Raw genomic sequence first — 61,636 nt, forward strand, 5'->3', positions numbered from 1 at the left:
TAACAACACTGAGGTAAAAGCTCCTAGAATGTTTTGGTCATTTGAATGTGTAGTATACTACATGATAGGCTACTACCCTGTATACTAAGGTGAGGAGTAGCATGTAATACACAGTATTGCACTGGGCCAGTATGCAGTATGTAGTAACCAGTATGACATTCCCAACACAGCACAGGTCTCTCTGTGACTATTTTTATACTCATTTTTACAACATGCCACTTTATGGTATTTGTGATTGGAAGTGGTTAGTCGTCTTCCAATCAGATGGGAAATGGATTGGGAATTGTGCAGGACAGGGAATAAAATTGATCCTTGAAATGGATGCTTGGGGAATTCAGTCCTTGGAGAATAGAAGAGGGCTAGTCCCCCTCCCTTCCCCCTCCAGTCTAATCTCGTCCTGCTCTTTGCTTTGAACCATCTACTCCGCACAGTTAGCTAAGTACTGGTCTGAGACCGGTGTGACTGACCTCTTCTTTACTACCATCGCAAGAAAAAAAATATGGTAGCTGACCGCAGAACAGTATAATGCATCCCCAGCTCATCCCCATCCCCCACTTCCACTGGAGTTCCGTCTGCTCCCTGTCCAGGTCCAGGTCCAGGGCATTTACAAGCCAGCAGGGCATTTCTTTTTTACTGGGGCATCCTGGTGCGTCGCTCTATGAGCCAGCCACATTAAATACGAAGCTCCCTGTCTTATCGCGGCAAAGCCCATTGCTCTCTATCAGGGCCTGTCAGTCCCGCCACACGGCTCCTCTGGGCTTTCTTGTGTTATGTGCCGTGGTGAAATAAAAAAAAAAAAACAGATATCAAAGCAAAGCTACAAATAAACAAGTGATTGACCACACTAAAGAAGCCAGTGGAGAGCGACTCGGGGACGCGAGGAGCTGCTGCAGAGACGGAGGAGAATGCAAATCTACCGACGCTATAATGTCGCACAAATCTCATTCCCATTAATGTGGGAGGAGTTCATGCACAAAGGCTACTTTATCATTTATCATAAACAGTTACGATGCTCCCCCCCATCCCTCTAAGGATCTTTGCCATACACACATTGGAATGCTCTGAAAACCAGAGGAAAAAAAACATTACTCAGTCTGTGTTAATATTATTATTTGCCTGATTTGTGGCAGGAGGCAGTGTTTGGGTTAATACTTCATGCTCTCATGACTCTGCTATGGTGTGGACTGAGACCGGCTAATGCCTGCAGCGACACCGGCCCCCTAAACAGGCCTGAGTCACGCACAGCAAACAAATAACACATCACTCACAAAAGAAGAGGAAATGCTTTTGAGCACTCTAATGAATCGACCAGCGCAAAGGTATTGTTTGATGAGTTAATTAGATGGAGGAGATTTAGTGTTCTATTTACTGTGCTAGTGTCTATCAGCGCTCGTGGAGGGAGCTCCATTAATTTGCCATCTGAGGAGAGAGTGCTCTGGAGTCTCACCAAAGCTGAGTGGCAGCACTTTGGCCCGGCACCTGGATTGGCAGAAAAAGGTACCAGGCCAGACTGCGGGGCAGATCGGCCTGCTGACTTTGATTGAATTGAGACGTTTGCAATGGTTGTCTGTCACAATAACTGCAAATAAGCCAGGGTAAGCAAGAGCGAGACAGCACTGGAAATTATGCCTGTGCATCTGCTGAGATGGACCGCGTCCACGGTAACTTCAACGCCAACTTTTCCAATTTTTTTCTTTGTTATTTACTTCTTTTGTCCGCCATCTTTTTTTTCCAGACATGAGCTCAGGCTCTGCACCATGGCCCGCCACTCTCTCCTCATCATTCTGTCACTTTTCATTTTCTTTTTTTCCTATCCCTCATTTCCATAACTCCATATCTCATCCCACACCCCCACTCTCTCGCTCTCTCTGTCTGCCTTCCCTCCCTCCCTCCCTCCCTCCCTCTCTTCTCATTTTATATTTTTTGGCTGAGATGGAGACCTTTCTCAGCGTTCTGACCTTTCAGGTTTTAAATTAAGCCCCGCTGCGGCATGTCTCTCTTCATAGTCCGCCGGTTACGAGCCGCCAGAGGACCGCAAAAAAATAACGATTCTGATGAAATGACCCCTTTAAAAAGCTCTTCCAAATTCCTCTTCCATTTTTCTTCCCCCCCCCCCCCCTCTCTCTTTCTCCCCCCTTCCTCATGCGCAGGCACATTAATATTCACACTAATGAGGAGCATCCTTAGCTGTCGTCTCACAAAATATGAAACAGAGCAGGGCAGAGATGCATGCAAACCAGGCACAGAGTCATGCTCACGAGCAGAGGGAGTGGAATCAGAAGCCACAGATATTTAGTTTGGTTTATGTGATGTGGGAAGGCCATGCTCAGTGGGAGATTTTATGTTGGCTTAAAAAGCCATTATTCTATGTCTTTCGCTTCAATTCACAGACGGATATAGGTCAGAGTAGATGTAAATGATTTCTGAACGACCACAAACAACCACATGCCTCAGCATTTTCTTTGCACGCACAAAGACACGCTCAAAACAGAAACAATAGTACGAAGTGCTACGACTTCCTATCATGGTGTTGCGTCCTAACTGAAGCCAGGTGGTTTATGCTACGTTAATAGATCTATCTATGAAGATTTGAAGGGACATCCAAATATTGCGCACACAATGTTTGTGGGCGTCTGCACGTCTGTCTGTGTTTTTCTGAGGGGGCAGGGCCTTCATGCTTGTGGCCTTGCCTCCATGCTCGGAGCCTGCCCTGTGTTTTTTCTGGTTTTGTTTTGGAAAGCGGAAAAATCTGGATTTGCTTCCCTCAGTCCAAATGCTCTTGCAACAGAAATCTCTCCCAGCTAATCGCTGCAGCATGGGCCAAGTTCATTTCCCAGCTCTACCAAAGAGGACATCACGGGCATACCTGTCCATTAAAGCGCCTGTAAAAGAGGCTCTGAAAAAATAAGACCAATTATGGTGGAATAATTACAACAATTAGGTCCCAGAGAGAGGCCTGCGATGGAACACATTCTTGGGCTTGTTCAGGCGGAGGGCCAGTGGAGTTTGGGGCCTGTTCAGGCACCGGGCCAGGGGGCAAGAGCACCACGGCTCGGTATGATTCAGTGTTATTGTGTTATACTGAGCCAGCAGGAGGCCGTGTGAAGAACCGTCGCACAGTGTGGGCCCAATTAGAGCTGTACCAGCACACAAGCAGCGCGAGGAACTCACACGGCACAGCAACTCACACACACACACACATTCGCTCACTCACACACACACACACATTCGCTCACTCACACACATAAGTAGCGCGAGGAACACACACGGCACAGCAACTCACACACACACATTCGAGTGGAAGTTACATGCAGGGCTGCTTGGATCAGCACATACATGCTTTCCCTTTCACTCCATCCTATTCTGTCCCATTCTCTCATTAGCATGCACACACACACACACACACACACACACACACACACACACACACAAGCACAGACACACAAGCACACACACACAAGCACACACACACACACACACACTCACACACACACACACGCACACACACACACACACACACACACACACACACACACACACACACACACACAAGCACACAGACACACAAGCACACACACACACACACACACACACACACACACACACACACACACACACACACACACACACACAAGCACACACAGACACACACAGCAGTTCCACTGACATATTACTTCTGCAGAAACACCAACTTAGCAGTACACACCCTGTTAGACTCCTGCACACATACACAGACATTTGGACAAATACATATGGTTCACACATGAGGGCATTCTTTGTGAGATAAAGGTCAGCCTCGACAGGTTTGCATACATGGTTGGTTTATTCATACAAACACACACACACACACACACACACACTCTGTCATGTACATACATACACTCAAGCCATATTGTCACCATTTGCACAAAACATTGCATTTGACTTTTTCCATGGATAAATTGTATGACATTCCCTGTAATGAATGCGAGTGTGAGACTGTCTGTGTGTGTGTTTGTGACATTTTTATGGTCTCTAGACCACACAAAGTTTTCCTCTGAAGAGACACCAACATCTGGTATGTCGCCATGACTTTTACATATGGAGCATTATTTAACATAGACAAAATGATAGAATTGAATAGAGTTAAAGTGATAAAACATTACACTGCAGTTTTCACATACTTGAATTTGGTGAATTTCTAATAATTTCTAAAATCTAATAATTTCAATGATGTTCAAATAATGCCTCCACATTATTTACCAATCAATGCAAAGAACAGTAAAGTTCTCTCATCGAAAACGACCGTATACCAAATGCGACTACAAATATAAATTCAGAAGGTTGAATACAGAATGTATATGTGAAAGCATGGTATTAGCATTATTGTACTAGTATTTCCCTCATGTCTCTATTTTCTGTGTTTCTTCTGAAATTGTTGATGCCATCATTTTAAATTAACCCTGGAAACTTTAAGCTGTTCAAAATGAGACAGTTAATGTTGCACTCCTTTATTTCTGATCAGCCGTTGAGCTGCATTTACAACCTGGCTTTGATGTCTCAAAGTTAACACACACAGAAACAGTGAAGCGCACATAAGCAAGCTCATCCACAACACCTTCCTTAAGACCACACACACAAACACACATACTGGTGGGTCAACAAGCACTATTAAAGAGAATTCAACTACTCAGTACTGTTCTAAGTAACCAAAAATAGGTGATGTCCCTCTTTAGTTTTACCTATTGCTTGGAGCATAAACATTCATTGGTGTCTGGAAGACATTAGCACTTGAGTTTACAGCATTAGGAAGGTGGCTGTCTTTACACACATAAGAGCTACACATTTTCCATTTCAAATTATTATTTCCCATAAAATTCCCACCAATACTACCACCACTACTCCAGACATGGAACACTGAACGGGAGGGGAGGTGGGCAGAATGGAACAGAACAGACGTTGTTTCTATAATGTGATCACACTCCAGGCATGTTTGAACCAGAGTATAAAAATATGTTGAGCAAAAATGACATATTTGGATAAACGTGTTGGAATGTATTTGCTGTATGTGCTCATGTGCTACAATCAGTAAGACACACAGGAGCTTGTCTAATACAGGAGTTTGTCTAGTGCTATGTTAAATATTTGAACTTTAATCTGGTTTCAAACAAAAGCAGAACAACTCAGCAGGCCCATTTTGCAGTGGCAGTAAAGCGTCCAGTCCAGTGTATGTGTAACTCAGACCCTCTTAGTCTCGGTTAGTCCCTCTCGGCTATTATAAACTTATGAGGCACTGAGTGGACACAAAGTATCAAGTACTTGCTCTTCTCTGGTTCCAAACAATGCTCAAGCACAAAACATTACCTAAGTATTCTCTGATATGTCCGTATGTGAGCTTAAAACAATGTAGTGTAGTGTAGCATCAAACCTGCATAACATTTTCTTAAGCAAACTATAGGATGAAAACATACATTATGGTAGTCCTAATATCACTGACTACACCTCTAATCGGCTAACAATTTGAGCTTTCAATGTTAAGGTTTGCTGCATGTGTATGTTCTCTTTGTGTTCTTTGTGAGTTTCAGCCCAACAGCCCAAAAAAGCATCAAAGAACTCCCAGCCAATCGAGTGGCCATGAATGATTACTGTCATGGGCGTTTGCACAGCGCTGTGAAGTCAGTGGTACTGAGGTATAGCATAACATCACATCCACTGAGACCCAATAGCATCAAGAGTTGTCTGGTTTGGAAGCCAGGGAAAGTAAAGAATAAGACATAAGTAGACAAGGGAAGGACATCAAGAGTGTAGTAGCCAGAAGGGAAAGGTTTGGGAAAGTAGAGAAAAGTAGGGCATGAAAAAGGAGGGATAAACAGACAAGAAGCGAGGAGAAGAATGGGTAGAAAACCAGGGCTAGGTGTGGTGACAGACACTCTTACATCAGACTTAAACGAGGGTCAGGAGTACAGTACAGATGAGAGAGGAGACCGAGATGAAAGAGAAGAGAGAAAAGAAAAGTATACAGGTGAAGGCTGAAGGCCTCCTTTCTGACGTTTTATGGCACGCCGCTTAGCATAGCAGACCCAAAGAAATGTTCAACCAACTGAAATTAGCCTTGACACACCCACACATGGATGTGCGGCTACAGGCACGCACACACCTATGCACACAAACGTGATTTATGCTCCAAAAGAATGGCAGTAAATCCAGGATGGAGTTCAATTATAAAACAAAAATGTATACAGACATATATTATCTTATTCATGCACGCTTATGGTTGCACATACATTAAGCTGAGCAAACAAACACAGACTTACTACTTTACAATAAACACAGACACTCCCAAATGGCTCGCACACGTGCACACACACAAACACACACAGAGAGAGCGAGAGAGCGAGAGAGGGGGAGAGAGAGAGAGAGAGAGAGAGAGAGAGAACACACAAGAAAACACACAAGTAATTGATTTACAGCTTAAAAAGGGAAATATTTCAACTATCCATTATATGTGTGGCAGCAAACAAATAAACAATAGCCTAGTTCTCTGATTCTGAGAGAAATGTTTGTTCCAGATACAAATAAACTGAGCAGCCAGCACCGAGCACATAAACTGTGAGCACATAAACTCCAGCACTCATTCTGAGCAGCAATGTCTGCCATGTTTACAGATAAATCACACAACACATCAGCTTCTCTGTCACAATTAGGCGACTCTGAGGACACAAATGCAGACACAGACACACGTGTGATTTGACTCACCGTAAAACAGTCAAAACATTAGTACATAACGAGTGGTTAGGAAGTGGATGCATAATTCCAGTAATGGCGGTGAATGAATACATGAAGAGGATAACACAGAGGCTGCAGAATATAAAACTGTTGGTAGTGAAAGCTAATTAGCACACACTAACCACCAAAGGAGCTCTGACAACTGTGAGGACACAGTCAATGAAAAAAAACATTAATGAAACACATGGGATGTTGGTGTTTGGTTACATACTGAACACTGACTTCTTACAGGGAAATAATACCTATAGGCTAATTAACAATGACTGTAAAGCTGAGTTTTAGTACTATAGTTCTGTTGCTGCAATGGATGACGGGACTTGTGGGTTGTGGTATCATGAGCTATTTCACGCTCAGCTTGCTCAGTGTAGGAATGTGGTAGGAGAGAGCAGGGGGGGAGGAGAGAGGGCCGCACTGCAATGCGGAGGCAACTGATCTAGGTTCAGAGATTGTGCCTCTGGAAATCGGCCTCAGATGAAGGTTTTGAAAACCTGTCATTTGGAGCAGGAGCGCCAAACTGGCAGGTTTACATTTGGCTGCCTGTGAAAGCCCTCTGCGCACACAGTCGCCCTCCCTCTCTTTATCAAAGAAATAAGCATTTTACTGAGTTTTAGCTGTAAAAAGCCAGCAGCAGATAGCCCATAAATCTGGCTGTAAAAACGCTAAGTTGTCAGAGGTGCCATCAGCTATCAATCGTGCTCACGGAGGCTGATGAAGGGGAAATAGGTGATAAAAAAACAGCATTTTAGAGAAATTATGTCCAGTCTTCCATTTGCAAAGTGCTGCAGTCGCATCCCGGCAGAATCTTAATCACGAGCCAAGATCTGGCGCAGGCGGAGGAGAGCAAGAGCTATATAGCTATATAGCTGTGTATGTGTGTGTGTGTGTGTGTGTGTGTGTGTGTGTGTGTGTGTGTGTGTGTGGCTGCACCTCTCCACACCCCAGAGAGGGTGGCCAAGTGCCCAAGGTAGAGAAAGAGAGGGGGGATGGGGAGTTAGTGAGAAAGAGAGAGCGAGAGGTTTTGGTGGGTAGGTGGTGGTGAGGGGGTTGTAGAAAATTATATAGCCAGCATAAATCACCTCCACACTCGGGTTTCCCCCCCTCTTCCAATCTTTCACACCTCCCTCTCTTTCCGCCTGTCTTTCTCGCTGGTTCTCCCATCTCTCTCACTTCATCTCTTTACCTCAACCCATTTCTCTTCTTCCCTCCTTTCTTTTATCTCTCCTGATTTGCACTCTCTCCTCATCTTTTTTTTTTCTGTCCATTTTCCCTGCGCCTCCCTACCTCGATCCTACATTCCTTTTGTGGTTTCTTCTATGTGCCTGCTTTATTGATCCTCTTTGTGTTACCATCCAAGGTTTAATTCCCTATCACTGTGCATGTGAAAGCAGAGAATGACATGACTGATTGACTGATTGAGAGCCTCTAGTAGTCTCACCCTGTGACTGTACTACAAAAGTACAAAACAACCTTTGAATTTGAAATAGATCTCATCTGATTGATTTTGGTGCTCAACCCATTAAGAGAAGGTTCACATTGAAACCATCTAGTCTCAACAGGCTTGATACATTGAACTGGTACATTAGGACCTGAGGCTGATGGACCCTGGTGTAGGTGTACACTGATTTGACGGTTGTATGAATTATGCTTCTTTTTTTCTATATAAGATTATTTTTTACTCTATTTAAACACCTGTTCACTTATCTGGTGTTCCTCCACTGTCATTTTAAAGGAGGTAGAGGACAAACTACTCAACATGTAGTGGTGTATGAGGGCTCTGGGATACGTAGTCCTCATCAGAGTTGATGTGGTTGACACAGTGTATCTCACATCACAGTTATGTCTATTTATCTCAAGAAAAACATCCATTTCTAACATTTTGAGCACCAAGTGCTTATTTGCAGCAATTTACTTAGAAGTGTTTTTTTTTTTTTTTTTGCTTTTGAAATTTAGCTCTCCATGAAGTATTATAACATGAAACCTCCAGGAGATTACTTATCAACCTAACGTTCTGAAGGTGACTGCTGAAAAGAGCAATTTGTCACAGGTGCTGTGCTGCCACCTATAGCTAGATTGGTAAATTGCTGAAAACGTTCCCCAGTTGGTCAATGCCCCTGAAAAGCAGTCCATCTTAAAGGATCTAGACGTCAAATCCATGGTTGTCAGCAATAATCAGACTGAAAGGCTATGGGCTATATCACAGTCAGGGTTATCAGTGTTGTGCTTTGTAGTAATAATAACAATACAAATAATCTGTAGGAATATGAAGGTAGGCTATGGGTTTAATGTCTGCTATAAAATACTCTCTAGGAACTGAGCCTATATGACAGTTTCAAAGGTAAACATAAATATAAATAGCTCTGGAGTAAAACAACATTATTTGTTATTTATATGTAGGTTGTTTATATTCCTGTAGGTAACCATTACTCCATAACCATATTAGGATTTCCTGCTCACTTTCACAAGACTTTGCCACCTTTGGTCTACCCCCTCCTGTCAATGAGCTACGCACACAAGCAATAGTGGGCAGAAATGAATGATTTCATAACGACAGACTTAGTTTCAGAGTCCAAGACATTTTCCCCCCGCACATCTATTTCTGCTCTTAAAGAACCTGAAATATTAATGCATATTGAATATTAATGAATACCATAAATATTTACAGCATCCTTCGTAGTAGTGTGCAGTAATAGAGTTATAGTGTACAACACAACAGTGCCTGCTGTATCAAATGTGTTTGCATTTTCTGGCTGCTGTATTCCAGCCTAATAAGTGATGTGGGATAATTATCAGCCAAACATCTAAGAAAAAAATGTCAGAGGAGAAACTTCCCTAGATCCCACAGAGCTCAAGGCCCATTTCAAGAGGATGGGGGAGGGGCACGGGGACAGAAAATGTCGTCAAATCAAAACCACCAACAACAGCAAGGGGGCAGTAGAACACACACAAAAATCATTTGGACTTCCGCAAGCTGACTTGAGATGCAATATATGCAGACTGCGCAGGACTATCAAGACGAACCACAGCAGTGGCCGTAGACGTTTTTTTTTTTTTTACATTTTCGAACGGCTTATACCAGCATAACTAATATAACGTTTACATTTTATGCCCAGATATAATAACACTCTCAGATGATAGATGAACTGATACTGTATGTATATAATCGAACTGAAAACACAAAGGTCTAGGATGGAGAGAGAGCTGCGTCCTGGCCCACCATGAGGACTGGCCCACCGGACAGTAAATACCAATGTGCCGATTCATATCCGCATTCATTTCCAATTCAGTTCTACTGCCTGCGGAAGGCTCACTCAGAGGTGAAATTCTCCCCATCCTAGTCATTCAAAAATGGCAAAATGAAAAAACCTTTTTCTGACTTTCCTAAATGAGTGAGTTGCAGTTCATCTGGGTCTCACATGTTTCACTATAACTCGACTGGTAAAATGTTATGCAGTTCTAACCCCCTGCGCCTTGCCAAGTATGCCAAATATAATCTGAGTCAACAGTACTAGGTTACTGTGTATCCTCATTCAGAAGATACTCTTCTCCCATGATCATAACGTCCTTTAAAATATTTTAGAATTATAAAGATGCATCTTTGCATTTTAATGATACAAAGTACCTTTTTATTATTAAGAGCCTTGTTTTATTTTAAAAGGGCTTAATTTCAAATGAAATAGAAAATAAATTATATTCAGCCCATGTACCAGTATTTATTATTCATAAATATAAACAAAGCACATATAAAGATATAGATATTATTCATAGATATATTTATAGAATATACAACTAAATACAGCGTCTGCAAACATACAACATAGCATATTACTTTCAAAAGAGAAAAAAAAAACAATTGTATATCCACTGCATTCTGCGAGGAATGTTACTCCTTCTTGAGTAACTCACACAGGTTTATGTGTTTGCCCACTGTTGAGAAACTCACATAGTTCTGACTTGTTTTGTGGCCCTGTCTCACGGCTGTTTCTCAAAGCCGACGTACGAGCAAGGTCGTGACATTTTTTTTCAGGGCATCTATGTCAAAAGAACACCTGTACCTTGAATCAGAGGCTTTTGGGCTGAGGTGCGTTTTTGGCAGGTTTATGACTCCTGGGAACAGGGACACACACCTAACTAGATGCCTAATTGCTGTGTGCACAAGACCAGCACAACTGTCTGATCACACATTCCCCGACCACAGAGAGGCCAGTTCTAGCAGCAGGCTGGACAGGGTTCTGGTCAAGCTAGAATGTGTGTGTTTACACTGCTCTGAGTTAGACCAGGGGCCTCTACAGGGGATGAGAGCCGGAAAGGAGGACAGGAGGGGGGGGGGGGGGGGGGGGGGGGGGGTGGCTACCTCAAGGACTGCCATTAATGGCTTAGTCATTAGGAGCCTGTGGGACAGGGACAGCAGACCGATTCAGACAGAAAGCATTTGAGTGCCCTCAGGTCCTATACAGTGATTTACAGAGTATTTGGACATCTGTAGAGCGCCTTTATACCTCCAGCGCTCGCTCCTGCTTTCTCCCTCTCGCTCTCTCGCTCTCTCGCTCGCTAGCTGGGTGGGTGGCTAAGGAAGATGTCAGACACCCCGGAATCGTCTAGTGTATGTGACTCACACCCTGTCACCTTGTCCATATCTTTTGGCACAGCCACCCAGAGGCACACCTCTCTCACCCTGCATTCTCCTCTATATAGCTTGCTGCTTGCAATCTGGGGGCCCCTCTGATTTTTCGCACATCCCTCTCCAGCTGGGCCCATTAATCCCACTGACAGCTGGCTGTCGCTCCAAAGAGCCGTGTGGCATCCAGACAAATCATCTTCCTCTCTCTCTCTCTCTCTCTCTCTCTCTCTCTGTCTCTCTTTTGCGTGCTCACATGTGAATGTCCCACTCTTCCACTCACCCTTCTTCCTTCCTTCTTCCCCCCCTTCCTTTCTGGCTGTTTGTGTTTGCGTGCATGTTTGCTGGATGCTTGTCTCAGGAAATCGTTTCGAAGTGATATATGGCCTTTACCCGCTAAACAAATAGCTAGAGTCTAAATCATTTTGTTGCATTTCATTTGTCACACTATTCTCCAGCTACGACAGGCCAACAGGCCAGCTGTGTGAAGTTGTGTCAGTGACAGGCCGCCTGTAGCCATGTAGGTGGGGCAGTCTGTATGGCACATATGTTGAAAGACAAGCTCAATGGAAGCTGCAGAGATAGAGAGAGAGAGAGAGAGAGACAGGGAGGGGGAGAGAAGCTACGCAATGATTACTAGGAGAGCCAGACAGGATAATTGTTGGATGCTCAACAAAGGCTCTCAGCACTTGCCTCTGAGCAGGCTTTTACACCTCAAGTAGTCAAATAGCCCTGGGGAGGAATGGATTGATTTATTGGTTCCTCCTCTGGAGAGGTTTTTGTTTGTTTCACAAAGAACGCCTCAAAATGTCAGTTTGAGACAAAGAATTTAAGGTTTATGACTTGAGCTGTGAGACTGTCATGTGCCAAGCATTCACCCTCTCTCTCTCTCACTTTCTCTCAGTGGTATGTTGTAGTGAAATATAAAGTGAACATTGTTGACAGCAAATGTACCAAAACCGCGTTGGGCCTCTGATAAAAGTGCTGTGTAATGTTGCTGAAGTTAGAGGCAATGACAAATTATTTAAGTGTCCATTAAATATGACCTTCATTACAATTTATTTTTGGAACAATTTGAAGAGGTTGGAAATCAAACTGTTGTCAGCGGGAAAACCACACACGTCATTTTCTGCAAGGGAATGGGTTCCTTACCATAGAGTGAGACTTTACACAACATAACTGTAACCTGCACGGACATGAACTTTGTACCACTACCACATGGAGGGATTGTAAAGAAATCAAAAGACTGATACCATCATTATGTGAGAAATAGATACCGTCTGGTGGGGTGAGGTGAGGTTTTGAACCGTTCTGAACTGCAGATTAGGAATCTGGGAATCTGCAGGGATGGGGAAAGGGGGAGAGCAAAGAATGGAGGCATTGCTGCTTAGGGGAGGGCCCTTTATGGGTTTCGGTGCCAGGGAGAAGTGAACACAACAACATAAAATGAGAGACCTCTTCTCATAGTGGCAAAGGCTATCTGTTTTCTCTAATATCTGTCTGTCTGCCTGAACGTCTCTTTCCCTCCATAAACCGAAGAAATGTAATGAGAGCATGTGTAATTGGTTGCATGTGGGTTTTAAAAGCATATCTGCTAGATTGGCAAACAAATCTAGACGTGTGTTCTTTTAGACACGTTTACAATCCAATGTTATGTCTGCTCATAAAACTGTTTGTTGATAAAAAAAAGACTTGACTGTACAAAGATGATCATCATAAGACGATTGAGAGGATGTGAAATGATGTGTGCAGAGATTTTGCATTTCAGCTCATAACTTCTGACAGCTTGAAGTTTGAATCATATTTAAGCCAATCCCCTTATGTGTCAAAGAATTATTAATTGCTTATTAATGTAGCTACAGAATTGATTAAATCTAGTTCTAATATCTGCTTAATATATACATCCTCAAATGCTATATTTATAGTATAAAATGAACTCAATACAATTTCTATGTTCAATTGTTCAACCTTACTGTTCAGGGCACAGGCTTCAGAAACACGTCAGTGTTGCCTTAAAGAGATAATGAGCGGCTTTTAATTGGCCTCTTAATCAGAAACTGATATTTCTTTCTGTACGTATCATTCATTTTCAATAAACCCTCCTGCCAAGCTGGTCTAGCTTCAGTCACCAGCGAGCCCTTCAGCCTGCAGCCAGCCTCAGCCCGAGCCAGATCTGGCACTGAGCCAACCTCTTGAAGGTCTATCCCAGCCTAACCTTAGTCCCTCTGCTCCACGGGCTCGCTGCCAAGCCCAAACCTGCTGCAGTCAGCCTGGGCCCATGCACTGCAGTAAATGCCCAGATGTCAGTACCTTTGCACAGACTGACATGAGGAAAACCCATTAAAGCAGGCAGAATGTCTGTGGAAAGGTGGCCTACGTAAGCAAACTCACCACAGTCAGAGAAGCAAAATGTAATTTAATTCCCTTCAACTAAATCTTGAGGTCTACCAGTTTCATTTGGAGAACTGCAGCACTTATCTCCATTCAATCCTGAGATGTATTAGATTATTGATTTACAAGTTATTATTATTAATTGTACCATTGTTGCTGCTATTATTATTATTATTATTATTATTAAAGGCTGAAACATATTTGTGGAATGACCGGTCAGCAACTAAACAAGAAGCTGCAATACACTGATTTCCACATGTTAACACAATGTTCCATTAAAATAGCAATAATTGTTGAGTAGTTGAGAGGTAGCTGTGAGTACATGAATAAAAATGAATAGATAGATTCACTGACATGTTGACGAGATAGGTAAAGATTAAAATACACTGAATTGAGAAATACTCTAGGATATAGCTTGAGAGTTTTACCACAGTTAGAGTGCCATCTGAAATCTATTTGGATTTTGAACAATGACTTGACCGTGCCAAGGATAATTGAGAGTTCCAAGCAAAAGAGAAATGGAAACATAACAAACAAAAACAATGTTGGAGAAACTATATTATTATTGCACATATTTCTGAAAATCCCTTGGGAACAAAAGTTGTTGGTTGTTTATTTCAAACAGCCTGACATCCAGTGGGATTGCACTTTGGCTGTCTGTCGAAGATTGGCATCGGGCGATGTTCTGACTAATGCATTTGTGGGCACAGCTTTTCTCGGTTTGTCTATGCGGGGTCTTTTATATGTTTGGACACGGAATTAGGCCCAGACCTACAGCGTTCAGCATTGTAACAGGCGTAACGCTTTTGGTCCCACAGTGTGCCTGCCAAGCTTAGCCAAAGGACACGAATGGTGACAAATGCTCCCTGGTTATTTAATAAGTTGCTTTCTAATGGCTTCCACGTTGTGCTGGAGTCATTGGTATGGAGTCGGAGGGAAAGGGAGGACGATAGTAACATCAGCACGCTTAAATGGAAACAGATGGGTGCTAATTAACTGTAGAGCTGATGCAGTAATGGAAACTGAGCTAGCTCACAGGTGTCAGAGCAAGACGGGAACAATGTAGAGTGAGTACTGTGGAAAGTCCGCGTGGAACATCAGGGCGCCAGGAAGCTCTTAGTGGAACGGGCTGAGGAGACCATTCTTCCATTCTTGAGTCAGGAGAAGGAGCTGTTCTCTTTGCGTCATCACTTGTGGCATTGGCTTTTGAAAGCCAGCCCCATTTTGCGCAGCCTTTCCAACAGTCCATTTCCAACAAAGTGTAATATCATGTAGTAAAGCTCCCCTACTCTCTAATAACTGCCAAGTGTCTTTTGTGTCATGACTTGTGTTCTATTATGAGAAACTTTTGAGCTTATGCTAGTTAGTTCAAGACGTATCTTTTTTGAGGTTCTTTTCTCGTGGTCATATTAAACAGCAGTCCAGACAGGGTGTGGGTGGGAACGACATGTACAAATCCACTTAAGTTTGGAAAAACCATCAGAGACAGTCTCCTGTTTAAGAGTAAACATGAACACAAACATGAAACCCACTTCTCTTAATCACAATGAGAGTAGTCGGGAGAGGCTCAGTGGTCTTGGAAAAGCACAATTACGTCAGGCTAGTCAACGTACTCAGACATTGACATTGAAAATACAATGACAATAAAGGCTTTTCTATTCTATTTCTATTCTATAACCTGGGGTCAAAAACATTCAAAAACTAATCACAAGGCACTAACTAGTGCTGTCACTTTTTATTCAACATACCATCATTTGTTTGAACGTGGCATTTCACCAGAATGCTAATCACCTGCTTCACCTGTTAATACATTCATCACCATCACCTGTTTAAATATTAATTCCCTCTCCTTCTGTAACTATTTCCCATCAAATAAACACATTTTTGTTAAGGTTTAGATATTTAGCTGATGCTTTTATCCATAGCAGCTTCCAAACATAACATTTTGAATCATAACAATGACACATGTTAATAATACACACACACAATATATATATATATATATACATACATATAGGTGGCACAGTAAATTGTGAAAGAAATAACCACGGTTTCACGGTTATCTCGATTATTTACTATTTAAACAATCTGCGCATTCCTCCACCCCAGGGCTCCTGTAGGCTATTTTTTGTTTTGTTTTGTTTTGTTTGCTTTCGCCTCTTACCGAGATGTTAAATGATAGGACCATTTTTGCCGTGTTTGGTTGGGACACAGTTGTGAACCTCATTCTAAAAAAGGAGGTCCATTAAATGATGCACTAAATGAAATGAACCTGTGTCTTTGTTGTGTTTAGGAGTTCAACAAGTCATGCTATACTTTGAGGAATGACAGATCAGATGAGATGCTAAAGTTTCATCTGAAGCAGGACAGGCTGATGCATAGACAAGCAAACGGACAGTAGGCTATGTGTTAATCATATATATTAAACAACTTTCTTAAACCACACACTCACTAACTTACATGCTGAATAACGTTAGCTTTCACCTTATAGACTAGGCTTGTAACATTCAATTTAGCCAATAAGATTAGCTAGCTAAACCTTTATATATTTTACCTGGTATGCAGGCATTGTGTAAGCACAATAAAAATAAACCACAGGGAGAGAGGAGGGGGCACCACAATCCTTCATGCTATTATTTTAGTAAAATATATAGTGTATAGCCTATATTCGTTTAATGGTAGCAATCTGAAAAGTAGATAGGTATAAGAAATCACAGTATATCCTGTGTGAGAACAGAGATTCATGGTAAAGCAGCCGCTGTGACCACCAAAAGTCCCAAGTGGTAATCTATCAAGGTGACACAGGAGAGGTCCCCACCCTGGTATTGCTCAAACACCTGGGGCCAGGAAGCAAACTGAGGGCCCGTCCACACGGAACCTGGATTGCCTGAATCCGGAAAGAAATGTTGTCTGCCTTCCGTCCACACAAACCCGGCGGATTGGGTCCCTGAATCCGCAACCTTTTGAATCCGGTCTCCATAGTGGAAAGATTCCAACCCGCTAGCGGATCCGTGTTAATGTGGACGCCCGATCCGCACATTTTCTAAACCGATGACGTAATTGCGCCACGTGAACGCCCTGCCTCGCAACCTCTCAGCCTGAACCCTTATTAACCCCGCTGCGTCACTTCATAACAGCAACAACATAAACTAAATCGATGTTGTTAAGAAGCTGGTTAGGAAAGGGATGACATTAACAAGCCACACTTTAATCTATCACTATTTAATCTATTTGCATCAGACCATTGTTCAAAACCGTTTTTTAAAGGTGTCAGCAATAGCCTATATGAGCTAATCTGACGTGAAAAGATTTTTATTATAGACGGAAGTTTCAAAACGGTAACTTAACACAAACGATGGTTATGGCGAAGTGCGCGATTCTAACTAGTCCTAATTGAGTGCTGTGGTAACAGTGATTTCAGGTGGTAGATAAGTCGTTCAGCAATCAGAAGATTGGTAGTTGGATCTCGACTTCTGTCACTTTATGCGCATGCTTCATAACGTCTTTACAGCGGATTCAACCACTCCACTCCAGCGTTTCCATCTGGAAGAAGATTTTTCTTGACACGGCTCCGTGTGGACGCGATAAAAAAAAAGTACCGGATTCAAATATTTTTTCCGGATTCAGGCAATCCAGGTTCCGTGTGGAAGTGGACTGAGGTGTGAGCGACTGCAACCAATTATAGTATGGGAATGGGGGTAGTTCATTGAGAACCATCACAGGTAACAGGTCAGAAAAAAATGATTTATCATGTAGAACAAAATACTGCCAGACCTGTTTGCATTAGAAGCCTAGCTCATTTACAGTAAAAGCCTAGGATGTGTCTTAAACAGTATATATATGGCTAGAGTTGTTGCTTGTTGTTCAGATCTGCACCACTGAATCCGGAGTATGTTCCCCATGCTTTGTTACTGCACTGCAAGACTGATTGCGGCATCAAACACAAGAGAAACATCCTTTATTCCTACATAGCCTAGTAGATATTGTTATCCATTTACGTTTTTATTTTGTATATTTTGTATATTTAGTGCACTTGGGGTCCTACCCACAGTGTGTGCCCTGCACCGCCATCCTCTCTCTATGTAGCCTAGCAGAGTCATGTGCGACAGCAAAAGCAAAAGATGCACTACGGAAGTGTCCACTAAATCCTGAACACTAACAGGAGTACACATACCATACAGTAGATCATATAGAATATGACACACGTAACGGTTGTAAAGTCGATTTATAATCAAGATTAACTACAAAATGCTTAATTTCAACATCCCTAGGTGGTACGGTGTAGGCAAAAGAAAGGGACGTGAATTCAATTCAAGCTGTTGCAGGGAGCTAATGAAGGTAGATCAGCCGAAGACCAGACGTGCGACTTCTTTCTGGATCATCTTCAATGGTTTCATCACACAAGCAGGCAGGCAGGCAGTCAGGCAGGCTCACTGGAAGCACATTGTAGTAGTCTAGTTTAGAGATGACCAGGACTTGCACAAAGAGTTGTATTGCATATTGGTAATATCTTTTGAGAGCAAGGCGACACAACCTCTACAGAGAAGCTAAGCATGTCCTCAATGACATCTGACACCTGTCTGTTGGGGTCAATGATGCAAGTTTGATGCTAATATTATGATGGCTAGCCGGCTTAACTGGGAATACCAAGAGATCAGTCTCTGGTACAGAGCTTAAGGTGACGATCCTTCATCCTGTAGCCTTGGCCAGCCTCTCACCAGACTACGCCACCCCTACGAGCTATAATAGAGAGCAAGGGGAACTCCGTCCCAATAATGGTCCGACACAGGTTCTTTGGAAAGATATAAAAGATTAGGTTTAATTTTGTTTCTCGTTAAAACAAGGTGTCACTTTGGTTGTCAATAAATAAATACATTAAATGGACTTCAGGGGAATGCCCCAGCCGTTGGGTAAGAATCCGGAGCCACTGACCACACAGACTAACAGGGGCCTGCCTCCAATACCACATGTGAAGGAGAGCACACACTACTAGCTCATTGGCCACACCACCGCAAGCGCACCACTTGGGCACATTAAGAAAAAGGGGTTCACACTTCACTGCATTACACTGCACATCTTATCAAAGGTGAGAAACTATCTTAGAGGAAAACCTGGCCAACCTGTAATCTAGGCTAGGGCCCCAAACGATACCCAGGCTATTGCAGCAGGGGAGATGACACAGGGGAAACAGATAACAAATTAATGAAACAAACAAACAAAAATAAACCCTCTAACCTGTGGCTCACAATATCCTCTTAACCACCTATACACACCTAGGCCCCCAGGCTAGAGGGGAAAACAGAGATACATATATTCTAAAAGCAGCACCCGGACCTATAACTAACTGGAAGAGAACAGCAGCTAACAATGCTGTATAGCTGTGTGCTTCAATAGCTTCTTCACTGTCTAAACAGCTGCACCCGAGAACGTCATGCACCTGGTATCTATATGCGGCCAGCAACCACAATAACCACCGCACTGATACACTGACTGCTACTTAACACGTTGCGATGCATGTAAACGGGATATGGATTGCAGTTGGTAGGGAAGACGCTCAACTCGTTCCTGTTGGCATCCGCTCTATAACACGCTACCGTGTCGCTGAAGACAACGCTCCAAAACGCGGCTTCACTCCACAATCAGCAATGGATGGCTACCGGCATAAGGACCCAAGGTGTATATATCTATGCCTGTTCGCACTAAACTAATTGGAACCCAGCCCAAGCCCCTACTAGTGACGTACACACAGGAGAAAGGTGACAGAGGTGAATCAAAATAAAAGTTCGCTACACCCATTGGTCCCACCGGCTACAATCCAAACTGAGATGTCATTAGGTGGGTTTCCAATAACCTTCCAATAATCTGTAATTCAATGTGAATAATGACTTCCCAGAAATTCCTGAAACATGGCCGCTGCCAAGTACAAGGGGTTTGCCTTTCCGTTAGCGTAAATCACAACTGCTAAAGAGGCGCCCATGGTTCAAAGGTCATTTTCAGTTTCGGAACCTGGATGTGAAGGTGTGAACAGCCTTACTGAAATAAAAGGAGATTCATTCAGAGTACAGAAGTCTTTTGCAGAAGAAGGTTCAGAGGATGAGAACCTTGAAACAATGGAATGTGCAACGGGAGAGAAGAATGTTGTAAATATTTGTTGTTGGCAACAACAATGGAGAAGAACATTCTAAATCTGAAAACCCACAGGATGAACAAGACAACAGTTGCACAAATAGTATGGGATTGCTTTTCACATTCACATACACAGCCAGCTGATATTGGCCAAGAAATATTCACTCAATTGCAAAAGCAGTCAGCTTTTTCAAGAGTCCGAAATCGGAGTACATTGCATTGAATCTGACCAAGCCAAGAATATCTTTAAAAGCATATATATTTAAATCGCCAGGTTTCCATCCAACTTTTTAATGTCAATTTTGAACATTCAAATAGAAAATCCCCTGTGGAAACTCTTGAAATGAAGAAATAAGAAATAAATGGGGGTGGTTTAACTACTGATTTGCATGGGGTAATGCAATCAACGTTGATAGAAACTGGTTTATTCGCATCAAATTGCATTTGTTGCCATTATATGTTTTTCCCGTTAAAGTTTCTTCCCTTTCCTTAAGTGTATTATATAGCTTTTCGTGCATGTAAACAGACTGTAGAGTTACAAAGCCCAAAGTCCACGCCAGAGGGAGTAACTCTCTCCCACAGAAACAACTTTTCTCAGTTGCATGAAATGTCTGTTTGAATTCCAGCCTTCTTACTTTGTTACAAGATGATGCAATCTCATAACACACACCTAAACCTACCCATCCCCACCACACTGTCATGCATTCATTCTACCCCGGTCATGATACATCTATATACGCTAGCCTTTTTGCCTGTAAATAATCCGGACCATCAATATAGTTTTCATAGTATTGCTCCTCTTATCCTTGTAATAGTAACGTTAAGAGCACACTGTATACCCACCAAGATGCTCTACAATACTTGAATGTTTTATCCCCATCTTATCCACTATTAAATTGTGTGTATCTTGTATATACCATCTTGTGTTTGTATGTATCATATACATTTGACACATGTATGCTAGCATGCTTATCCTGATACATGTATGAATTCACCTGCCATGTTGCCTCCTCCTTTCCCTTTTGCCCCCCCCCCCCTCCTCCCCCTTTCTATCTCTTCCTCTCTACCCATCCAAGCAGATGCAAAGTGTCAGTTGAAAGCATAAGCAAGTTTAGTGGGTTTGAAATTTAACTACACACCACTAAAAAAGGTGAATGATTTACAGGTCATGCATCATCACAAGGTGGCGAGCTAGCCAAAGAATGGACGTGGACACAGAGGTTTAGTGGCAAGTCCCACGCCTCATACACTGCACACGGACGAAATGATAACAGTCAAGCATGCTAACATTTGACACACAGGTGGGCAGAATTACCTTATTCCAGAACGATGACAGCACAGAACCAAACTTGAACCATTCACACAAAGCATTATAGGGAAAACGATCTACAGTCTCACCAGCACAGAAGCGCTGCGACACCCTTGCACACTGCAATAATAATGATGACAATATTACCATATTATTTAGTAGCCTAGTATAGACGTCATTAGATCAATTAATCTCCCTGTGTCTGGCTGCAATAGAATGATTATGACAGCAACCATAAGCAAATTCACCAATTTACCATCTGGAATTCCATATTCAAGTTCAATAAGCTTCCTCCTTGCCATATTAATGCTGCAATATTTTTTCTACCTTCTATCGTTTATTACACACATGCACAACATTCAAGCACTGATACAATATGGCAGATTGGCATGGGTGTATACAAGGGCACATGACAGAGGGCAAGGGTAGACAAGAAACCAACACTAGGGCACATATCATAAACACACTGACTCTCATCGCTAACAGAAAATACATGCTAACACATTAACTAAGGAGGAAAACCACAAGACATTTGAAATAAGAACACAAAGCTTTGAAATAAACAATAAATAATTCACTCTTGCATTTACACTGTACACACAACATGCTTGCTACACGCCACATAGCCCCTGCCAGGGTGGGTGAAGTGTCCCCATTAACCCAAGCCTGAGGCACAAAGTCCTTCAGTCAAGCAGGGAGCTGGTGTGGGAGCCGCGAGCGCCCTAGAGGCAGTTCCGGAGCCGGTGGGGGCGCCGCACACTTGGTTTCACAATCCTCCTTGCAGTTGGGCGCGCCGCTAGGGGGCCGGTAAGGGGCCAGTTGGTCATGGTGGAGGACCACTGTCGGGGCAGAAGACCCATACCTTCTCCCCCCAGTATTGATGTCTTCCCCCCCCTAACACCGGGCACTATAGCCTCGCTTCTGGTGAAGCCCTGCCTCGCTCATCGACTACCTGGCCAACTTGTGCGCCTCCCGCAGCCTTGCTCGCAGATGACTGTAGTCCAGTCTGGGCCCAGGCTCGCCCCCCTCCTCTGGCACCGGGGCGGCCCAAACACCAGGTCCACAGGGTGCACAGCTGCCTTCCTGAACTTGGTCAACTGCTGTACTGCCGTCTGGTATGGTAGCAACAAGCCGGGTAGGTTCACTTCATTGGGGAAATTATGTTTGCCCAAACCACGTTTTACTGATGTTGAAAATTAAACTATTTATCTCGTCTTGTAGTGTCATTGCTTCGATAATAATCATGTTTAGTTGTAGGCTATAACTTTTAACATAGGTTATACAAGAAATGTGATTTTAAAACGATCTAGCTAGCAACAGTGTTTTCACTCGTCTTTGCATTTCCGTGTGGAAGCAGAACTGAACTCTCAAAACGTCATGTGGACGCAAATCTTTTTGAAAACGCAACGGATGACATCTGAGGTTTTCTGGCAGCCCTGGAGAGGGGGCGGAGGCTTCTTGGGCCCTGGGTTATTTCAAGATGCTTTTTGAGGACCTCAGAATGCCAGGGGACCCTGAAATTCTATGACTTTCTAAGGCCCCAGGGGTGGGCCTGAGGATTTCCCAGACAAGGCCTGAGGGTTGCTTTGTGGCCTTTAAAGCTTTAAAGGCCAGGTTGTGGTCTGAGGTTTTCTAAGGACCTCAGAATGCCATGGGGCCTCAAGGCAGTCTTAGGCTTTCTGAATCCCTGGCCAGGTGTGGACTGAGGCTTTCTTAGGTCATGACCTGCTAAGCTGTATCATTATTCAACATGTCAGCAATAAAATGTAATCAAATTTGTGGCATCGACCTTTGTACAAAAAGTTCACCTCAATGAATTGTATCCCTTTCATTGAAGCACACATTAAGATGACTCTCATATGGACTCCATCTATTTATTAGAGGCTTCTTCGAGTAAATAATCTTGCAGCCATTCTTCACTTTTTATATTTTTTATGAAATTTCCAGTACAACATTGCTTACTAAGTAGCATTGTCATAGTTGGAAACATCTCTCTCCTTTTCCCATTCTAATCCCATTAATGTATCAGGTAAAAATCGGATAAATATAACACTCAGTCACATTCAGTCTTCCCTAAAGACAAAATTATGGGTGTCGTGTATTCCCACCAGACTGTATTTAACTCATGTTAATATGTGTCAATATTAACTCGTGAATATGAAGTTGCACAGGCACCCAGAGGGTCTCTACCTTTTCTTATTATAATTATATATAAGTTAAATCGAGGAGACTATAACATCAGCTAGGTATTATTTCATGCAAATGGAACTCTTCCATTGAAATAAGGTTATTTAAAAGTTTCCTTAGCTAGTAAGCTAGCATATAGCAACTACACAACTATAGCAACCAGCATACACGTTCCCTGAAAAGCCTAATTTCTCAAAATCAGCTCACCAGTAAAAGACAGTTGTGGGTTCAAAGTGATCACAACCACTTAAGAGTGATGTTAAATGATAGACACATAGACATTAAACAATTCTGACAGAAATAATGGGACATCAACTGAGCAAGGGCTTACTCTCATATCAATGTAATGTTAGCGAATGAGAAGTCTCATCAGTCAGTTACTAAAATAAAACAAAAATCAGCGTGGATATCTCTAGTTGTCTCTGCACAGCCAGGTTGCCTCTGACTGGCTATCCCACAGAACTCAGAAGCTAGCTACTCAAATAAACAAAGAACAAACAAAACCAAAAAAATCAGTGTAGATATAAAAGTCAGTGTGGATATCTCTAAATCTGGCTGTTTAGCTAGGATGATGAAGTTACAGTACAAATATCTCATACACTCTGGTCATTTTACACACTTATAAAGTATATTTGAGAAAAATAATTTAACTTCGTTTGGACCATGAACCTCTTCTCATTTCATTTATCAAGCTCAAACTCTCGAGCCGGTGCTGCGATGATGTCATACTGAGCGCACTTTTCTTTAAAGGACCTCACCTATTATCCTCAGCGCACTGTATGTAATTTAACTCAACACATCTCTCTTCACCTGGCTACATGCTCAAGAAATGGTTTTCACTGTGAGTGGGAATGGGGTATTCAGGGCAGGTCCTTCCTACAGGCGACATAGGCGGTTGCCTAGAGCGCCTCCCAGAGGGGGGCGCCAAAAACTGTGCCCAGCAAAAAAAAATACATATTCCATCTCCAACCAATATTTTGACATTAAAAAAATGAATCGAACATATGGGAAAAATTTGCCAAAAATCGGTGTTGTCAGAACATGCTAGCACATTGATGGGTATGGGTTGAGTGTGTGTGTCCAAACGAGCATCGAGGAAAGAGACTATAAAGAAGCAAAAGCCATCCAGGGCGCAATACAAAAAGAAAAGAAGAAAAAGATAAACGTGCCAAGGAGAAAGGTATACAATTTTGATTGTATTGTCAACTTTAGCGAATGGATCATAATGTCATGTAATCTTGCTAGTTAGCTAACGTAAGCTAGCCAGTGAAGGGGTGTGACGTTCGTTATTGCTGAACGTCACACCCCTTCACTGGCTAGCTTACGTTAGCTAACTAGCAAGATTACATGACATTATGATTCAGTCGAAACTGTCATCAGGCTATCTTTAGCAAAACAAAGCGCAAATTCAGCTGTACCGCAATTTACGTCTTTTTCGTTGTGTCATGAAATTGAAATTTGAGTAATAATAACAACGTTAGTTTTGGTGTAGAGAGCTAGCCAGTTTAATCAGACCTGAAAAATCAAGCCAATATATATGGAGTTGGAAAATGTACCTGACTTGCCATCAAAGAGCATGACAACTTTTGAGTTGTTGAAATTCATACAAGCAAAGCTGCCCATAGAAACATATCCCAACCTGTGTATTGCTCTGCGGATCAGTGCAACGCTACCGGTAACAGTAGCTTCAGCCGAGACGACTTTTTCTAAATTAAAACTGTTGAAGATGTACCTGAGGTCAACCATGGCTCGAGAACGCCTCAGTGGTCTGGCTGTATCAGCATTTACCCATTACTTTGTATTTACCATGAGGTTGGTGGTCAGATTTCATACAATGATGTCATTGCTGACTTTGCAGCGAGGAAGGCCAGAAGGAATGCACTGTAACCCTTGAAGTGTGGAGTGGAATGTAAATAGTTCTTGAGACAACGTTAATTTGTACTATTTATTTATTTGTTTATTTGTTTATTTTGCATATTATATTTTGATTATTTAACACGTGTACATTTGCATATATTCTTTTATTGTTTGTTATTATTATTATTGTTTGTTAGCTAAGTTGTTTATTTGTTTTGATTCTTTAGTGTGCACTTTGCACTCTTGTTCTTGTAATAAATAAAGGTGTACTACTTTTTTTGGGGGGTGGGGGGTGGGTTGCCTTAGCCTGGATACCAGACCGAACTTAGCCCCGCCCACAACATTTGAAGTCGGGAAGTTCGGTCTGGCATCGCTCCATTGGGGAGAAATTATCTCCGATCAGAAATAGCCGGACCAATCAAATTGTCAAGGCGGGCTTTATACGATGATGGACAGATGATCAACAGTAACGTAATCAACCACGTCACCAACACACGGGTTGAATTCGTTTTCAGCAAACATGGCTGCCGCTGGAGAGCTGAAATGTATAGATTCGAGTACATTTAGACATTGACAGTGCATTCATTTTGAAAGAGGAACAGAGAAACGCGATCAAGGCATTTGTCAATCGAAAAATACCAATACACTGGTTTGTTTTGTAGAATTTTATAGACTATTGTGATGTGGTTTATATATGGTACATTTTAAAAGATTGTAATTTCTCAATCAGCTCACCAATAAAATCCTGAGGAACAGTAGGTACAAATATTTTACCTGGCTATCCAGTTGGGCTAGCTATAATTGACAACCCATTAATCTGCAAGGACAAATAAACAGTTATCATACTTACTTCATTCAACATAACAGATTCTCAATAACTACATTTTTGTTATTGTGTTTTACAGTGTTGCTGCACTATAACCTAATTACAGCTTCTGGATATGTCATTGTAGTCTCCTGTACCAAGTCATAGATTTCAAGGGTGTATAGGCATAGTTTCGTCGCAGTGCGTGCCTAGCATTGCATGAACAGACTGCACATGACCAAAACCGCATTCTGCCTGCAGCAAGTGCATGCATTCATGGGCGGGTCATGGGAAAAGTTGGAGTTTTAGAAAAAATGATATGAGGAGATGTGCAACCAGTGACTAATTATGCATTCCTTTATAGGTATGGACATTCAAAGCAGGTGTAATCCAGATTGCATGTTTGATCCGTGCTTATAAGGAAAACATCCAGAAACAATGTAAACAGCATTTCGAGCACCAGCTCTAATGTGGTGTTCATATTGGAACTAGGGTTCCATCAACTACTCCCATCTCAAAGGAATATGAGGAAACACAGTTGAAGCATAAACTGTGCTGGCATACTACATGAACAGCTATGTTCCACACAGTCTGTAATATCAGGTAGGGACTAGTTAGTTGGCAGATATCTCACTGCCTCTTGAGGTAGGAGTAAATAGTAACGGTCTGTAATATCAGGTATGGACTGGTTAGTTGGCAGATTTCTCACTGCTTCTTGAGGTAGGTGTAAATAGTGACAACAGCCCTGCTGGTATTCAGATGAAGAAATAAAACTGTCAGACAATATACCCTCTCCCTGTATCGTGCTGAAATGTATACAGTGGTCTGTGAAATCATAGCAACAGGTGGAGACATGAATATTCATCTAATTAATATCCTACACATAACACCGCAATAGAATAAAAAGTTAATAACCTTAATTTTGACGCACAACCCTTAACTTCATGTACCAACAATGTTCAGCATATGATGACCCCCATTTTAATAAGCATTGCCAATGCGGAACGAATTGAATGTCCTACAAGGAAATATTATTCACCAAAACCAACAGGGCTATGGAGTCAAAGTAATGTTATTTGTATTCATATTTTATATTTGTAATGCCGTCAATCGGGACATTTGTCAACGATCCATGGCATTAAACAAGTTGTTGTCCTTTTGTAACATCTACAGGAACATGAATGAGGTTGAGTTTAGTTTGGACTTGGTGTTCTGTATTTAATTGGAGAAATGTTCATGGTCCATGCAGGAACTGTAGAAATTGAGTTAGAAAAGTTTGTAGGGAATGGAAAATTAGAGCCAGAAAACTGGCTCAACAGGAAATAAAAAGTCCAGAAAACATGTAGTCCAAACAGCCGCTCCTGCAAGTGATTTGTCCTCCCCTGCCTTGCTAAGAGAGGTGGCCAAGAACCAGAGATCCTGTTTGGAGATGGGAGAAGCTTCCAGAAGGACAACCATCACTGCCATGAAGCCCAGATTAGTGTCACAGAGTGACATAACCCTCTCCTCAGTGAGTGTCACAGAGTGGCCTGCCGTAACCCTCTCCTCTGTGAAATACACAGGAAAGCCCACTTTCAGTTTGTAAAAAAGCACCTAAAGGACTCTGAGACCATGAGAAACAAGATTCTTTGGTCTGATGAAACCAAGATTGAACTGTTTGGCCTCGATTCTGAGGCATGGTGTTGGGATCCTGCTGTGTGTGTGGGGTGGGGGGGGGGTGACTGGGCGACTGGTAAGAGTTGAGGGAAAGCTGAACGGAGCAAAGTAAAGAGACAACGCAGGAGTGGCTTAGGGACAACTCTGTGTATGTCCTTGAGTGGCCCAGCCAGAGCCCTGACCTGAACCCAATTAAACATCTCCGGAGAGACCTGAAAATCGCTGTCCACTGATGGTCCTCATCCAACCTGACAGAGCTTGAGAAGATCTGCAGGGAATGGCAGAAGATCACCAAATCCAGGTGTGCAAAGCTTGTTGCATCATACCCAAGAAGACTCAATGCTTCTTCCATTCAAGAATTATGGACGTCACTGTGCCCTTGGGAAGACCCAAAGGTGCTTCAACTAAGTACTTAGTAAACGGACAGAATACTTATGTCAATAAAATAATTCAGTTTTTCCATTTCAATCATTTTGCAAAAAATTCAAAAATCCTGTTTTCACTTCACATACATTATGGGGTATTGAGTGTAAATTGATTAAGGAAAAAAAGAATCTCAACCATTTTAGCAAAAGGCTGCAACATAACAAAATGTGAAAAAGGTGAAGGGGTCTGAATACTTTATCAATGCACTGCCTGTTTGAAGTGTCCACTCACTTAGGTACTACAAAACCTATTGAGTTCACTATGTAAGGAATCAGACGTTAAAACCGTGGGCAGATTTCAGACACTACATTCCAAAACATTCCATTTTGGTAGCTTAGCAACATGAAAATGCCAACATGGCAATGGAACTGCTTATTTTTGGTAAAACAAATAATAAAATGCTGTTAACAGGCCACCAATGTGATATTTAGCTAAAATGCAGTCTGTTTTCCAGGGGCAGATCGCAGCCGGACTTCAGCCGGCACCACAACAGCAACTTCCAAATGCCTGATTGTGTATTCCATCTCACCTCCGGCCACACAGTGAGACTTATTGCAGGTTGTGACCCCCACTGGGTACCTGCTGTCTCCAAGGAGTCTCCGTTTACCCCAGGATGCTGTTGCATCATGATTAATGGAGGAGTTGGCCAAAAGTAATCAGTTGCAGGTGCTACCAGACCATGTCACCACAATGTCAGGCCCTGGTGGTCACAAAACACTTGGCAGTTTATGGTAGTGCACCTCTTCCTTCAAAGGTAAATGTGGCCATTTTAATGTGGTGATAATATTGGATAACCAGGGTCCCATCAACTACGGCAGTCGCTTGATGAATGCTGTACCTGTGTAAAAAAAAAAACATTTCACTCTATACCAACGATTAAACAATTTCAGAATTTCGAATGTTCATGAATCATTCTTAATTCATTGAAATCATCCGTTTAAAAGTAAGACTCCTGCTTACTGATCTTCACTGTCAATGTATTGAAAATCCTAAAAAATGATTTGGATTGTGCATTCACATGGCTACTAGTGTGGTGTGTGTGTGTGTGTGTGTGTGTGTGTGTGTGTGTGTGTGTGTGTGTGTGTGTGTGTGTGTGTGTGTGTGTGTGTGTGTGTGTGTGTGTCTTTGTGTGTGATAGAGAAAGGAAGGCCAAAAGAAAATGACGGTGGAGCATCATAATTGCAATGAGCAAGGCCAAACTGTCTTTGTTATAACAAAAGTTAGTTGTTTTTTTAATCAATTATGAATGAGTGAGTGAATATTGTCTCAGCATCTTATAATTGTCACAAGTCTGTTTCCGAATGAATATGGTATTTTTCTTGGTAAGATGATTATGAGTTTTGAATGGAGCAAGAGTGCTTTTGAGAACTTCCTTTTTTCAAGCTGCAGTGTACATAATACATAATCATACATGCTTAAACTCTGGAAGATAAATTAAATTGAATCAACTGGACTGTCATTATTGGTGGAAATGGTTTGACCTGTGTGTGTTTTGTGAGACTGTAAATCAAATGCCATCTACAAGTCGTGTAAATTTCCCTCATGCATTTAATATCTTATTCATGCAAATAATTTCACAACCTCACAACCTGTTAATTTTTCAATTAAATACATAATTAATTAAGGATTCAAAGCATCGAGATGCTGTATTTTTACCCCAGCCAGCTTTGTTTCGAATCACGTGTGTTAAACTATCCATAAAATCCTACGCAGGATGAAAAGTTTCAGAATGTGGGTTTTCATCGCCCTATAACCTATTTGAATATGTTCATAAAAGAGCTACAATTTCAGATTACATTTGGTTTGTATTTACTTCGTTTTATGGAAACACTGATGGAGCAAAACAACTTTTATCCAACCAAGAATGAGCTTTTAAAACACACCAATTAAAACAATAAAAATGCACCGGACCCTAGGCACACACATACTAGTTAAAATGTTGACTTGGAATTCGGGTGTTATGGCTTCATGTGACGGCTGCTTCGCCCCACCACTGCTGCTTTTCGGTGCAGTGAAAAGATGAGTTCATTCTGCCGTGAAGTTATTTAGGGCATCCTTCTTTACTGCTTAGAAACTCATTTTTGTTCTCGTAAGTCTTGGATATTTCTGAAGAAAATTAGAGAAGATAAGTGTCTCAGTGAATTTGCCATTTCTCAAAATTCCGATGTAGCCTGATATTAATCACAAGAGGTTGTCTTCTCTATTACTACGCTAAAAAGTTAACGTATTAATAACTTTTTGCCACAAACATAGAGACACACATCTTACATTGGTTAGAAGATAGATGCATTATCCTGCTTTGCTTATATTAGAGTTAAAAAAAAATGCGCAAAATATCAGTCATTTATTTGTTATCTTGTTCACTAATAAAATCAAATAGGACGCTTATGTTATGTTAAGAGGACGGGGCATATAAAAACTGTTATTATATGGCAATATTCCTTATTGAAAGAACAGACAATGAAATAAGTGTATAGTAATTTGCTGTAACAGGTGCGTTAGAAACCGTTTTGGCATTCTTACTCATTGCCATACCTCCAATTGTATCTTCCATGTTGTGGATATTTTAATTAATCGTTGTAATTGTAATTAATCGTACTTTGAGGCTCCTCGTATTCTATTATGTTCTATAGGTTCCATTTGGATACACTTGGCTTTTATGAGCGTTTCTCGTGCATATTTGCATGAACCAATTTGCGTCCAAAGAAGAACATGTATCCTGTTTGCAGGTGCAACAATGTTCTCCTCCTGAGGTATATTTTACGTGTCCATGTCCTAGAGACGCCGATCACAAATTTTAAAATAATATACGGTAATTGCATTCAGTAGCCTTAACAAGTCGAATTTGGACAAGCGACAACACTTGGTTTCTCAGTTCTCATTGGCCAGACAACATGACCGTGCAAATATACTCGTAAACACAGACACATTCTCCCCCCTCTCTCATTCATACACACACACACACACACACACACACACACAAACACACATATATACAAAAACACGTAGATAAATGTAGCCAAGCACAACTTACAGTTGTTGCTTGGATCAAGAGGGAAATGGGACGAATCTGTTGAGCTTCTGATTTGAACTTTGGATGGGTTGGTGTGTAGGTATGAATCCAGAAGTTACAATTGCTCCTCGTTACGTTCAAATACTTCAATTTACAAGTATTTGAGAACCTGTTGACTGACGTTACAGTTGAAATCTATTGTATAGCCAAGAGTGTAAACTCTAATCCGTCTATTAACCTAGTATTTATCGTTTGTATACTGTTATGAGCCATATAACCAGTTGTTTGAATAGATGTTCGTATTGAACTTTGACTAGACGGTGTGGTGTATTAGATTACAATTGATCGTCAAATGTTTCTTTTTATCTGTATTTGATATAATGTATTGACAGTATCTTACAATCGCGAATCAGCCTATTTTAACTGGAACATTGTATGGCGGATAGCGTTCGTCCTTTGACAAGGTAAATGGTCATGGCTTTACGTTGTCAAGAGCAAAATATTCAGTGGTTTGAATGTGCATTCAGTGGTAATGGTTTGAAAATCCCTTTTATATTGTAAAATTAGAACATTTTATTGTATTGCCAAGGAGAGGGCATCCTCTCGTGGATGTGCCACTGCCTATAGCGCGTAGACATTGAACTTGAACTTCCATCGTGTCTGGTAATCAAGACCCGAAATACTTAACATTTTACCAATTTGATAGGAACTACGTGTTAATTTGTGTATTTGGGCAGCTGATGATGCTATGCCTCTTGTGTAAAGTTAATTGTGCATCTTTATCATGCTGTTTTACTCTTGCTATTGGTGTTTTTCGTTGCCGATTGGTTTACCGACTCTTATCTACCAGCGTGGCGGATACATTGATCTGAAAAGTGCTGGGGACATAGATGGGACTTTACATAGGCCATACCTGTGACTCGCCTTTTGCGTCCTGCCTCTGCCATTACAATGGGCGTAGCCCGAATACTAATGCAAAAAAAAAAAAAAAGATTGTGAAAAAATTAGATTTTGCGTTAAAACTAAAATGTTCAAATATGCTAAAACCAAGTAGGATGTATCTATGTCAATTAGTGGGCAGCGGATACATAACTCTGCAGTGAACAACAACTAATTCCCCAAAACTATAAGTCATGCTAGTGTCAGTTGATTGAAGCGTAATTATTAGCACGCCCACCTCCGGTGTCCGATGGTGCGGGTTCGACTCCAGACTTTACACAATAATAATACTATTGTGTACATATTATTGATTATAAAATCGCATAGCGAGTAACAAATTAAAAATCTAACACCTATGCATACTTGCCAAGTTTATGTCCACGGATGACCGCCAAACATTAAGTCCTGCACACAGTGGTGTCTAATTTCACTATGTGATTAGTCACAGCCATCTATGCACCTAACAATAAAATAACTCAACTGGTGCATATTTCAACAAACATAGCTGTTACTAGCCCTGCTATGCACACTTCGCCAGGGACCGACAAAACACCGCAAAGATTAATTATAATAAACTACTGTACTGTACTGTAAATTACTGTAGGCTTTGGTAGACATTATGGACTAGTAGATAGCTAGTTAGAAAGCAGCCTGGGCAGAGTTGCTGTTGCTACACCAAATCCGACTTTTTTTCATTTTAAACCCGAACCAAAACTGCGATGGTAGCAATACTTAGAAACGCAGTTAGCACAATTTAAAACTGCAGGACAATCTATAGAAAAGCAATGCATTTCGGTCATAGGCTAAACTTCACCGTCTGGGTGTCATCAAAGGATAGGCTACATACACGTGCATCAAAATGTTCATGTATAAACTGGTGATTAAGCACTTTGAGAGGCTATTCATTGTGATTAGATTTTCAGTTGTTGGGGCCGAAATTGGTGATCGCAAAAAGTGGTGGAGACATGTCCCCAGCGTACCTGACGCCTATGAGCATGAATGACTTAATGATCCAGTACGGCTATAGAATGAATTACAGTGTTTTAAGATGATGCAGTGCTTCGCCTCAACATCCTTATATACCATAGGAAACATACAAATACCGCTTGGACAAGTTCAACGTTTGGAATTTCTCTAAATCAAACCGTGCGCTTTTCAGGATGACTCTGAATTTATTTTGGCGAGATGTGAGTTTTTTCTTTATTATCCAAAAGCTGTAGCCTAGTCTTTATCCTAAATATTAAACAGCGTGATCGAGGCCTTGCTTAGCAAGTTCAAGTCTTATCCTGAAACTAGTTTTTTTCGAGTCTCATTGGTTTTTATCCCTAAACAAAACACATTTATTGGCATTTATTTAAGTCACTTTTTCTCAAGTGGCGTTGTTGCCAGTAGATCTGATATAGTTTTTATGTTATTGAAAGAATAAATTAAACTCCTAGGGCTTCCCGTGTGATTGTGCTATCAAGAAAAAGACATCAGAAGATCGTATTTAATAGGTTGGCCAAATGTAGGATAGTTGCTCTGAGGCTGTTATTGATGTGAGAATGAGGCATGAACTGTCTGTTTATTCAGCGTGTTTGAAGCAGTGATAACACTGGTAGAATTATGGGCTGCTACCTGAGAGTCTGAAGTCAGTTTCATAGAGGCCGACCTTGACCTTGACCAGACATCCTTTTGAGGCGGAAGCCAAATCGAGGGGAAGGAATGTGAACGCATTGGTACAAAAAGTAGACTACTACTGATTTCTCAGTGTATATATATTTTGCAATAAATAGGCTATACATTAAGGTGATAGGCTTTGAATTCCAAGAATAAATCATCATGTTTGGCCAAACGCATTGTCAGTACGATAATACCCCGTAATCAAATTTTTTGTCATATGAAACAGGTTTTAGAATTACTTATTGAATTTGATTGAGATGACACATCTCAGGTATTTTTGCCAACTCAAATCTTGGTTTGACATCACAACACCCTTTACTTAACTAAATTATAGGCCCACTAAAGCACTGTGCAGAAAAATGTGTTTTTTATCATATTATATTGTAATAATATATGAACTGTTTCTCCACCTCAGACTTCAGTGAAAGAACATGTCTCAGAATCATTGAAGAATGGGGTAAGAGTCTTGTTTTCCTACGCCTCCAACAATCTAAAACTGAGCAGTACACTTTATGTGGCGGCACCTGCAGGACGCTAGTCACCGAGAATGAGCAATAATGCGACTCGCAACACGTGGGAATAAGTAATAACTTTTGATCAATCGAGAGGTGGAGTAGGCCTCAAATGCCAAATAAACAAGTGGTAGAAGTCTCTGATGTGTTACCGGGCGAGATCATGTAATGTTTTACACAACTTCCTCTGAAATATAGGGTGTCGGTCGCTAAATGTTTTTGCGCATACATTAGTAGGTCTTCGCTGAAGTGAAGCTTTGAGAAAGAATCGACGAACGACGTGCGTAATGGTGAGGATGTCCTCGCCAAGTCAGTGCACGTCTACGGAGTTCGTAACCTGTCTGATTATGCCACGCTGTCATGAAGGACTCATCCGTTAATAGAGGTGCTTGGCATGTTTGCCGTTGTGAACGTAGCTACTAACAGAGGATAAAATGCCATTGTCTGGATTACACTCGTACACTCCATGGATCGCTTCCCGTGAAAAAAAGTTTTTGCTAAGCCTTGGAGTTAAATAATAACAACATCGATCTTTGGATTGTTCCAGGGTGATACTGATATTTGCGGTACTGAAGTTTGCTTTGCGTTTGAAACAAAAAGCTAAATCGTTGATGTATTAGCTATTAGCTGTTGAGAGCAAGAACCCCGACAGAAATTGACGAATGATTGATATAGGCAAGCAAGAAACCTTGCTTGAAAGAAAGTAAGACAGACAGTAGAAAGTTTTCCTCATTAACATTTAATTTCAGAGTTAACTTAATATTTAAGTTTACGTAATACATTAAATGATATACAAACTAAACATCAGTTACTGTTTATTATTCTAATAGATAGTATTCTTCATTCTTAATCATCTTTATATAATGATGCCTTATGGCAGTGCCAGTACCAGTGGAAGTGGTAAATCTAAGTAAAGGGTGCAGAGAATGTAAATTCAAGGCCGTGTTTTCTGGACAGTTCCTTCAGGATTGTGGAAGGGTTTGTTGTGATTGTTGCAGCCAAAAGTGGTTGGATTTGCTGCGGGAACTAATTGCAGATGATTTTTAGTTGTTTTTAGTTGTTTAGTTTTTTTGTTGCTGTTTTGTTTTTTCAATTTCCTGCGGGAATTCCTACAAATGTGATCCCACCAGGATCTTGCTAGAGTGTGTGTGATTGTTGCGGCCAAAAGTATGCTCACCGAATTCAACCGGGAATCAAAAATTGTTGTGATTTTGAGATAAATAAAGTCGTAATTAATGCAGATCTGCAATGACCTTGCAATTTTTTTTAATAAGAGAAAATTGTAGTCTACAATTGCCATTGTGGGAATCATATGAAATCGTAAGACCGCAAAACCCTGGAGGGACTGTACAGAGATGCAGACGAACAAGTCTGATTGTTACCTTAAAGTGTTTGGATATATAGAAATGTGAATGGAACTCTCTCTCTCTCTCTCTCTCTCTCTCTCACACACACACAGAGATAGAGAGAGAGAGAGAGAGGGAGGGAGAGAGAGAGAGAGAGAGAGAGAGAGCGACTCAAAGAGAATAATGGTTATCAACACAAACATTTCCCTGAAAATGCAGCGTTTTGTTTTTTAAAGTGCTACATTCACAAAACACTTGTTCAAGAGTGGAATGATTGAAACAGGACCGCTGTTCGATTACTAATCCTGCGTTTGTTGGGAAGTTGTTGTCATTTTTAGAATGCTTAATATCCCGTTCGGGTGTGCATATGACCTTCACCTAAATGATCAGTACTTATCATCATTGGGAATGGTCAGTGAACGATTATCATTGTAGTATGTGTCACTAGAACAGTGGTGACTGAAGTGGATTGGTTTAAGCAGAAGTTGGCCTTTTACGCATACAGTATACATGTGATGGTTCTGAAATCTATGCAATACTCATTCCAAGCAATAAACACAAAAACGGACTCAAAGTCAGCTTGTCTCAGCCTTCATGAGTTTGGTGTACAATCATATTGTGAGAAATCTTTTGCCAACATAACCAATATTTCCAGTGATCATATGACCTGGCACAATTCGAAAGTTTTTGGCTCAAAAACGCGTTGTTCCAATCTCTATACAGTGCAAAACAACATATTAAATACTATGTAGTTGGTCTGTACGACTTCAAATCCGCCTTAATACTAAGACAAACAGTGTTCCTTTCAACATTTTCTACGTCTAGGACACTCAACCGATAGTCTTACTCTAATTTTCATTTAATAAATTCAGAACTCTAAGATGGATGTTACAGTGTTGATAGTGATATTGGTTGAGATAAATGGCTGTAGCTGAATAAGTGAATTAAATCATACTTGGATGCCACACAAGAAAGAAAAGGAAGCAAAGAAACGTTGCCAGTCCATATCAGCACTTTGCTCATTAGCATGTCTGGACAGAGAGTGGTCTCCTCTTTTAACTTGAACTTGGACTTCCGACTAGAGGCGTCTGGAAGTGGGGGAGAGATTTTTGTCTGGTTTTAAACGTCTCCGCAAAAGGACACACATGTGGTGCTTGTTACGCGGGCCGTTGACAGAAGTGCAATTGAATTTCAGTACAAAAGCTGAATATACTTTCCATCGCGTGATCCTTTGCATTCAGAAATCATACATACAGGAAAAAAACTCTACTCTTTGTCTGCAATATACTCTTGAAGACTGTTTGTAACTGCTTCGGCGACTTAATGATTCATTTTACTATAGCCTTGCTATTCTTCATGTGGTTAGGCATACGTTTGACAAAAGAGCACATCCTTGTACATACCACACAGTATTGCAATAATTACAATAATGGGGATTGCACTTTTTCTGATGTGAAGATGGGTCGTCATCATAATTTATACTCTTAAACCCTGTTACTCTAACACTGTGGGTACCTTTACGTGCGTTCATTCTTTCCATTCTTAACAGAATTTGACGGCGTTTAGTTTGTGGAAAATATGCTAACCAAACTAAATTAATTCATGCAGCTACTTGCACGTGTCATATTGACTTTCAATACAACAGCAGGGTGTGCAATACTTCCGTTGACGCACGCGTGAAATGTTTGCCATTACCCTCTCAGGGGTATGATGCCACAACTAGTCATTTTGTAATACAGGTTGAGAAATAGGGTCGGGCTTGGTTGCAGTGTCAATTAATCAACATACAGTTGACCCCTCCCTCTATCCTCCCCTCCCCCATCCCTGGGTTGTGCGTGCTGAGACATAGGTGTGCCCGTCCTCTGGCGTATCGAATGTTTTGCTCAGCCCTGACCGCATGGAATAGTGTGTCGTAGCAGACTTTGAACATGCTTATATTTTGATACAAGAAACAGGGCGCCTTATTAAAAGGCCTGCTAATGGTGGCAACGGCACAGTATGCGGTTTTAACTATTTAAAACGCCCTCAGAGTTTCACCAAAACAGTTTAAGTTGTTGGACCCTGATTTGAAGATTAGGCCTAAATATGATGAGAATTAGCCTACCAGACAGAACGTGAAATATCTCCATGCTTCGACCAGCTTGCCTTTATCCGTGAGAACAAAATGCAAGTTGAGCACAAACAAGGAGATGAGACATTCTGTAGCCATCCTAGTCCATATGTATCTGTCCCTATCTGACTGTCCGTCTGTGCATCTATGCAATTCTGACCACTTAAAAGCCACGTTGAAACGTCGGTCTTCCTTGCAGCTAAAACTTCTGTCTCACGGAAGTTAATTTCTCCGTGGGCTATGAAAAACGTTTTTTTACGAATACATTTTTTTCATTAAAAAAATGGGCTGACATCCTCTGTGAAAATATAGCTCAGCTTTCAAATCCCAGTGAGACTAACATCCGATCTAACATGTGTAGCCTGTGTATTTATATGTAAGAACGATTGCAAATGAAATATGGCTTTCTTCAAATTGGCTAGCCTGTGTTTACACCTATTCAAGATCAGGTGAATTATTTCATGATCTAGAAATATGTTTGCATTCGCCGTCAAATAGAACCAGAAACCAAAACAAAAAAAATATGCCTACCCAAACTGTTGAAGACTTGAGAAGTTAGATTTTGTACAAGGTCGAACAAGACGCATGGCTTTGGATATAGGCAACAAACGATCAGCACTTTCTGCTGGTTGCTGGTGTAGGTCTCTGTGCTGCTAATGGTTTTTGCGGGCCTAAAACTTCATTCAGTGTTTCTATTAAAAGCCTTAAACAGCTTGTAGAAAATGTATGACCCCCCACTCCACCACACCGGATGCACAGCACTCCAGAGGACTTACTCCAGCACCCCACGGTTGGGACAGGTCAGTTAATGTTTGTTGATGCCATTTTGGTCATAGATTACAGCGGTAGAGTGGTCTGTTGCTCACTGAGCAAAGAATTATATGGTTATGGGCAGGTGGTTGAAACGATCTACTTCTTGTTCTTGCTCTTTGCACAAATAAGCCTTTCTATATATTGTGCTCACGTGAATTTTGTATTGGTTATATTGTTATGTAACAGTATAAATGGCCACGTTGACAGGAATGCACAATAAACTTGTAACCACAGTGAACTAAGTGAATACTGTAGGCTAGCTCAAATTACCCAATTTTGCTGTAGTGGTTTATAAGAATTACATACGGTTGAGTGATCACAAAATGGTAACGGCTCCTCCGATGCAGATTATTTGGGTTTTGGGTTGGTCTGTGCATCATCGGTTCAATTACACTCCATAAACAAAAATATTCATCAAACTCGGCCCTCCGTTGTGTTGAATTCTTGTTTCTATGGTGTCCCTTTCAACGTGCACTGTCAAGGATAATAATATGAAGAAATTCTAAGCATGTTTCAGCCTACCAAATGGCATAGATACAAATGTCTGTTGGTAGTTACACTTGAATTTTGCACAATACACACAACTTGTCACATTCTTCCAATGTAGGCATGTTTGAGCAGTTGAACTGAATTGCCTATTTTCAAAATATAACTTTTCACAGTAGCCTCATTTAATCCTAAAGGGCACTGTAGTTGCTCTAACAGTCAGTCAATCACAATAGTAGCTTTTCTTAAAACTCGATTGTTATTGCAGTAAAAGCAACTAATCAAAATGAACGCTCAATCTATTTCTGAAAGAAAATGTTTTGTCATGAAGGGAGTGAGACAAATTTTGAAAATGTTCTTGCAATATTTCTTACTCGGGTAAATAAAGAAGGCCTACTGCTAGTGTGGGTAATTCTGCAAGTGAGAATGCTATGAGAATTAGTCATCACATTGCTTACCTCTTCCGAACAAGCAGGCTCCAAGAAACCATTCGTATTGTCAAGCCATCTTTTTGTGAAATAGGAAACACAGAGCAAAGTTTTCAAAATATACTTGGACCAATGTTTCAGAGAAATATGGGCCACATTTTAACTAGCCCATGTTTAATCCTCAACCAAAGTGATTAGGGCTATAATGAAGCCTGCATTTAACGAACATGGCATCAAAGATTACACCATTTCGACATAGACCGCTTTGAACAAAAAGTCTATGTAGCACAAATTAGTTGACTATCGCCGTGTTAGGACGTTTCCAGAAATTGGTCATGGATGTGTATGGATACCTAAAGCGAATAAGATAGTAGCCGATATATAGGCTCTTGAATGACAGGAGACTATCCTAGGCTAAAGCCCAACCAAAACCTCAGCACAGTTTAGGCTAGTACTTTCCTCACAAGAATCTGATGTTTTAATAAGATACGCATTTTTAAGCGAATAGGGAGGTGTAAAGTAGGCTGAACGTGAGCGGTAAGTCCACGTAAATGTACAATGCGTAAATATACGCAATGATCTAGCAGGCTGCTGCAATAATTTTGTATACCCTCTATGCAGTGACTGATTTGCGTACCATTACAATTTCCCCTAGAATGAGTTAGTTGCCCTCCCTTACAGTCTTCATACTGCAACACTGAATTTAAGTCCATGTTTGTGAGAATATTTTGGGGTATGCTATGTAGAATGCATGTACATAAAGACCGCAGTCTCTCTCTCTCTCTCTCTCTCTCTCTGTCTCTCAAAGACATTCATGCTCCATTTACCTTTTATGCCTGCCATAATGTTCTTTTAGCAATTTGGTAGTCTACATGTCAAATTATACAAACTAATGACGACCTTTGGCTAACATTTAAATAAACAAGTCTGATTTCTTAGAATGGTTTCGAACTCGTTGGGTAGCAGAACCTCATCTCTGCGCATGATACAACACGGATAGGATGCTCTATGTTGTTACCGTTGAGCGATTTAGATTAAACGGCCTTCTATAGTTGCTATAGTTACTCTCAAAGGGTCATCCCAAAGGAGGATAGAACGCCCTGCCACCCTAACGTAAGATTTTGCCGCGTATACAACACACATGTGGGACAGAAGGGTAGTTTAAGTTTTCGTTTTACTTCATCTACCAACGAATAGCATACCTCATAATCAGTTGTTTAAGAAATACATAGAATATTTCTGATGAGTGGGTGGGTAGATTTATCACAAGAGAATTACAGCTGTAGCCTATCCACATTTTTCTTTCTCCTCAGATAGACCGCTTTATGTCCGTTTTCGTTTTCACAAAGTGAATTTGAACCACTGGTTTGTTGTTTGCCGCCTCTTTTCCGCTGTAGTTCCTTTCTAGTCCATGTCTTCTGGCCTTTCATTTATGTAGTTGCATGCAGGCGAGTGTGAAGTTCATTCTTGTCTGTCTAGACTGTGATTACGACCCTGTTTGGCTGCGTATTTTACCTTGACCTTGGACTTCCGTGCAGCTGCTATTTGTAAGAGACGTCCATATTTGTCACCATTGCGTCAACCAAGCTGTATTTGTCTCTACGACTAGTTACAATGCTTCAGATCTTTCATGGAACAGAGGGTTTTCAACTGCAAAAAGACAAATAGAGATTGTAGCCTACTTTTTGCAGCCACGGAAATAGACATATTGACTTTTGTCAGGTTGTAAACATACATTTACTGTTCAAGCACTTTAAGTTAAACATTACTTAAATAAACTAAATATTATTGGTGTTATATTAATTCTTTATCTATTATTGTATAGATCTCCACATTTGTTGATTCAAACTATGTCCGAGCGGCAGCATGACTAATTACATGAATTTATTTTGGTTTTAACAGGGGACAAACTATAGATCTGCATTAATTCATATAGAATTCAACAAAGTTACCACGACCGTTTTCGCTCAAAGCGAATACAATTCAGGATCTTAAGGGCCCCAAGCAACAAAAACTGTCTGCTAAACGAATACAATGTAAGCATATCAACTCTCAAACATTTTAAAATTTCAAACAAATCTGATTAAACACACTCAAGATTCATTATATCGGCGAGGACAGAAGCTGGGGCTATGTGAATATCCAATTTAGTAGTCCCGGTTTACATATGACGACTCTTTTTAGTTTATCCACAGATGCATATATTATAATGTTAATATAATTCCATTGGCAATTTCTGTATTTTACCCATCATTCCACGCATTTTAAACCTTTAATACTGCAGATTTATTTAGCTAGGCACGTGCACAGCTAGACCCCAGGTGGTGCTCAAGCACCTGCCCTTATACCCTCTGCCATGAAATATTTTTTTCTATATATGATTTTTCTATATCTTTTTTTAAAAACTCTTTTCAATTGGCTCATGGTAGCGACTTTTGAATTAAAAGCGTGCTTTAATTATGCTTGACAACTGCATTTGAGTTGTAATTCTGCGGGACCGCTTGAGCCCATTCGACATCCCTTGCCACAGTAACCGCAGTTAACGCACGCAAATCAAGCGCCATGCGGAGCAACATCCACGTCTCCCTGATTTGCCTTTTCTGGTGACGGCCAGGTAACAACACTGTGCCCTAAGCCTCGTCATTGTTTGTCACTGTAGTGAAATTAAACCACAATTAAAACATTTCGATGCAGCCTGCAATGGGCCAAGTAGATTAATTTAAACAATAGCTGAGAAGTCCACCATTAAGCTTAACAACAAACAAGCTAGTCTGGCGAAAAATAACCTCATCAATGAAAAAGAGTCGACTCTGCTAGTTCCTTTGTGAGGCAACTCATAAACTTATAAAAAATACATATGGATTGCATAGTTAATAGACTATGCAATTATATTTGGATATCAGAAACGTAAGCCTGTCTGTCACACCTTTCTTGTGAAGCACTGATAGAGCTGTAGCCATGGGCTGATGACATGTCAAGAAAATGTTCGGTTTGATCCACATCTTCATTGATAGGCTATGGGTTATTATTGGAAGCGTGTTAGTCTGTCGCTCATAGGCCTACTTACAACATTAAATACACACACAAATGAATGATGTGCTGTAGAAAACTTGTTTTTAAAATAACTGTGCCCTTTTTTGTTGAGCACCTGCGAACTGTCTGTGAGCGGCCCTGTATTTTGCATTTCTTCAAAATGTCCAGTTATGTTGCATTGTGTTTCCGTGACATGGCCTATTATTTTCTGTTATAACGGCACGTCAGAGTAAAACATCGGTGAAACTAAATTAATATCTAGCTTAGGCATAATATTATCAGGCAAAATCATGAACACAGAAACGATCAACATATAGCCTGTTTTCAATTAGGTGAATATATCTGGAACAAACAGCTTCCATATTCATGGAGCACAGCCATGTTGAAAATGGCCTATATTCGATCATTAATTACTGCGGAAATAATTTATTTGAAATTCTGATCACAGCAGGCCTACGAACATTAAATTACAGACAATTTCATCCCCCATTCTCTTCAAAGTCAAAATTGTCCCGCATTCACAAAAGTAATTACCACACAGAAATACATGTGGCTGACTGTAACTGTATGTGGGCAATGTTCAGTAAAAACATAGGATGCACTGAAACATTAACTTTAGGATATAGATCTAATTGGTCAAACGATATGGTCTACGGAAATTGTTTTGTTTTCCCTCATATATGGTGTCTTCTCCTTTAAGAACATTTGTTTTTGGTGAATTCAGCCAATAGCCGGTCTTTGTAGCTAAAGGAAGGCTGCCGTGAAACGTGAGCCAGTGACTCTTTTAAAAGGATTATCCTACCCACCTATAGTCCCGATCTCTTTGGGCTCGTTAGCATATCACGTGCTTGCTACTTAATGAACTGAACGCACAGGTCCTGCGCGCGCATGCGCCTGCGTAAAATGTAGTTGGAAATGAGGTATCCGTCTTGGAGTAGTCGACTTTTTAAAAGCATCGGCAGTCCGTGATATGACGACTTCACTGGTCCTGCATCCACGCTGGGCAGACACCTTGATGTACGTTTATGAAAAAAGCCCGAATGAAAACAATCAGAATAAAAACCAAACCATGGAGGGACTAAGCGGGAACTGTCCTTCAACTCACTGCAGGGACCTCATCTCACACCCTGCGCTGGGACGGCATTCTGGTACCATAGCGACTCACCAGGGATCCGTTTACTCGGATATATCCTCCCCTGATAGCGGCCGACAGTGCCCCGGTCCACAGACTTCATCTAACGCCTCTCTGGGCTACAGCTACCCTTTTGGAAACCCTTACTACGGTTGCAGGTTATCTCATTCGCACAATGTGAATTTACAACAGAAGCCTTGCTCTTATCATCCAGCAGAAAAGTATGTCGAGCCCAACTCTGCGTTGCCCTCGGAAGAGCTCTCAAGCAGGGCAAAAGAGTTTGCGTTCTATCCTAGCTTCGCCAGTTCTTACCAAGCTGTACCGGGATACCTAGACGTGTCAGTGGTCCCCAGTATTAGCACACACCCAGAGCCACGGCATGACGCATTGATTCCCGTGGAGGGTTATCAGCACTGGGCGCTATCAAATGGCTGGGACGGTCAGGTATATTGTTCTAAGGAACAAACCCAATCCACCCATCTTTGGAAGTCTCCTTTTCCAGGTATGAGGGCAATTTCAATTTATCTCGATTTATCATTTTGTTGCGTGGATATCTGACAGTTTCAGAGGGATTTTTAGCACCACCAAAATATGTTTCTACGTTGCCTACGGATTGGAATAGGTCACCAAGTTACTAGAAATATAGGATACATTATAGGCTATAGAAAGCTACAATAGCCTTTTATGCAACTTAGTGTTCCTCTTGTCAATCACGCATGTACACGCATGCCCACGCCCGCAACCAACCTTGCGGTTAAAAAATCTCATCCACTCTGTCTTATAGGCTACTTTGACTGAACGGGGTGTTTTTCCCCGAGTAAGCTAAGGAAATTGAATGTCGAAGCGTCACAGACACAGGTGTTTAGCCTAAGCCTAATATTGTACACATTATATTCACGATGTAGTCCCTCCGCGTAAAACATTTCTGTTAGTATATAAAGCTAGAAATATAAGTCGACTTTTAGTGTTTCTTATCTCAGAAACCCTGTCATACCAAATGTCAAGACAATTTGCAGTACAAACCATGCAGTTACGGTGATTGGTGTGGGACACGACAACATACCTTTGCTCCTCCTGTATGATACAATTGTAGGAACTATTTGTGCCGAGGCAATAAATCTGTGAATCTTTGTCAGGAAAGAGTAGGTGATCTGCACGTGTTATAAGAGCTGTGCAGATGCCAGTATCCATTATTCAGTCAACATCTGACGTGCACCTGCGCATTTTGCATTCGTCCTTGTAGATCTTACTAGGCCTACAGCACATGAAATCACCAGTTTACACATGTTTTTCAAAAATCACTATATGACCGTGTGGAAAATAGTCTTACAGCCACATATGATTACTGAATAACTACTGAAAGTACCACGATAAGCGTCCCTTCCTTTTTGTATCTCTCTCTCTCTCTCTCTCTCTCTCTCTCTCTCTCACTCACTCACTCCCCCTCTCTCTCTCACACACACACACACACACACACACACACGCCTGCGAGAGAAAGAGCGAGACATTTCAACAAAGTTATATTAATCCAAAGGATGTCCGTCCTCGCTTAGGTCTCTTAAGTCTCCATTAAAAAATGACCAACCACCTTTACCACAATTTCAATAATGGGATGCTTCACTGGGGATTTGTGATGATGCCGAAATGCTTTTGTCAACACTCAGTGGTCCCAGCACTAGATTTCTTCATGTTTGCTCTAGGGTGTGAAGTTTCACGTTGAAATGGGCCACGGTCAAATCCAAAATATTTTCAGCCATGGTTAAAGTAGCGTATGTGCTTTTACTCCCACGTATTTGAGCACTGAGGTGCAATAATGATCATACATATATTGACAGGTATGTTATTTACACAATTATATCTTTGCTCGCCAATTCAGAAACGTGCAAGCAATACCAATCATAATACAAAAATATTCTCATCTAAGTGGCTTAATCACAAATTTAAATTAGACTGTTGTATTTTCCACTGAAGTTCACAGTGCTTAATAAAACATTTGCATTCTGACCGAAAGATATGCTTGAACAGCTTGGCTACATTCATGACCATCATGTTTGCAAATGCTGCCGTTACCTGCGAGTGTGTTAGTCCTGTTCCTCGGACTCGTGTTAAATCACGTTAGGTGTAAAGTTGAATGAGTGAATGGCCCCTTTTATTTTGGGATTTCTGCATGAACTTGAATAGAACTGAATAAGCAAAATAGAGCGTGTTCAGTGTCAATTACCAACAGAGAATAATTTATTCGTGGAGCTTCTGGCCTATATCAACTATATTTGTGACACTTTGACGTTGTCCTTGGAAAACGTGGAAAAGACTGTCGCAATATCATATTTTCAATTGCCGTTTATTTTGAGATGAGAACAAACCTTTATAAATAGCCTATCAAACGCTGTATCAAACATCATATGCACTTCATGACTGTAGTGCAGTGATATACACAAATAAAAAAGCACGTGCAATGCAGTGACTAGGAGGAAGGTGTTCATATCAGTTTTGGAAAAACCTAAAATATTTGCAAGTGTCGCAGCATTTTCAGCACCTGTGTGTTACATCCTCTTCATCTCTCCTTCAGATGTGGTCCCTTTGCAGCCCGAGGTCAGCGGTTATCGTCGTGGCCGCAAGAAGCGCGTCCCCTACACCAAGCTACAGCTAAAGGAACTGGAAAAAGAATACGGAGCCAGCAAATTCATCACCAAAGACAAGAGGCGACGTATCTCCGCCGGAACTAACCTCTCTGAGCGCCAGGTTACCATCTGGTTCCAGAACCGCCGGGTGAAGGAGAAGAAATTCGTCTGTAAATCCAAAACAAATAATCACATGCACACCACCTGATGAATGGCCCCATCACTTTTTTCAGCATCAGCTGATAGCCCGTTCGGTTTTTGAAAAGTCTGACATGTACCTCCTTTTCTTCTAATCATGTATGAAGAACACTTGAGACAATTTCCACTTACCCAGCCTTTCATGAATACTTTATTTAATTTCAAATCAGTGCACACCACATTCTTCTCATAAGTGTGGCCTAAACTGTGAAAATAATTGTCATGTCAACTCTTTTTATATGAATGTACATATATAAATATATAATATTTAAGTGGTGTCATTTTCTCAAAGACATTTGAATCATGTGTTTTCATGTGAACATGAGACTTCATGTGATGATACTCCACAGATGTAGCCTATATACATTCTTGCGTGCGCACACCCAGAACACACCAGCAAAATGAATAAATAAAATAACGAATGAAAAGGAAAAATGAAAAACACAACTGGCGACGGAAGAAAGTAGATATAAAATGATTGCATTTGTTTGGACCCTTAGGGGAAACAGAACTTGAATAAACCCGTATGGGACTTACCGGAAATGGAGCAATACTGCGAGCCATACCTACAATACGAACACTTGCTATAGAAGGACTGCATGCAATTCAGTTCTTCAGTGCATACGAAATATTTCCACCTAGAAGTTTTTGTCATGCCTACGGTACAAGCAAGGCTGCTATTGTTGACATGTACAGTGCAATGACTCTATTATTTAATCCATAGTCTCTCGTATGAAAGGTCTGTATGTGTCAAAATCGTTTTTGTGTGTTCCTACAAGTGAAGGGTGTGTGTCTGCCATGCAACTGGAAGGATTGTAAAGGAAAGTATTACATAATAATGCACAATCTTTTTCTCGAATATATATATAGAGTAATGCATTGGTTGTGTTGGATTTGTTCACATGACTTGTAAAGCAGTGTGTTCTACCTGTCGTGCAGTATGTGAACTGTAAGCCAATTGTGGTGTTTGGTCGTTAACGTGCTGAATAGAAACATGTTTGTTAAATAAATAATGAATTCAAACATAATTTCTCCATTGCGCTCAGTCAGATAATTCATTTAGGCTGTTCTTTTTATCGACGCCTGTTGCGTATATTGCACCAATACCTGTGCGTAAGTGAAGACTATCATGTCGTGTATAGGCTACAAGTTAACTTCGATATTCAGTCTTTCTATCAGCATACGTAATACGTTAATATTTGTATTGAATTGGTGTTATTGTTGACTTTAGTTGTTTCAAAGACAAAATAAAGGGAATACGAATTGCATAATATTTACAGGGAAAGCTACACAAAATTGGCCTACGTTTAGGCTGAACTTTGAACAGGTAATGCACCTCGAAGTGCTATGGTATGACGTAGTTAATGTTTAGTTTTAGGCAGAACTTCAATCCAGCCTGAAATTGACTGTCTGCTTTCCAACACTTGAGAAAGCGGACGTTGAAAAGTGTCTTCTACTATGAGTGCTTCCCCTCAAAAGCTTGATTCTTATAATGTCAATGCGTAAAGATGAATACATTTGACGTAAAACAGGTTTAAAACAGGTTTACAGATCTACATTATTGCTTTTGTATCTCCACTGTAAGTTTACCGCCTATTTTTGTTTTGTTTGTATAGTGGTAACTAAGAGGAGTAACAGTCTGTTGCTTTTTAAGAGATTTGCAGATAATTTGAGATAGAATGGGTGGCTGGGTGTTACTGGGTCTGCTTTGAACTATCCTTAACATGGTCTGCATAGTCTTAATACCACGTTAAAGATTTATGCCATGAAGTAGCGCTGAAGACAACTCAGCGTTTCTCGATGCTGAAACTTGCAATATCAGGGTTTGACTGTATTATTCATTTATTTGAGGTTATTGAACTAGCAGTTCTGTCACTTGCATGTTGTTACGTGTAATTACTATGATGTTTCTGGTGGTGTGTGATTCTTGAGCTCAGGAGAGTAAGCATTACTGCTTTTATCAGTTATTACGAACCCTGTTCCAAATCTCTTTTTTCCTTAGTTTGACCATTGGGCCTACGTTTACCACGCTATACGAATCCCTGGATAAATTACTAAGCAGGACAAGACAGGGATCTAACGTTACCCATTACCCCCGGAGTTTATTGAAAAGCGGTGTGAGTTAGGCTTTGCCACTGTTGCCATTTTTGTTGCTAATTAGGCCTATTACCAGCAAATACGATTTTAAACGCCACAGTTTTGAACAGCCTTAACTATAAGCTTGGATGTTCCAATCCATAGCCTACATTTTTCGTTATTTTCAATACAGTCCAGTCTTTGTAATATCAACGTTTAGCCTGAGAGTTTGAATGAGCATTCAAGTGAATGTAAGCGAATCCCATGTTACAACCTGAGAAAAAGTTTTTGTTGACGTTTTTGTGGAGTCTGTCCATCAGTTGTGCCCCATATACCAGTCGGTAAGCTATATAATATCGGTCTAGTTGTATATGTATTATCAAAGCAAATATATTGGCATACGTGGGGATGCTTAAGTCATGAATTTTTACCAAATACAGTAAAATGCCGAAATCACACACGTTTTGTGTAAAAGTTACCACTAGTCAAAATGCAGTTACTATTTGATGATGTTAGTGCCATTCATATTATTCGTAGTGTGTGATGCTGCAAAACTAAAAAAAAAGGAAATACATAAACAGATAGACATTATGACACCCCAACGAGCGGGTGCGGACACACACACACATACACACACACACACACACACGCACACACACCATTCATGCTGTAAAGCAAAAACAAAATAGGCCTACAGAAGTTATCCAAGTGAGCTAGTTTTTAAGGCGAATGAAACTTGTATATATTGCATGTTTAAGAATTGAGGCGACATAGGCCACCAAAGTGTTGTAGCTGCGCTGCCTAATCACCTTAGAAGTTGGTACATTGAGGAATTGTAACATTAAAAAAGGAAGTATTCATTTTCGGATGCTGATAGCCTTCTGAAGTCTTTTGACGTCACGTGAGCTTTACCCTTGACCGTGACTATGCAGTCACTTTGACCTTGACTCAACGGAAGCTTGTGAATAATAAACAGTGGGCCGGGCATGGGAGCCCATGGTTTGTTTGGAGGCAAACAAGGTGTTATTCTCCCTGTCTAGACGACTCGACGTAATGACGTGCCATAAATATTTAAACCCTGAAACTGCACCGATGTCCCGTGACCTTAACTTCCTTGACCAGTTTTGACCAAGACCATTGTAAACATTTGCTGGGATCTTCTCTAGTTTTATTCCAAAGAGTAGTTTCACAACCCGCTATGCTACAGGTTCGCTACCACCTTATAATTCTTTGACTACCAATGGTTATATACCTCCAACATGAGGTGTGCGTTGTACTGACCACAAAGACAGGTAGAGCGTTTACGTCTTTCGACAGCAGACACCGTCAACGTGTGGTGTGACGCTGGAATGAGTGGCTAGGTGATGTGAAATATAGTCGGCACAGCTTAACAAGTTCTTCATGGTCACGTTCAAAGGTATGGCAACTTTTTGCTTAAGGATTAACAGATGATAATTAAGAGGTTTTGTTGCACAGTGGTTGAAATTGTTTCAGATTTTAGATTTTCTTTCTTTTTTGCATTTTGTACTACGTTGTGGATAAACAGCAAATACGTAGGCTGACGCTATTCTTGCTGTTCAAGGCCTATAGGTATTTCCAGAAGGAAAGTAGTGTAGATAAAATATGTGGATATCATAGTCACGGATATGGAAAACACAGACAATTATATATTTTAGCTTTACTTTTGAAGGCCTACGAAATCAGCAAGAAATGTATTAGCCACATCTTAGCCACCGATGGCGAAGATTTACGAATACATTGTGTTTGATTTTGTTCCGATTTGCCGGTATGCGATTTCAGAGGATGGGTGTTTGTATGAGAGTTCAAGATATCCCATCTCTGACCTAGACTTTAACATTGAAATTGATATCACGGCTATCTGGAAAATATCTTTGAAATCACGGCTGTCAGAAAAATATTTTACTGATTATCAAATTGTTGATTATCTTGTCTTCGGTGGTTTCATATCGCACCATTTAAAAATGATTGCTTCGTTCAATATCAGAATCAGAATCAGAATAGTAGTATTTATTGCCAAGTAGGTTTACACCTACCTGGAATTTGTTCTGATGTATATGCATATAATTTGTTTTACCTAACCTTTTTAACCATTTTTTTTGGAAACAAGAAGGCGAAGGTAATATTATATATAACACACACACACACCATACACACACACACACACACACACACACACACACACACACACACACACACACACACACACACACACCCATAATTATATATATATATATATATCACAATATATATATATATATATATATATATATATATATTGTTCATATATATAAACATGTCTTGTAGTAGTAGTAGTTGCCGAAGGAGTTGCTCAACTCTCAAGTTTGTTTGATATAAAAAAGCAAATAGTATAGTGAACAAACATTTGGATCCCGCAAACTTTTGACTGATTAATAAACAAATTGCTGATTATCTTGCCTTCAGTTTATTTCATATCTCAGCATTTGTTGAATATACAAGAGAACCTAAAATGATATTTTTTTCAATAACCTCGTTTACCAAAGGTTGACAATTTTTTTGTAAACAAGAAGGCCAACGTAATACATATATATTCGTAGTATAGTCTTAGCTCTCGAGTTTTTTGATAGGAAAGCAAATAGTAGAGTGAACATTTAGTTCCCCTAATTCAAGACAAAATCACAATCAAGAAATCTCAATGGCTTTATGTAAATTAAATAATCTACTGTCCCTTTGTTCAAAATTGTCGAATTCAATTTGGTGCGATGGTTTACTCACTTAACCTGTTTCCCTATTGCTAGCTGATCTGTTATGAGGTGATAGATGTCTTTACAAAGAAAACGTATGTGTGACACAACCTCTGAAAATATGTTCTAAAACCAGAGGCTTACACTTAGGCTTCCACTGGCCAGCATGTCCTTAGCAAGGGGGCTGATAACCTCTGCTGGTAGCATGGTGAAAATATCAGGAAGTGAAACTCCCAACGTCCATACACTCGCGAGGGCAGGCGTGCAGGGAGTCTAATTTTTCTCAGTCTTTTCTGCTGTGATATTAACAACGCGTTAGTTATAACATTATGAAAGAAATTGATGTAAGATCATGCATTTTAATGTGATACCAGTGATATTTTTGTTTTATTCAACACATATTTAATGTATGTGTATGTATATGTTACATTTATTTGCATTTGTTATATTTACAATATATTTACATATATTTATATATCTATCTACAAATAATAACACAGTAGGCCTATATAGTTATTTAGGCTTTAATATTCCTTGTCAGATCAGAGGTAATACTGTCTCAAATCACTCTGAAAAAGAGAGGCTCTGCTGGAAGATCGATTATAAATAGACGGAAAGAGATACCCGCAAATTGATTGAGAATGGCCAGCGACGTAACGACCAGGTACACAGTTGTAACACGGGGCAAGTTGTAACTTGCTTAATTTCTCAGCTCGTGTCCAATTTAATGCGATGAAACTCACAGACAACATGTGTGATGGCATCAGCATGCTACGTTCAAATTTTCAGATCGTCTCAATCTCTGTCAAAATGTACAGACAGGTGGCGGTCTGTGAGGCAAATTTGTAACTTTTATGTTTTGTGGAAGATTTCGACTGCGCAATTGGTGTCTTTTAACAGGAACACAAGTAACAGGTGGTTGTGATCAGTGATTCCCCAACTAGATGCTATTATAGTATTAACTGCAAGTATTAACTGCATACAACGTGTTATATTCCAAGAATCTTTTCAAATAGCAGGAGAGGTCGACTGGGGACAATTGCAACTCATATAACAATCGGTTTCAACCAACAATCGTAGCTATCAAGTGAAATAGGCTTGCTACTTTTGCGAAAATGTGATACCCATTGTAGGCCTAAGCGACTTTACACTGGTATTTTGAAAACAAACGCTGTAGTGTAAATACTACAAAACTACCCCTATCCACCACTATTTTGTTCTGAATGATGCATGACTGTTAATTTGACTTTAGCCCTTCTTGTCCTCGGCCACTGTTACAACTGTCCCCGCACGTTATAACTGTCGCAAAGGCACGCACTGCATTTAGATGAAAATGAGAGAAAAAGTCACACGTGCTGAAGTAAATACAGAGATGAAATATTTATGTTGCGTGTATGTTAAAATGAAAGGTGTCCCTTTTGATTATATTTACACAAAACAAACACAAAAAGTACAAAAAAGCAAAAAGTCTTACAACTGTACCTGGCCTCCCCTACAAATTGAATGCAAACATTTGCACTGCATTTAAACAGCGTGCAATGATAAAATAATGTAATTGTTAATGTCGGTACTTACAAAATCTAAGGCTAGCATTTTTCTTGATTGTCTCGAAAGACATTGGTCTTTTGCTAAAGTAAAACAAATAACAGTGGGGTCTCACGTTCATATTTATTGCAAAATTAGAAATGGTTTGCTCAAAATAATCGAAACTTCCCATTAATAGAATCTATTCTTTCTAACGCAAGGTCAGTGTCCCAGGTTTGAAATGCATTTAAAAAAATCGTATCAGTGATTAAAAAAATGACCACCCAATTCCAAGGTTTTGTGTCGCGTTTATCGACGTTGTGCATTTTCGTGCTACTACGGCAAGAGAAAGACAGTGAAAGGCTGTGACAAAGCCAAGACAGTAAATAACCCTTTTACGCGCTATTGCCCTACCCCGATTGGGCGAGGGATTCTAGGGCAGCCACCTCAAAAATGAGCAGACAGTGCACTAGACACTGACCTTGAACTGAAAACTATTTTTTTTAGCTCCATACTAAAAAAAAATCAAGGGATCAAACGGTTTGAAATTTGGAGAAACTATAATATTTCGGAGGTAATGAAGTGATGAGAATATAAGATAATAGATTTAGGTTGTGTTTTTAATGTTTGGCAGATGATATCAGGTTGGTAGGGATGTCCGCGTGGAGCGAAGGGGGACGGGGCTATTTCAATGCTTTGTGTAGCCTATAACTTCCAACTTTGGTAAAAAATCCAGCCATTGGATTTTGCTTTGCACAATGCCTGATTTAAAAAATCTTACATTTAAACGTGTACGCCATGTTTCTAAAGCCTGAGCCTTGATAAGTTAGCAGCATACTTTTGACATTCCATCATATCTAACATCAGAGCGTGCTATCTTATTCCGGCATGTCCACAAGGAGAGTCTGTGGCCTCTCATCTCATAACTTGTATCTTGGAATGATCGACAGTCAACTAATAGCAGATACGACTTTTAAAATAAATTGCTGTAGACCACTGGGCCGTGTTATTCACCATTGTATGATACCACAAGGCCTGTATGCAAGCCATAGACGATACAATATGCATTTTGACAGATTACATTAGAAGATCTCAGTGAGCGACATGTGCAAAGAAGCAGTAGTGTTTTCAGGTCTTCCAGCCAAATGATTGCGTCGTGCGCGCAATATCACCGAATGCCGTATGATTTGATCTCTGTAGCACGAGTGTGAATTCAGTATATAACATATTCCATGAAATAAAAAACATAAGCATTTTTCGGTTGGGGTTTCACCAAAACACCAAGCTTAATTCAATAACTTTTCATTTGTTTATTGAGGTCTATATTGAAGTAAGGACATTTATGTTTCAGGGAGATGAACTACGTGTTCGGTGTTAGACCAAACATGAAATTAAGTAAGTCACTATGTAAAGAAAGTGGATTAGGATTTATTTTAAGGGAACAGATATAAAAACGAGAGACAGGGAAACTTGATCATGGTAAATACCAAGCGTTTAATAGGAGTGAAATACATAACGTGAGAGCACGCACCATGCAGGGAAACAGTGGCTTGGCGTTCTTTGAAACGCAGTATACCAAGCATTTTCTGAAATTTCAAGTATAGCTAAATGGTGCATCAGATTTTTGTAACACTATATCTTTGACGGTTTAAAAAAAAAAATGTTTTTTTGTACCACGGTTATCTCACCGTGCCATCGCCGGCATAATAACATCCCCTTTGCCACATTGTCGTTATCACAATAGACAATCTCTATTTGAAAGAGTGGTAATGGACGTCCACAGCTAGTGACAATTCCCACTTACATTTTTATAAATAATATTATCTTCAAATAATCTTCATAGTTGTGATCACATCACTTCACCCTGACTCGTGGAGTGCTTGGTCCGACTAAATCATTTAACGGGCCTCCCCTAGCTTGTAAAGTTCATATAAAAGAATTGTGAGATGTACAACAATCTTACCAGAGTTTGGCTGCCAGTGTTTATAGGTGCTATCTGTTTAAATTGTTCAGGTGTGAGAGAATAGCTGAAATATAGGCAAAGCTCTTAAAGTAACCTTATAGAATATCATCTTATTTTACAGAGCCAATTTCTCCAACCTGCTGACCCCGTTACTGTAAATATGAGTGCAGTGCAGCTATGAGCATCAGTCCCTGCCTAAAACAAGCCTGTAAAGAGGGGGCATCACAACTTTATATGACATTGAATTCAATCGTAATTTGTTTGAAAACAAGATGTCATGTGTACTCTCCCATTCAAGGAAAATAAATATTCATAAGAGAAAGTATTTAAAAACGTTTTTGCCAGCTAGTAAAGGTACTAAACGAGGCATGGGACACCCTTATGTTTTAAGAGATTCTTGTAATATTAAAAGAGGGAAAGCTTGGCACCTGCATGCTTTGAGAAAAGAAAAACAAGATTTTACATTTCTAATAAGATATTTTATAGTATTTTTAAAAAGCGCGTAAAATCGTAATACAGAAGTTGATGTTTTGTTTTGTCAGAAATGGACCAAGTGGGTGGTACCTTCTGTGGTGAGGGTTAGTGAAGACACGTGACCATAGAATGACCAATCAGGTGCACCTCCAGGTTCAACTATGTTAAATGTCAGATTGCAATAAACTAGAAGCTGTTGGTCGGGCCCGCGGAAATGGGCGAGCATAATCTCCTTAATCCCGGGTTTGTGGGACCTTTGGTAAACATCCACACTGGAGATACATTTTACTTTCCAAATTTTAGAACCTCTGGAGGACAACTGGCGGGGCTACCATCTCTGTCGTACCCAAGAAGGGACAATGTTTGCTCCTTGCCGTGGAACCCATCGGAGCCGTGCAATGGATATCCTCAATCCTACTTCAACAGCCCTGTATCCATTAACCCTTCCTTTAACCGTTCGTGTGAAATAATCCGACCGGAGGAAGGCAAGTGTTATTATAGCAACAGCAATGCAAACAGAGAGAGCTGCTCTGATGGCAACAGTCTTAAACGGGAGGAGAGAGCAAGAGACAATTCTGTACCGTCTGAGCATGGGCTGCACAATGGGATGACCAACGGGGGTACCTATTCAAAGTATGACTATGGGACTGAGCAGATCAGTCAGGATCCGCCGTCTTGTCAATCTCTGGAGTCCGATTCCAGCTCGTCGCTGCTCAACGAGGGAGGCAAGACCTCCACCAGCGACCCCCAGACCATGGTATCGCCGGGAAATCACACAAACATTGCCTCTGGCGGAGGTGGGTGCCACATGATCAGTCAGGCTGGAGTAGCAGCCTGTTTACCTTGATATTGTGTGCTAATTAGCATAATTCTCAATTCAAAAAACTTGAACTTGACCAAGAGACTGTTTGCGTATTAGTTGTCACAGGAGTCTTGGGTCCAGTATTTGCCTGCAGGGGGCTTGCGTGATGGTCCAACACCGCTAGGGGTTGCCCTAAAAATGCTCCAGATTTCCCAGGCTTAGCGCTCAGTCATTTATACAACCAGTAAACACTACACCATAAAACACGACGGCTCTGATGGCAGTGCTTTAGTGTGAACACGTCTAACCTTAAACTACTCGCTATTGCAATAATGTTGTTTTTCTGTTTCATTGGGTTTACCTTTGCATTACGCACATAATTTAGCATTGTTATTCAAAGAGAGCTCTCCTGTGACTGACTGCATCGAAAAGAGAGGCTTTTGTTTTAATGACTCGTAAAAGGAATTAATATATGCTGTTGTGCACTAAGAAGTCATTTTAATATGCCTAAGTGGCAAATAGCCTAAGTAGGGGTATTTGCAAGTAAGTAATTATCGCGTTAATGTTGCTTTAACTACAATAGTAAAACTTCATGTGACACAGACTACTGTAAATTGGTCTCTTCCTTCAAGCTAGGGAATTATTTCATGTAAACCTGGTGTTTTTCTAAGATGTCATTGATATTCATGGGCATGTGAATGGTTGCTTGAAATTCTGATATCGCATGACACGTTAACCTTAATGGCGACTGGAAAGGGATGTGCTCATAGCTGTGTTGGCCTTTGAGGCAATCATGGGTTTTGTGTTCATAACTGACCGACATTCTGTTATGCCATCCCTCCCCTCTGTCCAGGTGCGCCATGGTACCCGATGCATACTCGCACCCGCAAGAAAAGAAAACCATACTCCAAGCTACAGCTGGCAGAACTGGAGGGCGAGTTCATGCTCAATGAGTTCATAACCAGGCAGCGACGGAGAGAGCTGTCCGACCGGCTTAATCTCAGCGACCAGCAGGTTAAAATCTGGTTCCAGAATAGGAGAATGAAGAAGAAAAGACTCATGATGCGGGAGCAGGCTCTGTCGTTCTTTTAGAGGAATGACATGAAGAATAGTATTCCCACATAATTCTGCAGTAGCCCCATCCCCTCGATGAGGTTTACTGCTGCAGCTGGTTTTCGCAAGAAAATGCACATTTGCTCCCCACAGTCAACGCTCAGTAAGTGTAAATACCAGATATCATACAGCAAGAGATACAGACAACGAGCAGGGATAAACAAGTGAGAGTGAGAACCCAGTTGACAGTGTGGTGTATGTGTATTTAAGTGGTGTCAGTATTTAGTGTTTGGCTGTCGAAGAGGAGGATATTATCCAGTGTATTTCCGGGCATATGACTTAGCCACTGTTGCATCTATACGATTAAGTGACGTTGAAAATACAAGTGTAATACAGAAGCTTCTTCATATGCTTTAAAGTATTAATATGACGACTGGTGATAGATATATGAGATGAGAACTATTTATTTTGCTTGGGAGGCTTCTTGAATTGTCATCAGAAATCCCATTTAGTATTTAGGCCACTTCATTTGCCTCTAAGCAAATTCAATGATTTAAGATGTCAGGGGAAGTGTAACAGGGGAAACTAAGGTCATATGAAAATTACAAAAAGAGAACACACCAGCTGAAGGGTTCCAAACCAACGCATCTCCACTGCAGTGACTCATTCGCCTTCATGCCCTCATCTGCGCCACACTTTTCACGTATTCTAAGCATGTGCTAGTTTGGAGAAGGATCAAGCCCAACAGTTCAGTGGCCTATCCCCAGTGACAGAACCTAGCCTATCTAAATCCGTATCTCCCTGTTTGTAGTTTCCACCACGTGTGCCGGCACGTTCACGGTCACGGACACAAAGTTGGTCCAAAGTTACATATCTGACGTTGGGAAAGCTAACCACAGTGCCCATTTTCACACCAGCATTTTATGGACAGACACATCATGTATTTATTACAATTGGCAGAAAAATATTTCTGTTCTGTTTCATGACATTGTTTCTTCCACAAGACTTGTGAGTGCTGATGATCAAGGGCGATGCAGTAATGGATAATGCAGTGTGTACCCGACTCTCTGCTGGTATTCTAAAGGCCCCGTTGATATCTGGGGCTTTGTACATAGACAGTAGTCGAACTTGAAATCCCAACAACTCTCCTGTGCCTTTGCAGGGGCAAAGCGTAGGCCTACGTCATTACTGCACTTTTTCCTCCTTTATGTTTGAAGCCTGGAATCACATAAGACAAACCGCAATGTAAAAAGCGTTTTAAAGAAAGCGTTTTTAACATTATTCATTATATTTAATTTTAAATGAAAAACGTACAAATAATTGTACAACAGTTCCGTACTTTCCTGCCAAAAGGGAGAGCTAATTGTTATATATAAATGTATTGTACCATTATGAAAGAACTTCCGGTGAAAGATATGTGGTGCATGCTCAGTATGAACTAGCATAGATCAGTTTAATAAATAGGCTATTGTCTCCTTTTTTGAGAACTCTGGACTGGAGTTTTTTGAAGACACTTTACCTCACTTGGTGTTTCGATTTTATCATGTTAAGTGCAAGGAATACGAGTTGGAAGTCTACATTTGAATAGTCACATAATATTTATTATTATTATTATTATTATTATTATTGGTATATATAGTCTCATTGTAACGGGTTGATGCTGCTTTCTGTTTCCATTCTTTCGCTCGTGAATGGCATGTCTCGAAAGTTCAGTATAGAACCTTCTCTTCATGTATGTGTTTGGGTAAAGTGTGATTCTCATACTGCTCATACAGACTGTGTATTCACTCAGAATAACTTGGACGTGTTTGTTATATCGTACATTCACTTGGGCCTATTTGTTTATCTCCCCTTTGTGTGTTGCATCAGTATTGCATTCCAATCTATCTCCTTGTCTTGTATAAAATGTCAAGAGTACACGAATGTATCCCTGTGTATTGTTTATTAAAAGTAAAGTCTATGAACATACTATCTGGTGGTTTGTGGTGATTAACATGGAAGGCTTTACTTAACCTACCATCTTGAAACGCACAATGTCTCCGAGTGTTATGGACTATATAATAATATAATTGGGAATTGACTCTTTTATTCGTTCCCCCCACCTGAAATTTCTGTATTTTTGATTGTTTAAGTTTCTAAAAGCTCGATAATAAATATGGGACCATATTTGTTAAAATTATGTTGACCTACGTCCGAATCACAGCCGTGGGGGATATCCTTTACCAACTCCATTCTAACTCGTGTCATATTGTTTAATTGGTGAATTTCCTTTGCGAAGACATTTAGTTACTCAGCTGTACAATTAAACGTTCACAGTTGAAACATGGGCAATTTCTTGTTGCACTGGACAGTATTGCTTTGTACATTATAAATGCTACATTGCCTTATGTTTTAAGTGAAACTTTATCTTTTAAAAGGAATATATACGATTTTCCATTCGTAGTTCATTAGCCTTATCAGAATCAGGTTTTAGATGCATTTCCAAATGCGCACTGTTCGTCAATTTTAGAGAAATCTATAGTTCTGTTGTCCTAAGACAAATACCAATAGGACCCGTAAGCCCCTCTGCCATATTTAATACGAAATGTATTTGCAGATATGCAGACATGGATATTCCGTTAGAGAACGGGCAGAAAAGCGCCGGCTTATCCCGAATAAAAATATGCTTACCGTCGTCAGTAGGGATTGATTCAACTGGAAAATATATACTATTAGGTGCATGTGGATTGCTAGGCGTATGAGGTATAAGCCTATATTCTGACCTTAATAATGCAAAATGGCCTAAATTGATGTTTTGGGGAAATGTTAGTTTAGTGAAAAAAAATTACCTATGTTGAGTGGCACTAGTCTTGCCCTAGACTTTCCGAATGGAAGTGTGCCAGCAAATATTAAAACGTCCTTTAGACGCTCTGGCGTTCAACAGTGCGGTTTCCGACCCTCAATATCTTTGACATGACTTTGTTTTAAGTTGGTTCATACAAAGTCTCCAGAATATCCTACCCATTTTAACTGAATATATACATTCTGATCTTTCATTTATTAAGCATTTCGAATACATAGTCTAAGATCGACACAGGTATGGCAATCCCTTTGAAAGCGCTACATCGCTTTTGACTTTGAGACTAGCCACGTCTGTTTATGGTGTCTTCCGCAGAGCAGAGGTCATTGAGCTACACCATGGCCTTCACACAGAACTTGTGTGTCATGTGGTCTAACGGGCCCCACACCACCCCTTCGTCACTGATTTGGTCAAAGAAGTTTTACAAAGAAGGAAAGAACGTGTTTGCTCATGCTCAGTCAAAAAGATGCATATGAAAACATAATCTTTACGCGCATTTCTGAAGCGCACGACAGTATGAGTTCGCTTCTGAGAGAGTAGCGTGTGTTTGTAATTCTGGGCCGAGTTACTTTTCGGCGGTTGTCAAAAAAGAAAATGCGCCAGCGTCTGAAACAATGTTAATATTAGAATATAAAAGCCTATTGTAGCCTATAGACTGTAATAAATTAAAACATGAAACAAGTCTCGGAGAAATACTTAATTGCACTCCTTTTGAGCTAAAAAGGAATCGCTATGGGTAAAGTCTGTCAGGAAAAAATCGTGTCAATTTAATGTCACCTCTTTATTACTTAAATTAAACATCTTCTCATAACATGTATGTTTATTAGCTGAAGTAAATTCATTGGTAGTACATATCCACACAAATAGGAAGCAATAGAGACACCAGAAGCATCAGCAATGTCAAACAGAAATATCTTTACGCATTTGAGAGCACAGTAACTGGGTTCTGCTGCTTCTGGTGCTGAAAGAGTGAGACCATTTTTACTGGACACTGTTTAAGGGGAAATTATAGTTAATGAAAATACTCATGTTATTGTTTTGGATCAAGCAACTATGATGTTTAACTACAATCAGAATTGTGACATTCATTAGTTGAAGGAACTGTGGATAGCTCATCGCGGCTTTTCATAAAAATATGCACATGGCCTGCTTGTACTGTTGATCTGAGATATGCAATGACAATAGCCCCTGTGTGAATAGTGTACTGAACTGAACTCACGAATTAACTTATTGGCGAAGAGCATTTGTGTGTGTGTGTGTGTGTGTGTGTGTGTGTGTGTGTGTGTGTGTGTGTGTGTGTGTGTGTGTGTGTGTGTTTGTTGGGCGGAGGGGCGGAGGTGGGGGGGTTTGATGCCGTGAATGTAGAACGTTATATGTAAAAGTATGAACAACAACATGAAAAACATGAACTGGCTGAAATGTAAGGGTTTAAATAGTAATCTTAAGAGGTTACCGGTGCTGCCTTACAACACTTGGCCCCACCCAGTGCCCAGAGCTCTGTCTGTGTAGGCGGGAACAGCATACAAATTGAAGGTCAAGTTAGTGTGCACCTTATATGGATTCCCAGTGTCCTGTGCGCAAATGTGAACACAAGGTAAACTTTAGGCATGCAAGAAAAATAGGAAAACAAAGCATCTCGACAACATCTCGAAAAGGCTGAATTATTTCATTAAATTTAACAGATACGTAATTCATCAGACTGGTATGTCAGTGCTCTTTGATGTGATCATT

The 61,636-nt window shown here is 40.6% G+C and overlaps 2 protein-coding genes across 2 annotated transcripts; both read left to right on the forward strand.

Moving 5' to 3' along the window:
• Positions 1 to 43,449: 43,449 nt before the first annotated feature.
• On the forward strand, positions 43,450 to 46,440 carry hoxc13a (homeobox C13a). Its single transcript, XM_012841684.2, has 2 exons — positions 43,450 to 44,113; positions 46,181 to 46,440. Exons 1-2 carry the CDS (start codon positions 43,450 to 43,452, stop codon positions 46,438 to 46,440), a joined length of 924 nt encoding a protein of 307 aa, XP_012697138.1.
• An 8,963-nt stretch (positions 46,441 to 55,403) lies between these two features.
• On the forward strand, positions 55,404 to 58,362 carry hoxc12a (homeobox C12a). The gene is made up of 2 exons (XM_012841683.2): positions 55,404 to 56,008; positions 56,867 to 58,362. Exons 1-2 carry the CDS (start codon positions 55,426 to 55,428, stop codon positions 57,103 to 57,105), a joined length of 822 nt encoding a protein of 273 aa, XP_012697137.2. The 5' UTR covers positions 55,404 to 55,425; the 3' UTR covers positions 57,106 to 58,362.
• Positions 58,363 to 61,636: the final 3,274 nt, after the last annotated feature.

Source organism: Clupea harengus, chromosome 4, assembly GCF_900700415.2.
Source record: "Clupea harengus chromosome 4, Ch_v2.0.2, whole genome shotgun sequence".
In the NCBI taxonomy this organism is placed as follows: domain Eukaryota; kingdom Metazoa; phylum Chordata; class Actinopteri; order Clupeiformes; family Clupeidae; genus Clupea; species Clupea harengus.

Coding starts and splice junctions, on each gene's coding strand:
- hoxc13a (XM_012841684.2), top strand. CDS start 43,450: ATGACGACTTCACTGGTCCTGCATCCACGCTGGGCAGACACCTTGATG. Junction 44,114..46,180: donor TTGGAAGTCTCCTTTTCCAG/GTATGAGGGCAA, acceptor TCTCTCCTTCAG/ATGTGGTCCCTTTGCAGCCC.
- hoxc12a (XM_012841683.2), top strand. CDS start 55,426: ATGGGCGAGCATAATCTCCTTAATCCCGGGTTTGTGGGACCTTTGGTA. Junction 56,009..56,866: donor AAACATTGCCTCTGGCGGAG/GTGGGTGCCACA, acceptor CCCTCTGTCCAG/GTGCGCCATGGTACCCGATG.